This window comes from Lepidothrix coronata, unplaced genomic scaffold (assembly GCF_001604755.1).
Source record: "Lepidothrix coronata isolate B3197 unplaced genomic scaffold, Lepidothrix_coronata-1.0 Scaffold32, whole genome shotgun sequence".
In the NCBI taxonomy this organism is placed as follows: Eukaryota; Metazoa; Chordata; class Aves; order Passeriformes; family Pipridae; genus Lepidothrix; species Lepidothrix coronata.
Window position 1 is genome coordinate 4,228,005 of NW_016690212.1, and position 71,104 is coordinate 4,299,108.

The 71,104-nt window shown below is 40.5% G+C and overlaps 4 protein-coding genes and 1 long non-coding RNA gene across 9 annotated transcripts in view; 1 reads left to right on the forward strand and 4 right to left on the reverse strand.

Annotated features, from left to right (window-relative positions):
- Positions 1–1,017: 1,017 nt before the first annotated feature.
- Positions 1,018–23,831, forward strand: SLC26A3 (solute carrier family 26 member 3). Its single transcript, XM_017811531.1, has 21 exons — positions 1,018–1,134; positions 4,648–4,846; positions 5,651–5,790; positions 5,903–6,013; positions 6,105–6,262; positions 6,977–7,141; positions 7,838–7,990; positions 8,730–8,812; positions 10,363–10,510; positions 10,640–10,753; positions 10,863–10,940; positions 11,339–11,434; positions 12,419–12,525; positions 12,775–12,844; positions 12,931–13,023; positions 14,433–14,528; positions 15,130–15,363; positions 17,087–17,141; positions 17,643–17,788; positions 18,576–18,641; positions 19,251–23,831. Exons 2-21 carry the CDS (start codon positions 4,716–4,718, stop codon positions 19,272–19,274), a joined length of 2,268 nt encoding a protein of 755 aa, XP_017667020.1. The 5' UTR covers positions 1,018–1,134; positions 4,648–4,715; the 3' UTR covers positions 19,275–23,831.
- LOC108495625 lies at positions 17,160–18,394 on the reverse strand. The gene is made up of 3 exons (XR_001874176.1): positions 18,336–18,394; positions 18,018–18,130; positions 17,160–17,250 (listed from the first exon to the last, which is right to left on the reverse strand). It is a non-coding gene; the product is annotated as an uncharacterized LOC108495625 (long non-coding RNA).
- Positions 23,832–24,453: 622 nt separating the features above from the next.
- CBLL1 (Cbl proto-oncogene like 1) lies at positions 24,454–32,636 on the reverse strand. Of its 4 annotated transcripts, none has more exons than XM_017811532.1 (6): positions 32,571–32,636; positions 29,898–30,065; positions 29,462–29,562; positions 29,115–29,198; positions 28,232–28,305; positions 24,454–27,721 (listed from the first exon to the last, which is right to left on the reverse strand). In XM_017811532.1, the coding sequence occupies exons 1-6, from the start codon at positions 32,581–32,583 to the stop codon at positions 26,680–26,682; spliced, it is 1,482 nt and encodes a 493-aa protein (XP_017667021.1). In that variant the 5' UTR covers positions 32,584–32,636; the 3' UTR covers positions 24,454–26,679. The 4 variants fall into 4 exon arrangements, with proteins under 4 accessions (XP_017667021.1, XP_017667025.1, XP_017667023.1 ...); XM_017811536.1 differs by having other exon boundaries at positions 29,462–29,559; positions 32,571–32,625; XM_017811534.1 differs by lacking the exon at positions 32,571–32,636 and adding an exon at positions 32,018–32,168.
- Positions 32,637–34,181: 1,545 nt separating this feature from the next.
- SLC26A4 (solute carrier family 26 member 4) lies at positions 34,182–58,891 on the reverse strand. 2 transcript variants are annotated; one of them, XM_017811566.1, is made up of 20 exons: positions 58,156–58,310; positions 57,655–57,794; positions 55,357–55,467; positions 53,535–53,725; positions 52,901–53,065; positions 50,580–50,732; positions 50,395–50,477; positions 49,295–49,442; positions 46,843–46,956; positions 45,985–46,062; positions 45,694–45,789; positions 44,120–44,226; positions 42,685–42,754; positions 42,272–42,364; positions 42,074–42,169; positions 40,134–40,364; positions 38,625–38,679; positions 38,163–38,308; positions 36,906–36,989; positions 34,182–36,398 (listed from the first exon to the last, which is right to left on the reverse strand). In XM_017811566.1, the coding sequence occupies exons 1-20, from the start codon at positions 58,308–58,310 to the stop codon at positions 36,375–36,377; spliced, it is 2,340 nt and encodes a 779-aa protein (XP_017667055.1). In that variant the 3' UTR covers positions 34,182–36,374. The 2 variants fall into 2 exon arrangements, with proteins under 2 accessions (XP_017667055.1, XP_017667056.1); XM_017811567.1 differs by lacking the exons at positions 55,357–55,467; positions 58,156–58,310 and adding an exon at positions 58,787–58,891.
- Positions 58,892–64,021: 5,130 nt separating this feature from the next.
- The window catches only part of BCAP29 (B-cell receptor associated protein 29), a 22,697-nt gene continuing 15,614 nt past the window's right edge, over positions 64,022–71,104 (reverse strand). The window contains exons 7-8 of the mRNA XM_017811563.1: positions 66,332–66,432; positions 64,022–64,992 (exon numbers count right to left, since the gene is read on the reverse strand). Coding sequence (XP_017667052.1) covers positions 64,954–64,992; positions 66,332–66,432 — 140 coding nt within the window. The 3' untranslated portion in view covers positions 64,022–64,953. The remainder of the gene's footprint in view (positions 64,993–66,331; positions 66,433–71,104) is intronic.

A 71,104-nucleotide genomic window follows, 5' to 3' on the forward strand; every position in this document is an offset into this window, starting at 1 on the left:
TCTGTGACTTCAAATCACCAAAGGCTAAGTCAAGCTCTGACTTCCAGGGCAGAGGAGTGACCTAAGGAGCCTGGCAGATCATAGTCTTCCTGATAACATGGATATCAACAACTGAAGCACTTCTAGGTGCAGCATGGCAGTATGACCTGAGGAAAGGGTTTTAAGGACACTTTTCATCAGTGAACTCTAATGCTATGGTGTCCTCAGTACCTCAGCACTGAAGGTTCACTGCTCTCCTGAAATTACAGGCACCTGCAACTGAAGTTACAGGCTGAGGCCTCAAAATGCTATTTCAGGTATTTCCTTAGGTGGTTTTAGGTATCTCAGGCAAATGTTTTCAAAGACTCGCTTTGTCCGAGGGAGCGTGATCCCCCTGGTTCCTCTATGGACAGTGGAGGGGAGCAAGAAACTGGGGGACAGTCCAACCGGCCCACACCATATTCATGCCCCAGCACTTGGCCACACGTGGTCTGTGCCTTCCACCGTCTGTCACAGGATGCCACAGCTGTCAGCTCCACCACATCACAGCTGGCCTTCCAAAATCTCTGCAAAGACTGCTTTTGGCAATGATCTGAGAATTCAGGAATTGCTTCTGGAAAGACAATTTAGGGGCTATTAAAGGTGCTTCAGAGGAAGGTTCAGGAAGGCACACTTTTCTTAGAGCTGGCAGGCCCAGCAGCCCACCTGCCTCATCAATGACTCGTTCCTTCAGAAATGAAGGGTACTATATCTGAGCTCTGGCCACCTCAGCTCAACAGAAACCTGTCAGATGCACAGCACAGGATTGCAACAGACAGTCCGTCTTATTCATCTCTATTTTCCCATAATGAGTCTCTGCAGACCAATCAGAAACAGTTCACCAAACAAAGTTAAGCAATATCACAGAGAACTTTAAGAAATTACTCTTATCATTCCTCCTGAGGATAAGCTCAATGGTCAAGGCCACAGTGAAATCTTCCTTTTCTTGTAAAAGTTAACTGAAGTTAGTTATTAAAGTGCTGCCAGTATTTAGGGAGGTTCTGAAGTGAAGAACAGCACAAGATACCTGTAGTACCTCTGAAAATTTCAAGGATATCTTTATCCATAAAATCTTGGTGTGGTTTTTTCTGAAGAGCTTCCTGGAAGACATACCAGGTACAATTTTAACTTGCCATTGTAGGTATGGGATATGTGAAGTAATGCTTATAAATTAAATGCTTCTAGTCATGTGTTGTATTTTTTGTAAAATGTAAGTTTCCCTTGTGGAATTTCTTTGTATTTTTTCAAATGTTTATATTGCAGAGAAGTAGTATTTGTTAGTGGGTATACACAGATTGAAAAGTGGGATGGAGCATGTTAATATTTAATTTAAATCTAATTTCATAGAAGTTACCAGATTTTTGTGTACTTCTTAGGATTTAAAATAAATTAATAAATGGGAAAAACTATCCCTTTGTTAATCCCCTCAGTAAAATGACTCACATCAAAATATGTGTTACCAAAGGTTCACAGTGCTGGAGTAGGAGTTTTCCACGTGTGAGAGATAGCAATGCTGTTAATTGCTGGCTATTAGAACAGGATCAGAGGCTATACGGAATAAAATTGAACTAAAATGTTATTTCTGGGGTTTCAGGTCACACCTTGTCTTGGTCAATAGTGAGTGAAAGTTGTTACCACTCGATAGCTGTGCAGCACGAGCTTGGTCTGTGCTCTTGTTTCCCGTGGATGGGTGGGCATGTTGTAGAAGTCATCAGAAGAATTAGTCATGTCCCGTGAGGAGCCCAAGAACTTAATGATGGGGGCACTCTGGACAGGCAGTTTGGGTTACTGGAGTACAGACCTCTCTTTTAGGGGATTTGGGGAGGATGTTTGCCTTCACCGTGCTGGTACTTTCCATGATATCCTCATTTTCTTTAAAACACCTAAAATAAGTAACTTTACTGACAGCTGAAAAAAACCCTTCCTATGCTGAGGGCATCCTGTCTTTCTAGATATATATGGGAAGAAAACGAGACTGAGCGAGAGGAGGGCTGGAGTCATGGTAGCTGATAACTGCCAACAGAGCCCGTGAAAGAGGGAATGAGACAAAAAAAGCTCAACCAGTGGGGGTGACTAGCAGCTAGTGGTCATCTAGCTGCAGCAAGGTGCTGCTCTGCATGGTCTCATTTACCTTCCAGGAAACAGACTGAAGGCACCTTCCACTGCACTTCAGGTACTCAGGCTGGCTTGGTTCAACTTAGTAGACAATGTATGTATGTTAACTGTGTAGCACTGCAGTCTTTAATGCAGAGTCTTTCTTGCTTGGTTCAGCTTGACGAGACCCCTGGTCTCCTCCTGCAGCTCTAAGCCATCAACCCAAAGCTCAGCTGGCAGAGAGTCTGTAAATTGAGATTTCAATGAGGAGGTAAAAAACAAATGCGAAACACACCTTCAGTAAGACCAGCACTGATAAACCAAAGGAGATTCACAGAGCTGTAAAGAAGTGTGTTGTATATTCCCTGAGATTGAGGCAGTAAATTTGGCCTGAGGAAAGAAGAATGGCTGAGTGAGGGGCAGTAGGGACAACTGAAGTATTCACAAAAACTACAGCAGCTGCAGCACTGAGAAAAGTCTGAAATGAGTCACCCCCACACTTCTTTAATATTTATAGCTTGTGAACATTTCAAAGGGTACAAATAGTACATCTCGTGCCCTACAATGTAATGAACAAAACTAGTCAACGGGACTTTCAAAAATATTCCTCTTAGTGACAGGAAGTCTAAAAGGCAGATACAGGGACTAGGAAACAAAGCAATTTTAAAATCTTTAATAGATAAAACTTCTTCCAGCAAATCTACGTAACCAAGATTTGTCACAGAATGGACTAAATCAACCAAATTTTTAATTGAAATTTTATCAGCCTCAAGTTTGGTGCTCTGATCCCAACAGAGGCAGAGACAGCAGTGTACAGTTACAGGATCAGAGTGTGATTTTAACTGACTTTGGATCAGTGTCTTGAATCAGCTTAGATTTTGAGCATTGGTCTGTTAGAATAATTACCTGCCAGTTTTTGGAAAATACTACAGATCTCATTTTCTAGATTAAAACAGATAGTAAAAATGCTTAATCCATTGTCAATATGATGAATCCTTTGTGAAAAAAATAGTATGTCAACTAAAGCAGCATATCTAAGAGGTACATCTGACGTTATTTGGACTTCTACACTTATTTATGAATTTCCCCAGAATGAACTATAGGGAAACTAAAATGAAATCACTTGAAATAAGTCAATAATAGGCTCTGAGCTGTAGCAAAGTTTCAGGATGGGATTCACATTTTAATGCCAAAATTGTCACAGATTAAAAGCTTTTCCTCTGTTCATAACTATGCAAACAGCTTTGTGCTACATTCAAATCTGTCCTGTGATATCTCCAAATATTGAATACACACCCATCTGAATTAGAAATACATGCAGAGTATTTCAATGAGAGTCAGGCGATAGACCTGGGCAAGGAACTAGTGTTAGTTGGGCATCTGTCATGAGACCGCCAACAAGAACCAAGGTACCAAGTAGCATTTGCACTGGGGGAGAGAAAACAAAGAAAAATCCCTTATTATCAATATCACAAAAGACTTTTTGCTTCCTATGATACAACTTCATCTCTGAGTCAAAAGAAAATAGAATAGGATAGAACAGATTAGTTCCAGTTGGGAGGGTCCTTCAATGATCATGTAGTCCAACTGTGACTACAAAGAGCAAATTCCACAGCTTCTGTCTAGGGCTAGTACTGTATTAAATATTTAATGGTGGCTTCAACTGAGATAAATGTTTTTAGACAGTACATTTGATTAGCTGAATTTGATGTGGGAAGAATGTGAGGCATAGTGGGCAGCACAGTGATGGCATCACTTTATTGCTGCAAAGTACTCAGTGGTATCAATGGAAATGAACCTTGAATCTTCTCATGAGTAATGAGGGCTCCAGAGGTCATTTCTGGACTGACTGAGAACAGTTTCTATTCAGTATAAACAGGCAAATGTGGGTTGGGATAAGGCAGAAAATAGTATTTAGGTACGATATTGGAACAACTGTTTGTGAACATGAAGCAGAAGAGAATCAGTCCAGGTAACCCATGGAAATAAATCTTACAAATAACTTAACATGCAGCAGTACTGTGCTTTTTAACTACTGAGCCTGATCTCCCTGTCACACAGACCTAAGCCAAAAGATTCTGCCCTGTCTCTGAATCCGAGAGGATGTCTGAGCCCTGCCTTGGCTCTGCCTTTCCCCTTATGTGTCAGTGGCTTTCAGTGAGCTCCCAGCTCTCCCAGCGGTGCCACAAAGAGAAACTGTTTGGGATCTGCTTGTTTATTCTTTAGGAAATTAATCTCCATTGAGGGAGGAAGTTCTTGGTTGTAGATGGCTGACTCAGAGATAAATTACCTCAAAAACCATCTCCACTTTTTGGCTGCGTCTTTAGAAAGAAATAATTCATGCTCCAGTGAAACACTGCTCTGAAGCAGGAGGAGGAGCAGGGCAGGAGATCACCTTGGCAAAGTGAAGCAGGTGTCTCAACCATCCCTCTTTTGATCTTCAAAGGTGGTAACGCTCAGTTTGGAGTTCACTCAGCTATGCTATGACTACCCTCCCCACAGTACATAAGGAGCTAACCCTGTTCTTCATTTCAGGTTTTTAAGTGCCTAAGCCAGAGAGAAGCATACACAAGTCGCCATCCTTGCCCGACATTTCAGAAGAAATGGTTGAACCTGTGGGCAATCACTATGTTGTAGCCAGACCTGTGTACTCGGAGAATTCATTCAATGAAGAGCATGAGAAATTGCACAGATATCATAAAACCTTTTGGGACCACCTGAAACTCTATTTCTGGTAAGGAGATTTTTATTTTTTTTTAAATATGGATCTAAGAAACATCCTGAACTGCTCTTGGACAGCATGAACTCCATCCTGACAACATCCATCTCAGATTTCAATATAGCAAATGAAAATTCTTTAACTATATTCAGTGTCAGATCTTTCTAATTAATTTTAGCTGCTATTACCCTTAAAACTCTTCCTACAGTTGTATCTCAGCTTCTCTTTTTCTGGGCACCTGGCAGCACAAACTCTAGGGAGATCTTATTGCAGCCTTTTGGTACTTAAAGGGGGCTTATAAGGAAGATGTACACTGACATTTTACCAAGGCCTGTTGTGACAGGACAAGGGATGATGGGTTTAAACTAAAAGAGGGTAGATTTGGACTGGATATATGGGAGAAATTGTTTATGATGAGGGTGGTGAGGCTCTGGTATGGGTTGCCCAGAGAGGTGGTGGATGCCCCATCCCTGGAAATGTTCAAGATCAGTTTAGATGGGGCTCTGAGCAATCTGACCTAATGGGTGGCATCACTGCTTACTTTGAGAGGGTTAGACTAGGTGATCTTCAGAGGTCCCTTCCAACCAAAACCGTTCTACAATTCTACAAGAATTTTGGTTGGAAAGGACTTTTGAAGGCTACTGGGTCTGCCTTGAAGCACAGCTGGCGGTGCAGGTTGGTCACGGCTGTATCTGCGTGAGATTTTGACCTCTGGCAGCCAGAACCTGAATCATTTTCTCTTCGATTCTGCTCTGAAAACAGTCTACAACTCAGCTGAGCTGTTCACTGACAGAATTCTGTCCTCTTGTGCCTGTACAGCTGCTCCCCACAAAGGGCCAAAAAAATTGCTCTGCGCTTGTTTCCCGTTGTCTCATGGCTGCCAGCATACCGCTTCAGGGAGTGGATCCTGAGTGACATCGTCTCTGGCATCAACACAGGGCTCGTGGCTGTGCTACAAGGTATCTTCAGGAAATGTGTGCCCTGACACAGCCTGCTAGGCCAGGTGCCAAGGCACTGCTGACTGCAGCCTGCAACACACGCATCACCTTCCCCGGCCCTCTGTCTTCACAGGTCTCGCCTTTGCTTTGCTGGTGAATGTCCCCCCTGGTTATGGACTCTATGCAGCATTTTTCCCTGTCCTGGTCTATTTTATCTTTGGCACATCCAGACACATCTCAGTGGGTAAGTTCAGGCAAGCAACTCACCCTCCTCACTGATGAAGAAGTACATGCTGCCCCTTTGGATCTCTTGACGAGTGCCTTGTCCTGCTCAGGTCCTTTCCCCGTCCTGAGCCTGATGGTTGGAGGAGTCGTCACCAGGCTGGTCCCTGATGACAGCACTGGAAGTGGCAATTCCACAAATATCTCGGCAATAAATGAAGAGAGGGTGATGGTGGCTGCATCTGTAACCTTTCTTTCTGGGATTTTTCAGGTTGGTCAATTGTGTGTGTGCATCTACACATATCTATATGCACCTATATGAATAGTTGGGTGGTAGGCTGACCTTCCTCTTTGGTTTCTGCTGTTGCAGTCACCAAAATAATTCTCTTCCCCTTCCTGTGTAACTCCCCTTGGCTCACTGATTAGGAGATATTCCTTGGTTTTGCACAGACCTGAGCCTACAGTCCACACAGCTGCAACCTACACCTACAGCAAAAAACAACCTGCTGCATAGGAAAAACGTAGCTGCGAAAATAAGTTAATGATGCAGTTGCACCAAGCTCTGCCTCCCAATTGTAAAATATTTGGATTTGTCTTTTAAAAAAATGAAACAAATTTATCCTTATGTCCTAATTAAGAATTCCTACATTTCCTCCCTTCCTAACGATATATTTGTACTTTGTGAAACAGTGGTACCCCGTGAAAATATTGGTACTGAAAACCCTAAAACTAAGGAGGTTTATTTTAGCTATAAAATAAAAAGAATGGATTTTAACTGCTCTAGCAATTACTCTTACTAGTGTTATGCCCCCTGTTGCTAAATCTCAACTTTTATTGCAAGTCTGGTGATAGTATATTCCTCAGTCTCTGGATGGATGTGATTAGGTGAAAATATCTGCTTCCATTAAATACGGTTCTCTTTATTACAGAGATTGCTTAAAAACATGAATGAATCCCACTGACGTATGCTTATTTTGCATTTCAGTTGCTTCTGGGAATTTTCCAGTTTGGATTCCTTGTTATTTATTTATCACAATCATTAATCAGTGGTTTCACGACTGCTGCAGCTGTCCATGTTTTGGTATCTCAGCTGAAATTCATGTTTCAGCTACCTGTTCCTGGATTTGTTAAACCATTAGGCATCATCTATGTAAGTGCTAAGAGCTCATTATTTGCTAATGTTATTGATGTACCTGTGTCTGTGTATCACATGGCAGTAATAACAGAACTCAGCATAAAACAGCCAAGCAGGAGGAAACACAAGAGAAGAGAGATGTATTAGTGTTTACTAATTAGTGATTAGTATTTGACCAATATTTAAATTTATTACCAAACACCAAGTTACACCCCATTGGACTAATTAGATACTATTTACTGTTGTGTAGTGGCATATTTCAATTAAGCATTCAACTCTGCCTTAGGCACTTAATTATTCATTTTTACTGGACTGATATTATACATATTTTATTTGCATATGACTCTGGATGAGAAAGGAGGAAGGAGAAGGACAGGAAGCAAGGAAAGGAGAGAGGCACTATCTCTTCAGTGCCATTGTTCACATTTCCCATCACACACACATGTGTGTTGCTCCAACCCTCCCTCAGGGGAAAGCCAGGAGGGGAGGGTCACAAATCAGTGGAAAGGTTCTTTTGTGGATGCTTTCATCATTTGGCTGATGCACATACATTCATGGGGGCTTGCAGTCCACATCATGCAACAGGGAATAAATCTCAGCCATCATAATCCTTAGAGCAATTCAGATAAAGGCTCTTCTGGAAGGGATAGTGCTACTGTGCCAGGGCACTATGGTTTCTAAAGCACTTCTTGTTTCTTCCTGATTCTGCAGACTCTGGAGAGCTTTTTCAGCCAGATTACAAAAACAAACGTCGCTGACCTTGTCACATCCCTGCTTGTCTTGCTTATCGTGTTCGTGGTGAAAGAAATGAACGATCGATACAAAGAAAAGTTACCAACTCCCATCCCGATCGAACTCCTTATGGTAAGTCACTTCCCCTTGATTTTGCAATTGCTCCGTGTTACGACACAGAAAGCAGAGTTTTAACTATTTCTTCTCCTGTTCTCCGTTAAATGACAAATTATCATTTTACCTATAAGGAAAAATTGACAGCATCTGTGAGCTATTGTGAGATATTTTACCTCTACTTAACTGTTCTTAATTGAACATATCTGTGGTGTTATAAACTATGAATTTTTTAGTTGGACAAGATTGGCTCTGACACCAGCCAGCTGCAGTCTCACAGCTGGGGCCCCTCTGCACCCCACTTGCAAGCAGCCATGGAAGTCCCAGCCATCCATGGCCAAGCACAAAATTATTTTGCCCTCCAGCAGCAGAAGGTTTTGCCCACTCCAAGCAGCAGGGGCAGGGGGAAGCTTCTACAATCCTGGAGGACATTGTATAGACTTAAGTAGAACTTTTTTTCTCCCAGAGTCATTACAACACCTTGTTAGAACATACATAGTTTGTTGGGTGGGAAGATCTCTGTTGTTAGTAAGATATTCTGTAATAATCTGTGTGATTTATGAATGTAAACTCATACCTGTAAGGTAATTCAGGAATGACATCTGAATAGCAAAGGGATGTGCAGACCTGGGGAATAGTTCTGCCACTGTTGATAAGGCTGGAGGGTGCATGGGAGAGGGAAGGTAATGGTGTTTAACAGTTTCTTCACACTCTTGCGTGAATGTGTCTAACGGAGGTGCGGTTTATTATCTTTCAGACAATCTTAGCAGGACTGATTTCCTATTTTGTTAACTTGGAAGAAAAATTTAATGTAGCTGTTATTGGAAAACTACCGGAAGGGTAAGTGATTTACTTACAATTCACCAGTGGAACAAAATGTTCTCTCTAGTTTGGCAGTGTTACATCAGTTCAGCTATGTTTCTGATTAAAATTATCTGCTTCATCTTCTTTCAGTAGGTAAATAAATATTTTTCTCTCTACAATATGACACACTTTCAATGGATTTCAATATGTAAAAGTTAGTCACTAGAGCACATCTCCTACTTATCAAGGAATATATTGAGACATGAATTAATTGTGTCCTTCACTTTCTAAGACAGCTGTTGAGCAGGAGGTTCATATTTGTCCCTTTTATTGGGCTACTCCTGAACCCCTTGGTTTCCCTCGAAGTACTTGCACAGTTCAGCAGCCACCACCAGCCCTGGGAAGCCACCAGGGCACTGCACAGTTCTCCTACCTGGTCCTGTGATTGGCCACCAGCATTTCCTCAGGCACCATTATCCTCCAGAGGCCTCGATGTCTGCTCCTCCAGGAGTATATCCACTTATAGGATATTCATGGCTAGGCTTCGCAAACGAAGATTTAGGAAGGCTCTATCCGCGCTTATTACAAGCACGCTGGTGGCTTTTGAGGCCAATATGAGATAGACATATCCTATTGCAAAAGGCACAGCAGAAGGACTCCTTAGGTGGTAAATTCTGCAAGACACGATTCTTTCGGCGTTGTCTTTTCTCCTCGAGAGTGATCCTGCGGGCGTTCTCAAAGGAAACAGCTGCGTTATAGATGGTGTGTCTCCAGGCCTCCCGACTGAAGGCCAGAGTAGACCAGTTATGGTATATATCCATATATAAAGTACATCTGGCTATGCCAGAATTTTGGCATAAAGAATTAATAGGCACGCGTTAAGTTAAAAAGAGGGAGGAAGGCCTTTACTAGGACAACATTGCTCTCTGTAGCTTCAGGGGTGTTAGTAGATGAAGTTTGCAGAGGAACAGCTTTTTCTGCTTAAGAGTCTCTTTTCTTCAGATTTCAGTTCATTGAAAAAAAAAAGGGAAAAAAAAGAAGCCCAGAGGGAAAGTCTCCTTAGGAGAAGACCTAGCATTCTCCCTAGGAGAAGACCCCAAACAAACCAGCAGAAAATGGTAAAGCTAAAATTTCTAGGAGATAGATAGCCTGAGAGACTAGCCAATATTACCTGATATTGTAAAAGAGCCTCAATGAATCACACTGGTTTGGTTTTTTTCCATTGTAATTAAGCGAAATCTTTCCATGTGCAAATTGCCCATGCGAGGGCCTCAGTGCAGTATCAGATCCTACACCCATGTGTAACCAGAAGGAAGAACTGTGTGTGCACCTCAGATGAAATAAGCTGTGACTGGAACTGGCCAAGTAAATGAGAACATGCTGAAACACAAACTGAGTTGAATGCAGATAAACAGAGTCCCTCTCCTGATTAAGGATTCCCCAAAGTTTTATAGGGTTCAGGCCCACAGCTCTGTGTCACGTCTCTCCGAAGTGCTCAGTATGAGCTTGACCACTCCCTTGCTCTCTTGGTTGACAGCTTATCTCCTTAGGCGTATCCTTAATGAGTGGAGTTTTTTGTCTTTCAGGTTTCAAGCACCTGTTGCACCTGATATAGGTATCCTCCAGAAATGTATTGGTGATGGCTTTTCCATCGGAATCGTTGCATTTGCAGTGGCCTTCTCTGTGGCTAAAGTGTATTCCATCAAGCATGACTACCCAATAGATGCCAACCAGGTAGGCAAATAACAGAGATCAATATGGTGCATTTGTCAATGGGAAATAAATCATTTTAGGAATGCTTTATCTTCTGAATAACTGTTATGAACCAGCTGTTAAGAACAATCTTTTTTGTTTTTATTTCAGGAACTAATTGCTTTTGGTCTGGGTAATATAGTTGGTGGATCATTCAAAGGATTTGCCTCCAGCACTGCTCTGACGAGATCAGGTGTGCAGGAGAGCACAGGAGGCAAAACACAGGTATAGAAGACAACAAATCACGATGGTGTTTAACGAAACACAGCTCTATTTTTTCCTAGCTGATCATAATGCCTGCAGGCACTCATGGTGGAATTGTTCTCTCATGCAGATTGCTGGTATTGTCTCATCTGTCATCGTCTTGGTTGTGATCTTGGCCATTGGCTTTCTCCTGGAACCATTACAGAAGGTATTCACTGGTTTCACTTAGTGCTTCCTCCTGCTTGCCAAAGATAGGGCTGCTCTGACTGTTCATAGACTTCAAGGGGAGCAAAGCAGGGTTTTGGAAAACTTGGTTCTTTTTCCCACATCATGCCAGAAAGGACCACTACATCTGGTCCTTCAAAGGAAATACAAGTACCTGAACATCAACCACCACAGCACCAGCTTTCAGGTGCCATAAATAAGTGGGATTTCCAGCCTCAAGTCAGACACCTGCACCACAGCTGGAGAGGTTCCATCAGTTGTGATGTACCAGGAGCCTTTCAGCTGCACTTTGGCCCTATTAGTATGATCTTTTAATTCCTAACGTTCAACATGTTCTTTGCTTGCTTATATATTCAGCATGTGTTTTGGTCTTTTTAACAGTCAGTCCTTGCATCTTTGGCCCTTGGCAACTTGAAAGGAATGCTCATGCAGTTCAAGGAAGTAGGCATCCTATGGAGGAAAGACAAGTTTGACTGTGTAAGTTGAGTCTCACGAGCATCATCACAAGTTAAGTGCTCTAAAAAAGTCATCTATTATATAAATTTTCTTACAGGTTATCTTTTTTTTATATACCTGTCTTACTTCATTAAACAGAAAATACAATAATGGCATGCCTTTTTTACTTGCCTTGCTTATGTTTCCCATTTTGTCCTACCTGTTTTGAGTTGATTCTCTCCCTTAACTTCATTTTCATCCATTTCATCAAAATCTATTAAAATAGCACATTATACAAAGTCAAATATAGAAGGCAATTACAGAAAATACCTAAATAACAGAAAATGTCTAAATACCTACTGCATTGACTATGCATTCAGGCACACTCATGCAATATATTATATGGAAGATAGATACACAGCAAAAAACAAATGACAACCATGGCTTGAAGGATTTGCTCCAAATGGTAAAACTCATGGCTCTAGGGCAGGACTGGTTGCCTCCAACATTCAGAAAATTTAGGCTCTTGCCTTTCTTATATGCCAGTTCCTTGTATTCACAAATGGTTCCAAGCCTCAGTTTTCCCAGCTATCAAACAGATACTTTTATACCATGAAAATGCTTTGAGCTCTGAGGCTAAAAATCATTCAGTATTACCTAGTCATTTATCAGTCATGTACATCCACAGCACTGATATTTGCATGTTTACAACTCTCAGCTTTACAGGATCCTGATTTACTTGTAGCCTTGCCTTTCTGCTGGATTTTTATTGAGCATTTAGTGAACCACTTATTGAACAGCCACACCCCTATCATTCTAGGCCTTTGTTGTCTAGAAATGGTCATCCCTGGAAACACTCCCAGGTGCTGGTTGGTGACTCTGGTTCTGTTCTACAAGAAGAAAGCCCTCGCCAAAAGCAGATGGACATCCTGGACCAGATCTGAGATCTGTTGCTGCTCCCACCCTGAGCTCATGACCCAGGTTCTTGACATGCTCATAACCATTGCCATCTACTGCTCATTACAGATCATATGGGTGGTGACTTTCTTAGCTACCATCTTTCTTGGCCTGGACCTTGGACTAGCAGCAGCTGTGGCATTCCAGCTGCTGACGGTGGTGATCCGCTCCCAGATGTGAGTACTTGTTGAATGCAATGATATCTCAGGGTCTCCTGTTATAAATTAACTCCCTCTGTACAGAGAAGGCCAACAGCCCCATGCCTCAGCAACCACATATGGAAAAATAATTTACAAGCATAAACCCTTGGCTGTGGGGATCTGCTTCAGTCTGCCACTGCAGCTGAGATTGTTTTATTTGATCCTTCCCATCCTTCAAGTTTTGATATAGGATACCAATAATTTTGTGTGTGTTTTTGTTCACAGTCCAAGCTGTGCTGTTTTGGCTAATGTTGGGAGAAGTAACATCTACAGAAACAGGAAGGATTACACTGATGTAAGAAATGTCATTTCTTTCATTATCTGCTGCACTTGTGCTTCTGTAACAGACATAGTTACTTACAATTCTGCTTCATTGTGCAGATCTATGAGCCAGAGGGAGTGAAGATTTTCAGATGCTCCTCTCCGATCTTCTTTGCTAATATTGAATTCTTCAGAGAGAAACTCATCACTGCTGTAAGTGTCTGGGGCTGTCATCCTGAATATATGAGTTGTATGGCACGTTAAGGTGAATACAATTTCCCAGTAATTACTATATATGCAGTTGGTCCACAGTTCAAAGGTGAAATTTTCATGGTTAATTCAAATATTATTGCCACTACTGTAATCTCACATGTATGCAGACACCCCTGAGAAAGAGAACAGCCTGACTCATGCTGAACTTACATCATAGCAATGTTTATACTATATATATACTTATATATGTACATGTATGCCATATATTGTGCCATAACAATACATATTTTAAGTCCTTTACAAGAAAGTAGTGGAAACACAGATAATATAAAGGGAAATAATTTTATTTTACTGTCATCTATATTATTCACACCAAATAAAGGCTAGTTTACTTCATATTGCCCCCAAAAAACATAACCACAACAGTCAGAAGAATGCTGAATGAAATCACTCTATTGAAGAGGTCTTAATGTCTTCCATAACAAACTGGTGAAGGCAGCCAGTCTTTCCATAATCAGCACAGAGATCCAGGACCCCTGAGCTCTCACCATGCCAGCGAGGCCCACCATCCCCAGACTGAACACAACTTGTACTTATAACCTTCCCTTACTGCTGCCCTTAGTGGGGAGTTGACTACCCCGAGCACTGGTAATGAGCATTTCATACTTCATGTGAGGGACTGAAACTGGCAGAGGAACATGGGAATCCAACACACGTGGTTCTCCATGTGTTTGGCTTTCACCTCAGAAGAGCATAAGGGGGTTCTTTTCTGTGAGAGCAGATGCTCATACAGCTCTCTTTCTTTACAAATACTGGTACTTCTAATACCTTTCTCCTCTACCCACTAGACGATGAGGCAGAAGACTTGCAGGAATCTAGTGTTCTCATAACCCTTACTAGCCTAATTTACCCACCATCTAATTTTGTTAAAACCAGCGAGGAGGTTCAAGAGACATACGCAGCCAACATGATCAAATTTGGTTTTCTTCTTCAGGAAAAACAATGTGTGAATGACTCATGCTGTGGTCGGGTGGCACAGAGCAGATACAACCTGTGAACTCTCTAGTCTTGGTCACCTGGGTGTCCATCTCATAATGAAGATGAGTAGGACATGCCAGCACTGTGCCAGCCTGCTGGAGTTAGTGGCCTTTGCTACAGCACTGTCACTGCTATAATGCTGTCCATGCTAGTGTCCTAAAGCTAGCACAGATAGGCCTGCCTGGTGTGTAGCACTACCTGTAGACATCTTTCCAACCAAGAAAGAGCCCTTGTTTGAATTGAAGACAAATGGTAGGCAACATCAAGTTCAAATCATGACTGTAAAGAAAAGACACATGAGATGCCTTGTCCTTATCTCGCTGTCACTGGGGTGTTTCTGTTTTTGATTATTCAAAGTGCTGTTTTTGTAGGTTGGCTTCAACCCACTGAGAGTCCTGAGGAAACGCAATAAAGCTCTGAGGAAGATCAGGAAGATGCTGAAGAAAGGAGAGCTGCAAGTGACACCCGTATGTAATGCAACTCTACCCCCAGCAGAGGGGAGTTAAGCAACCAGCTCCCTGGCTTTACATGGCAGAGAAGTACCTCACAGCCTCCTGTCCTAATTAGATATGCTACTCCCCAAGTTTCCACTTCAAGATTTTAAATTGCTCTCACAGTTAGAGACCTACAGATTTACCGGGGCAGAGCTTGTATGTGTCCACTAGAGCTTTGTTTGGCATTAAATGGCAGGATCAGATCCCACAGAGGTGATGATCATGCTCCATTAATGGTAGGATAAAGCTGGTTTTCTCCCAGCCCAAATCCTGCATGCTTTTTGTTGACTAGTTCCAAAATCGCTGATTTGAAGCATGTCTGACAATTGACTTCAAGGAACAATAAAAAGCCATCATTAAGTGATTATGATGATAATTTAATAATTTCCAGATTTCTCCAGGCAAGGGAGAGACAGAACTTTTTCTAGTGTAAGGTGCAGGTAGGTCCTGCTCCTTCTCATGGGAACATCAGTTTTGCATTGCCACTGCTCTTACCCTTGCCTAAGAAGCACTACTACCCTGGCTGGGTCTTAAAAAAGAGTACTAATTATGGCACTTTTCTCTGTCAACACAGAAAGGCTTGATTTCCATGGCTAACCATACATATGAGTCAGATGAAGAATTAGACAACAACAAAATAGAGGAGCTGGACCAGCCCACCAACATGACAGACTTGCCCATTCAGATCAACTGGGGCACTGACCTCCCACCTGGCATCACTGTGCCCCAGGTCAACATCCACAGCATCATACTGGATTTCTCATCAGTATCCTTCCTCGATTTTTCTGCCATGACAGTCCTCAAAAAGGTAATCATAATTCAAAAGACAAACAGTGATCATACGAAACTTATGAATGCAGTTACACTTGAGGGATACACGAGGGAAGAGATGGTGCCCAGAGAGACATGGACAGGCTTCAGGAGTGGGCCCATGTGAAACTCATGAAGTTCAACAAGCCAAGTGCAAGGTGCTGCATGTCAATCATTGCAATCCCCTGTATCAATACAGGTTGGGGAATAAATGGATTGAGACCAGCCCTGTAGAGAAGGAGATGGGGATACTGGTGGACGAAATATTGGACATGACCTAGCAATGTGCACTCTCAGGCCAGAAAGTCAATCATATCCTGGGCTGCATCAAAAGAAGTGTGACCAGCAGGTCAAGGGAGGTGATTCTGCCGCTCTACTCCAGCCTTGTGAGAGCCCACCTGGAGTACCCTGTTCATCTGTGGTGTCCCCAGCACAGGCAAGACATAGATATGTTAGAACAGGTCGAGAGGAGAGCCATGAAAAGGATCAGAGGGCTGGAGCATCTCTCCCATGAGGACAAGATGAGCAAATTGGGGTTGTTCAGCCTAGAGAAGAAAAGACTCTGAGGAGATCTTGGTATATGGCTTTTCCATACTTAAAGTGGGCCTATAAAAAAGCTTGGAGAGGGACTTCTTACAAGGGCATGTAGTGATAGGACAAGGGGCAATGGCTTTAAACTGAAAGAGGGCAGGTCTAGATTAGATATTAGGAAGAATTCTTTACTGTGAGGGTGGTGAGGCACTGGAACAGGTTGCCCAGAGAAGCTGTGACTGCTGCATCCCTGGTAGTCTTCAAGGCCAGGTTGGACAGAACTTTGAGCAACCAGCTCCAGTGGGAAGTGTCCCTGCCCATGGCAGGGAGGTTGGAACTAGGCGATATCTCTCAGGTCCTTTCCAACCGAGATGATTCTATGATTCTATTCTGTGTTTATAGCCTGCTTTTTAAAAGTATTCCTATATGGATTGAAAGGTCAGTGGCAACCTTTGAGTGCATGTGAATTTTAATGTACATTTTCCATAGAAAATGTTTAGGAAATTGTTTAAATAATCAATATAAATTGTCTTGGCATTAAAGTGTTGGCTGTGGTAGCCTTTCTTCATCTGATAAAATTTCAAGAAGCTTTACAGAAATGTAGATATGAAATATGTCTTTAAACACCCAGCTGGGAGTTGAAGGATCGGAGTTCAATTTCTGCTCCTCCTCTTGCTTCCCCAGATGATCTTGAACAAAGCAAAAGGCACAACATTTTCACAGTAGCAGCTTCAGTTAACTATATAGAGACACATGGGGTGTGTAAATTTATTTCCATAGGAACTAAAACCCAGTGGGAACTGTAATTCTGCTTAAATTCCCGGTTATAAAAATCTCCCCAGAAGATTTTGAAGTCTTTTTTTTTTAAGTTTCACCATGAGTCTTGTAGGTACAATAAAGTCATACAACTCATGAAAGATCACCTTTTTCTCTGTGAGCTAAAAGTTTTCAGTAGTGCCCCTTTTCAAAAGGATTGGCCATCGCTGTCTGGAGCCATATGAAAGGACTGTCCTGCCTCTAGGTGCAGCAGAGTTTGAGTTCAAAGCCACTTGCCATTGTAGATCTTAAAATTGTAGATCTTAAATGTCTTAAAGTGGTTTGTATATTTGCTGTGGCTAATCACCATAAGGGTTGTTATCATACTGCAAAAAACAGCAGTATCTAAATGGTGCCTCCTTCTGGTTTAACAGACTTTGAAAGAATTTGTCCGGCTGGACATCGACATTTACATTGTTGAGTCACACGGTGAGTACTTGCCTTTCCGTTGGCATCACCGCAGGTGCCTCATCCCACTGCCTCCCTTGCTGGCCACTGAGCACGGCTCTGGAGATTCACCACTGTTTTACTTTCCAGTCTTGGATAACAAACAGACCCAGCTGAATGGAAGTGTCATCCCTCCCGTGCTGTCCCCAAAAGACTGGGACCGTGTGTAACAGATCATTTACCTACAGCCACTGCAGTTCTGGGCTGGCTGTGAGACCTGCGATTGGGCACCCTGGGTTGGGCATTAAATAAGAAAAGGGGTTCAGACTCCCTCCTGCTTGGCATTAAGCAGGGCACTACTGATAGGCATTTGTGTTCTGCCCTTTCCACATCCATAAAGATGAAACCATCAGCTTTAATAAATAAAACAGTCCATTATACCAGGAATTCCTATGTTCACTCAGTGGGCATGCTCAGGATACACTATTTCTTCCTTTTTAAGGCCTGCATATCACTTTGTGCTTTGATTTTGTTCCCTCACAGAGGGCCTCCTGGACAAACTGGAGAGAAGTGCATTTTTTGATGAGGAGATTAAGTCATCCATGTTTTTCCTCACCATTCATGATGCCGTTTTACACATTTTGCTGAAGAAGGACACAGCCAGCTCCCCAAAATTAAAGCTCACTAAGGTAACACTACAATCTTCATCTTTCATTATTTTAGTACCTTTCCAGTACTGCCAGGCATCCAGCAGTGTGTGCTACACTGTCTCTCTATTTGAAAAGTTAATGACTAAAACTCAGCTGGTCTTCAATAAATTTGGAAAGCAAGAGTGGCCCCTGGTTCAGGTGCCTGGCAAACCACTAGTGAAAGGAGCGAATAATTCCTACTGGTGACTGGCTTGGCCATAGACTTCACCTGAAGTCACCTCTTTGGGAAGAGCACAGTGTGGGTGAGATCCCAGCCCATTCGTCAGCAGTCCTCTATCACCACTCATCCAGCAAAGACTGCTCCTTTCACTGCAGTGGCTCCTGCAAGGCAGAATTTATGCTGCATGTAGTCATGTAGGCTTTCCAGCCCTGTCTACCTTCACAAGGAGTGCTAAAGCAGTGTAGATAAATTAGTACAGCCAAATTTGGTGATGGCCTTCCTGGAAGTGTTCTTAAATCAAGAGCAAGAAAGGATCCTTCATACATTAAATCTGTTTAACTGTACCAGACCCAGAATGCTGCTCACCTGAAACTGTCTAATTCCACTTAGCTGAACTGGCCCAGCCCTTCTGCGCTGACCCAGAGACCTGGCAAGGGTCATAAAGGACCGACGAGTGAGAGCTTCCTTCCTTCTAGGTCAACTTCCCAGGCATTAGATCAACTTCTAGAGATTTAGAAAGCAAAACCTTCTTTAATGTGAAAAAGGAAAATCAGAAAATAAGAAGCAATCCATTTCCTAACCCACAACTTCCTGTGTTCTTTACAGGAGAGCAGTAGAAGCAATGACTATGTCATCATCCCCAGGAATGGACTGCGCAGCCGGGAATGCACAGTAAGGCTCTGTCTGTGGCACTCTAAACGTAGAAAACACAGCCCAAAAAGCTGCTCATGGGAATCTGCTAGGTCAGATAACAAAAGCATCTTCATCCCTGAGCTCTTGTGTCAGCCCAGGGCAGAAAGCATCCAGACAGCTTATTGATGGGATTTGACTTAAGGCAAAGCCTTCCGGGAGTAGGAGGCCCAGGGCTCGGCTCACAAGCCATCCTGTGTGCATGGAGAGGCTGCAGAGGGAAAGCAGGCAAAGGCTGTCTCCCCAGGCTGTCCCACCTGGTCTCCTGGCCACCACAGCTCCCCTATGAGGAGCTCACTGGTGGAATGCCCTTGTGGCACAGAAGTTAATATTAGTCCAGTTTATTGAAATTTCTCAGGCAGAAGGGGAGTCTGGAGACAGGGATAAGGGATCCATGCAGCCTTTCATCACAGAGTTAAAGAGAAGGGCAGTATCCAGCACAGAGCAACCCCATAAGAAGAAAATGTCAGACCACAGTCTTCTCACCCAAATGCTTTAGAGAAGCAGATTCTTATACATCAGTCCCCAGAGGAAACTTACCCTGGCTATTCCTTTCAAAAGATGAAATTTATTTCCTTTTATTTCCTACAGATTCCAATAGAAACAAAATTTTAGATTTAATTTTCTAAATATAATATCCTCCAATGTAACAATGTCACAGAAGACGAATGCGGATGCTATGATGAGCACGAAGAAAAGAAGGATACTTTTAAATACCTTAAGAAGGATTTACTACATGTGGTTATGTTCCAAGTTTTGGAATGGGCTTGTTAGTCTTTATGTGTCTCTGTATATATATATATGTATTTATGTACATATATGGAGGCTAAAATCACACAGATTTTCTTATTTCATACCATAGTTTGTAGACAGCTTGTACAGTTACTAAAGAACATATAAATATTTGAAATCTTGTATTTTATAGCACAGACTAACAGTTACAAGTAATATTTTATCTTCAACTTGTATATAACTTGTATAAAGTTTTCTTGATGGTTTGTAAGACATTTAGTAGACTGAATTATTAAACTTGTTCTCAGCTCAGTACTATGATCATAGTGTACAAAGCAACTAAGGTATCTACTGTAAAACATGAAGGTTGTTCAGGAAAGACACAGGATGTTCAGAGACAAACATGACTCATTAATTTGGATTGGGCTGGTGTAAAGTGCACACAAGAGGATATGTTTATAGTGAACATCTGTAAGTAATGACTTCAGTAACTGTGTATGTCTGGCTGCATTTGTCAAATACACCACCGAGGCAGCTCATGATCAGTGAGACCCCGTGCATGGACAGAGGCGCTGGCCCCAGAGCTGGGCTCGGAGGGGCTGTGGGTGCGGAGCTGCCAGGCTGGACTGCTTGGGTCTGTGGACAGATGCACAGAGGAATTTAGCTTAAAGAGTCTACTATGACACTCTGCACAACCCAGTCTGCATGACTGCCATCAATTAAGTCCCGCTGAAAGTCTAAGGCTTGAAGATGAACTACATCACAACTTCTAGAGGAAAAAAACCAACCCCCAAAGTGACAGAACTTTTAATTTTACATAACAAGTGCTGGAGTTATAAAAATCTTCAGCCTAAAGGGAAATGTAACCATCCTTGGAGTCTTAAAGAAATAGCAGTGTGAAATCACAGAAGTTTTTAGTTTTTTAAACCTAGTTTTAACTTTCAACCAAGCTGGGGTGACCGAAAGTGTGCATTTGGACTTGAAGTGAAGAAGGGCTGAAGGGAAGGAGAATGTGTTCTGGGTAAACCAGAAGCACAGTTTTTATCTTGATAGTATGCAGATCTTAAGAACAAAATTTAAAGAAAACCAGACAGAAATAAATGGGGAGAAATGCAGCTTGTTTTTAAAAAAGGTACATATACATATGCAACGTTCAACTGGCATCTTCATTTAGATAAACTGCCTTCCAAAGGGAAATGACATCAACATCACCTCTCTGAACCTGAGTAAAACCTTCCGTGCCCTGCCACACAGGCAATTTTTGATGTCATTGGAGAAGATGGGATGACTAAAGGCACTAAAAGGCAAAGGTGGATTATGCTAAAGAGGAGGTGACGACTAGGAGCTTTGAAAAGGAAACACCAGAACAGAGGGAGCACTAATCTGTTAAATTTATTTATTTTTTTTTAAATCTGGAGTTATCTGATGAACTCTGCTAATGATACAAAGCTGGAAGTCAATATTAAAGTGAGGAGGTTTTGAATACAGAAAGAATGAGGTGAGCTTGAAGAGTGAGGTAGAGAAGTTCAGCTTTCAGAAAACACACTCATGCATTTGCAGATGAATAAGAAGCTGTGGTTCTTTGGTGGGTGATCGTGTGCCCAACATGGTACAGGAGATGTGGCCCTCGGTGGCAATCACAGAGATGCTACGGGCAGCTCTCTGCAGACAGCAGACAGATGGTGGGCAGTTGTACAATCCTGCTGCACTTCTGAGCGGGACACAGCAGACTCACTGTCAAGTATGTGCCATGTGCCAGACACCGAGCACAGCAATACCTGAAAACAGGTATAATCAGGACATTGCCAAATTGCTTTTCTACTGCAGTCTTCCAAAAACCATAGATTATATCAGAACAGATTTTCCAGCAGAACAAGAAAGATATTAATGCTACTGTGCAATACACAGGGGAGATTGCACTCTAAATACTCTGAACTTCAGGACTGAGTTCTCCAGTTCAAGAAAGATGGTATCAAACTGCAACTAATGAGGGAAATTGTTATGACAATCTTTGTGGAATGGAGAGCCTGTATCTAAGGACTGGAAAAAAAGAGAAATAGATACAGGGATTTAACCTAAAAGAGAGGAAAAGCTATGCAAGATAAAAAATAGTATTGTCCTGTGAGAGGAAAAAATAAACTGGCCAAAATTAAATATTAGCAAGATATTAGAAGATGGTTCCTCATTTTTACAATGGTGAGATGATTCTGCAACGTTCTTTCCAGCTAGAACAAGAGGAGCCAAACACTAAACTACTTTTAAGACGAGGCTTAAACATATTTATGAAAATCATGATACCACATCATACCAGTTTAATCTGAATTGTCTGGCTCAGGCTGTTCTTTCCACTCCTGTGCTCATATGCACCTATACAGACCCAGGCAAACATCCCTACTGAAAGCAAGTCAGCTATATATGAAGTGCAGTATGCTGTGGAATATCACATGTTGCACTTCAAAACCATATGGGATTTGTTGACAGGTTTAAGAAAAAAATATTATTTTCTAAATTGCCCTTTTCAGAACAATTTATTCCAATACTAATGACACTTCTGACACAGCACAGAGCCCCAGAGGATAAATCCCCCTTCTGAAACTATTCACCATTTCTTGAATGGACATGATACTTAGACAGCCTTGACCAGAGAGCCTTGCACTCCCATGCCACATGTCCCTACCAGCTACTTGCCATCCTCTTAAATCACTTCACTCCTTATTTTTCAGTGTTGACACCAGCAGCATTGTATTCCTGATGCTTTATGTGATTTCCCCTCCAGGTACTGGTTATTTCTGCATTCAACTCTCTGTTATTCTAATACTAACATTCCTCTGAGCAGTTTACCCTCATGCAGATTATAGCACAGACCTCTTGTTGTGGGATATCATGGAGATTCAGATTTACTGCTTCATTCTTGAGACAGGGACCTTCAGAAACCTGGGTATTTAGGTTTCCAAATGTCCTCCATCCGGCACTGCTGCTGCTTGGTTAGAGCCCTACCATACATCACTTCTTAATATTTTACTCATGAATTAAGCCAAAAGGCAAATGTCATACCTGCTTTCTTTTTGGTAAGCTGACAGGCATCGTGTTAATTCATCATGACATATCCTGAGTCTATCTCTCCTCAGCACAGTGCAGATGCTCCATAACTAAATAACAGGCATTTTGCAGCCAGCGAGAGGGATGGAAAATAAGAAGCCACAGAGCCTGTGATGCTCAAGCCTACTCTCAAGCCTGGTTTTCACTTTGTCTTGCAGAAGAGATTGCCTGTGTGAAATATAGAAACAAAAAATTAAAAGCGTTTATTCAAGGTCTAGGGCCCAATGGAGAGAGGATTATAACATGCAAATTGAAATTTTTTCAGTTTCAAACTTTCTATTAAGAAAGAAGTTATCTTTAAGCACTTCTTCACTGAAATGTCACTCACAGTTCTCTATTCCTCATCCTTGTTCTGAATGAAGTTTATTTTCTCACTCTATGCATCTTCTCCCTTCTGCTTCCTTAGAAAATGCCTCAAAGTCTACCTGATCCAGCAATGGCTGAAGTTCTTCCATTAAACATTATTACATAAAAATGGAAACATTCCTGCCTGCTTGCAGACATTATCACTCTTCCCATTACCAGAATTGTATTACAATGTGTCCTTCTGGCACTCGAGGATCACTTCTATTCTATTATCAAAATTGCTTATTAAAGTTTCATAATGACTGAGTTAACTTACCAGCTTCCTGCTGCTATTCCACCCATACCTTTCTGGATGTATGTTGCATTTTTTAATATTTTAATCTCTTGCACTAATGAAAAAAACCCAACAAATTAATGCCCCATACTTAAGAGAATAAGGAGATCTAATTCAAAGTAGGAAAACTTTCTGAAGTTGCTGTCTTATGGCTAAGTCAAGACTGAAAGAAGCTTTAAACTTCATTATTCTCACTCACACTACCCTAATGAATGCAGCCAGTTCAGTTTACAAACTTGTATGAATCATTAGTGTGACTAAAATATGTGACATAGTGAAAAACCTCCCAATTGTGAAGGCACAATTACTACATCAAGATGATTTATGAAGTGCTAAGAATTGTTTTTAACCTCATAAAATAAAAACTAGGGAAAAGGGAAAATACAACTTGTATGATACTGGTATTTACTTCAGAAATGTAATCAGGATGAAAATGAACCCAACCCTTGCACATTCCTCTGCTGTGTTGGATTCTGTGTCATATATAAAAAAAGTTCAAACTTATTTCCCATACGTTCAGTACTAATTGGCAGCTGCAATCCACTGTGCTCCTCCAGTTTCCCAGGCTTGAGAGGACTTTCCATGTGAACCTGTGCCTGCTTTTGTCAGCAGCCCAGCAAATCACAGAGAGAGAAATGATACAAAATCAGGCACTAGTTTTACAGAGCAGAAAACAGTTGAAGAACAGAGGGGTGTGTTCAGTCTTGATCCATAGGGGAAGCGTATTCACAACTGTCCTTTTGAGAACACCTGACTTCACATAACACAGGAGAGAGGTTTTCACGGAATGAATAGTGAAGTTACACTTCAGTTTTTAGCAAACAGAATTTGACACTCCTTTGAGAGCAGGAAGTGAAAGGAAGTGGAAACTCCATTCAGTAAGGTTTTCTAATTCTCTTGGATCATATTTTTAAAAAATAATTCACATTTTTAATTTTTCTCTTTTAAAAGGCATGAAAAATATCACTTATTGCATCTAGGTAACCAATCTTTATGTTAATAGTAATAAAAAGAAAATCACCACAAAGTATATGTTCCCACAATTAGCCTGCTTATTGTAAAGTATGCATGGCTGCAGGCAATCCTTTAAGGAAAGTTATAGATGGAATCACGGATAAAGTGTAAGGAGACAAGCATCTAAAGCACAGATGTTTTCAGGCCATCTGCTGGTGCCCTTTCTTGCATTCCATGGGAGACACAAGCCATCATCAAAACTCCTTTTTGTTCCCTTATGTGACATTGTTACAGGAACTTACAATGGCTAACAAATTTAAAGGTTGTCAAAGTTCTCTTCAGAACTTGAGATCTGCTTGGCAATGCCTTGGGAGGGAGATCACTGCCCCAGACAGGGATATTTATTCAAAATAAACATAATTAATTCAAATGTTTGTCTTTACAGTAGGACTTAAGGAATCCAAAGAAATCACAAGTACATGCCACATTTCTAGGGCTGTCAATTATACAATTAAATACAATATATGAATTTTGGAACTTCACAGTAAAATGACCAGGTATCTTGCAAAAAAACCCCAACCAACTAACCAAGAAAAAAACCACCCCAAAACACAGCCCAAACCCATTAAAAAAATTAAAAAGACAGTTAACACAAGTTTTCAACCAATGGAGGCATCTTTAAAATTTGTAAATATGAAAACACCAACAGTGCCCTTGGTTACATAGGTATGCTTAAGACTCAATAATTTAAAAAACGTATTTAGGTCTTCCTCTTAAAAGCAAGATACAGAAACTTGACCCAAGTCCAAGTCCTGGCTGTATAGGATGACTTTTTGATTAAGTCCTCTATCGCAAAGATTGTAGGTCCACAGTCACTAAACAATTTGAGGGATCCCACTGATTTTTTGGGTGGTATGTCATTGTCCACATGACATACATCACCTTTGCCTTAAATAGAGAAAAAAATTCTCACACATTGTCTACAGTGACATACATTCAACTTTTGTGCTTTTTGATAGAGCAAAAGCTGCTGTTTTCCCTTAATCAATTAAACTCCCTCAGCATTTTCAGAAAAGCACTTCGTCAGTAAATCCAAGAACAGGTTTGGACACAGAAATATTAAGTTTGAAGCCTTCATCTGGTTCACAACAGACTAATATATAACAGAAGTATGCAACCTGACTTACTTCTAAAAACCAGCATGATGGAAAGAGTTGCCTTATTTCCTCACCACCTGCAGTGGACAGGTAGGAGGTCATTTCAGAATGTGTGATTTTCCCAAACAGAGGGCACTGGTGAGTGAATGCACTGCCCTGCACAAACACCTGCCATGCAGTGCCCTCAGGAACCACGTGTGCCCTGAACACAGAACCATCAGTGAGTCCCTGTAACACAGGTATGTCAGGCCTGAGTTTGGCTTTGCAGAGTCAAAGGATATTAACCAGATGTGCAGATTTCCTCCCAGATGAAGTTATATGCTGTAACATAAACGTGCCTAAGTCTGCCTCCTCCCAGTCAACAGTAACAGAAGGGGATTCTTGAAAGTTCCTCATGTGTTTGCTAGTTACTGAAAGAAAATAATGCTGGCAGAGCCATTTTTGCCTTCACATCCATACAAGATTTCACACAGGATTTCAGATCACTTCTTTCAGATTATCCAAATGTGAAGTTTTCCTGCCGCATACAGTATAAAGTGAGAGCGGCCAACACCACTTCCCTACCCAAAATGAGCTGCTTCTCACAGACATGGCAAACCAATTCACAAACACTTCCACACATAGCCATAGGTAAATACAATAGTTTGATTTCAGCTCATGTTTACATGTAAGCAGAGCCTTTTGAATCAAAACTAGCTTTAAAACAAACTCCAAAAACCCAAACAAACGCAAACAAAACCCCCACAATACATCTTTTTGTGTCATGCCCAAAGCTATATCTTTGATAAACTCATCTTGCTGAACAAATTGAAAGAAAAAAAACCTGAGAAGTTGAAATGCAGTAAATGCAGAAATCTGCATGTCTGGTTTCTAGCGCCATGAATTCACTATAGCCTGAACGAGTAATGGTGAAAGGTAGTAGGAGAAATATTAAAGTTCCCTTAAGATTTCACTATGCTACCCATTTGGAAAGTATTAGTGTTGAAATGGTGTCCCAGAACTATGTGTATGTTAACTTCATATAAAAACTCACCATGTTTACAACCATATTTCAATTTAATTATTGTACACAGGTTAACAAAAACACTGGATTTAACAAAAACAATATTCAGAATGGTACAACACGTGTTCATTTTCTCCAGAAAATAATATTACAAGTGATCATCTTAGGACAATTTAGCCACACTAGCAACAGAAGTTCTGTTAAAATGCAACTGTGGTCTACTAAGCCACTTATTTTAGCACTACACAATATTTGAAGTCAGAGTTCTACGGCGAAGGCTTAAAAGTCATTTAAGATTCAAACCTCAAAATGTCTTACAGCCAAAATGACAGTATTTTAAAAAAACCACAACAAAATAACCCCAAAACAATTAAAAGGCTGCTGTATATAATTTTATCCTCTTCATAGCACTCTCTATTCATATAATTGCTTGTATCATTGGTAATAGGGTCTGTATCTGGCTTGATCAGGGTGGTGTGGTCCAGGAAGGGGGGCCTGAGCAGGAGGCCCTTGCATCCTTGGAGGTGGAGGTGGCCCCCTGGGAGCTGGCCATATCCCTGGACTCATTCCCCCGGGCTGTGTGAAAGGGGGACTCAGAGTTCCTTGATCTTCACTGAACTGTGGCAAAGAGTTAGGATTATAGTGATGGGGAGGGGGTGCATTTACATTTACAGGTGGGCCTCCGTGCTGAGGAGGGGGAGGTCCTGGAGGAGGATGGTTCATGTATGGTGGCATCTGGGCAATGATATGTCCGGGCGGCGGGGTTATTGGAGGAGGAGCAGAGGTCATTGGTGGTGGAGGAGCTTGGCTATACACCATGTGAGGAGTACCTGCTGCCTGGGGAGGGTGCTGCAGCGGGTGGCTAATTGGTGGTGGTGGCGGTGGGGGCGGCGCGTAGTGCTGCTGTGGAGGCATTATATGATGAGGGTGCGATACCACTGGTTGGCCCTGATACTCAGGATGATGGTGAGCAGGTGCAGGGGCTGGTGGAGGTGGTTCTCGAGCACCTGAATTTGAATCATCCTGAATAGGGACAGTTATCAAGTTGCTGTGTTTCCTCGTCGAAATGCGGAAGGTGTCCTGGCTGACGGGGCGAGGGGGCGGTGGAGCCATGGACATCTCTGCAGGGGGAGCACGGATGTCTTCGTGGGGCTGGTTATAGTGCTCATGTGGCACATGCTGTAAAGGAGGTGGTGGCATCATGATGTGCTGCTTTGGCGGAATGTGGCTCATGTGATGTTTCTCGGGTGGCATTATGAAACGCTCGGGAATTTCGGCAGGTGGCGGGGCAATAGGAGGATGCACAGGTTCAATGGGAGGACGAGTAACAGGCTTTCCAGCTCTCATATGACGGTGGTTGATGTGAGCTTGTAAGTCCCTCTGTGACAGGTAAGTTCTCTTGCACCCTTGAACAATGCTACACATGAAGAGAGACCCTCGTACACACTGCTCAATTCGCTGCACAGGCTCGTTACAGCTAAATCAAAAGAGAGTATTGGTTTATTGTCATCACAGAGAGCTCGATATACATTTTTTCTTGTTAAAAGTCAATCGGTTAACAATTAGCCTAATTAGAACTGACCGTTTTCCTCCACTTCTCATCAATTTTGAAGTTTATCTAGTTTTTAAGTATCTAAACATAACTATGAAAGAATGAGGTAGAATTTTGTAAGTGGCACCTCCCCCTTGCACGAATTCCTTCTGTGCATTAAGACTTAACAAGGGTCACTCTCACTAGGTAAATTAAACTGCTGTTTATTCCTTTTCAAATTAGAGCAGTAACAGGTTACTTACCCAAATACTTGAACAGCAAAGTAAACACCGATCCCTTACAATCTCAAAATATGGGATTGAAAACTAGAAAGAACAGTGTACTCTACTGCCTCTGCTAAATGTATATAAATAAGAGCCATGCTAATAAAAGTATCTGAAATAAGATATTTACTTTCCTACATTGCCTTTGATAACAAATCTTGAGATAACTTACCCTGGACACATCTTGTCTCCCTTTTTCTCATGTAGTATAGCACAGTCATAGCAGAAAACATGCTTGCAGGGTATCTAGAGACAAAAAATTGCTCTGTTAAGACATTGTATATAAATATCTTCGTCATTTTGCAGAATACAGTTCCTCCCTCCATCACAGAATTTATAATAATAAAAGTAACTAAGTTATCTATGAAGGGAACAAGCATAGAGGTGGTTAACGGTTTACAGCATATTTACACAGAAACCTTTTAGAACAGTTTGTGTTAGAGTTTGGGGTTTTTCTGGGTAGTGTTGTTTGGGTTTTTTAAATGTTGGTAAAATATCAGCAAAAGTTTGTATTTTGCACTAATGCCAACACTGAACATCCACAGAAGCTGCACATGCAATCTGATTACGCTTGTCCTGCTGGCAAGGGAGGGAAATTTTAAAAGCATTAACTGTCATTAAGTCAGATCCTGAAACCTCTTACATCATTCTTAAAAATCTAAATTAATCTCAGGGATTTTTAAAGGGACATAAAAGTGAGCAGTGTTTTCTAACTTCATTGCAAGTCTTCAATTGAGATAAAAAGCTTATTTTTAAACCTAAGTGGTGCAAGATCAGAACCCATGGAACTTGAAGGTTTTTTTGTTGGTGTTATGATTTTTTGTTTAACATTTTCAAACTTTATTAAATCAAAGGGTAAAGCAAAATCAGTCACACAGATGGAACAAAAATACTTCAGTAGTGAAGGCTCCCTGTTCCATCCTGATACTATTATGAAGTTTATTCAGATGCCTGCTGAAATCAGTAACCTCTAGAAGCCTCACACAGACACAGCAAAACCTAATTTCACCTAAAGGGAAACCACAGCTGCATCTTCCACTGGTACTTTTACTTACCATGCGTCCATACATTTTGATGGGCAATCCACACTTATCACAAAAATGGACCGGTGTATCATCCTTTTCCCCCAGCAAGTTTATCTGATAGGATAGAGAAGGGAGTGGGAAAACAAACCCCAGCATTACTAAAGCTTCTAGTTTCAATTATCATTAACACACTCATTATTTCTGAATTAGCTGAGAAGGAAGCAAGAACACTACAAACAGGACAAAGCAGAGAATGTATTTTTAATCAGTCAAAAATAATGGGAAACACTTTTAATAAACAAAGTATCTACCAGGACTACCTACAGCTTGGTGTGACACACAGGCAAAGATTCATGACTTCCAATCCATGACTTTACCTTATAGTCCCAAAAGATGGGTCCTGGAAATCTCCTTTGATTGCCAAACATTTCACCTCCTTTGCATTCGTATCGCTCCTCTTTGTTATAATCAAATTCTTCTGTGGAAAGGAGAAAGAGAAGAAAGACACGAGCCAACCACAACACTTTTCTAATTGACATTAGCTGCTATTAAGAGCATGGGTCATTTATACTGAAATCATCAAATAATGCCACAGAATTTCCAGTCTGCTGAGACCATTCTACAGAAACAGAGTCAAAGTAGTAAGACAGTCTTTTTTGGAAATGGGCACTATTTAAGCCCTGCAGTGCAGCAGTACCTGGAAATTTGAACTTGAACCGAATCCTGGACACTAAGTCTCCAAGACTGAATAAAGTCTTGAACAAGCTGCAGAATAATACAGTTCCCTACTAAAGGGAATTTATATTAATTTACCTTCATCACCAGCTTGTGTCTTCGAAGGCATCCTGTTCATATTTCTTGGAGTTCGAGGTGCAGGTTTGGTTTTATTGGTCTGTTTTGAAATAAGCTTTATAGGGATTCTTCTACGGACATCAAGACCACCCAATGATCCTGAACTATTTGTTCCTTGCAAATCATTGTCTATGAAAGAAAATAACAAAAATTATCTATTAATTCAGTTATCTAATAGTTTCTAAAGAGGCTAAATATTAACAGAAAGTTGTAAGAAAAGCAATGTTTAAAGCTTAAGAGTCATACAATATATCAAAATTCAATCACTAGAAAATAAGTATCTTCACACACAATTTCTTCCAGAAGTCAAGTCACAAAACTGTACTGGGAACAGCCGTGATTTTAGGAAATCTAGCTGTAAAAATAAAGCCATTTAAATAAGCTGGCTGGTCTGTCATTTCTCCACAACAGAAAAAAAAATTAATTGTATAGCTCCTTTCACAGTATGGATAGCACTGAAGAGTCAATTTGTTGTACAACCCTAACAACAAAGAACTTCTGAGAAAATTTTTACAATTTCTGTAAATTTTTTATTACAGTAGGAAGGAAACTAGCTTCTATATTAACTCAGCATCTTGACATATCACTTAGAAGTTTATGATAAAGTTTCACAAAAATATGGGTACTTAGGAGTACGTGGTTGTATCCTGCCTACACTGAAAATTATTCCCCACTATGCACAGAATTCTCTTTAACCAGATTTAAATCTGAGTACCAGGGCAAAGGAAGCAAGAAATAGTCTAACACGTGCATCAGCAGGTACAGGCTCCAATCAATAACCCAGAGCAGGTATTGCAACCAGCAACACTAACAAAGTGGGTGTAACGCCCTCAACCTCCAGTGAGTTTTCCTGAAACCACTGCATAGCATCTTAGTCACACAAAAACAAAGTTATGCCCTTCAAAAATCTTCCCAGCTCACTTAGATTTTAACTGAAAATGCTCTTTTGGCAGCTGTTTCGAAGCAAGGCATGCTCAGCCTGGAAGGGGTGAGCCACAAGCTGTTTCAGCCCTGCCGTTCTGTGGGTACAGCACCGGGATGACTGCTGAGGCCTCAAGGGATTGCAGCACAGCAGCACCTGGACACTGAAACTAGGGCCCTTTAGTGATATGCCTCACTAACTACCGTCCCTCAAAGCCTACAATCATTCCACACAATGCAACAAGTAGAAGGAAAAACAAGGAAAAAGAGACTGCTCTGGATTATTCAGCAGCTCCCCCAGAGCCGGGAAAGTGTCAGTTTCAAACTGGGACTGGGCCCTGCCAGTCACTTCACCTCCAAACCCAAAGCCCTCAGCGTCCTCTGACAGATCAAATTCCTCTTAGCACTGTGGTTGACATGCTTCACTCTAAAAGACAATATGCAATATTGCTGTGCATAAGGCACAGCAATAAAGCTTGTTTTTACTTCTGGTCATTTGTTATTTGCTTAGGCTGTCCAGATGAACCTGCAAACACTCAACTACACACAAGGCTTCCCTGGGGCCTGCTGGACCACAACATCACAGGTAAAGCTGTTTTCCACCAGAATACACAAACCCACAACTCTATAAACCAAAAAAAGTCCATGCAGAACCTCAGTCCATTTGCAAATAGGGACAACTAAAACAAATTTTAAAAATCCAAAACTTGTGTATTATTTAGTCCATTGAACTGCCAAAAGGAAACTATTAAGTTCTGATGCTTTTCTTCCAGACACCCTTGCAAGCCAGGAATATTTACATGAGTTAGCTGCTCAACTAATCCAAACTAGTAAATTTATTAGTCATTCATGTCTCACAGAAGGATAAGAAATTCCAGTCTGTGTGAGCATAATTAGCAGGATTACATCCAGAAGAGAAATACAACAAACATTCCAAGGTTGTTAAGATTACTTAGAGAAGTCTACTAATTAGAGGCGATGTCATCTCCTCAAATGTCACTTTCATCACCTTAGGTTTTATTTTTGCACTTCAGGCTTTATTAAAATCAATTTCTATAGGTCAGATACCATATACATACAGATTTATAATGCAATCTTTGCTAAGGGAAAGGTAAAAAACCGCTCCAGAATACCCTAGCAAAAAGCCGACGTCCTCTCACCAATACACTGCACTCCGCCAGCACGCTCACCAGCGAAGGGTCACAGATACGAAATCAAATTTCAGCACACGAGAGGGATTCCTCTCAGGCCACAGCTATGGCACCAGAAAACACATTGTGGGCACCGATCCCTGGAAACGCCGCGGCCAAACGAGCGTCTCTCCGGCACCTCCGGAGCGCCCCAGCCTGCGGCCGGGCCCGGGCACTCGGCCGGATCAGCGCAGCCCACGGGGCTCAGCTCCGCCCGGTACGGGGGTCCCGCTGGCAGCGGACCCCCAGCCCGGCCGAGCCCCCTCGGCGCGGGGCAGCGCCGGGGCCGCCGAGCCGGGGGCAGCGCCGGGGCCGCCGCGCCCGCCCGGGACGCGAACAGGCCCCGCCGCGCGGGGAACCGCGGCGCGCCTGGGCCCCGCCGGCGCTCCCGGCGGCCGGGCCGGCCCCGCCGCCGCCCCGGCGCCGCCTCCGCGCCCACAGACCCGCGTGGCCGCCCCTCGTCTGGCGGCGGGCGTGGTGCGGGCGGGCCGGGCCCAACCGGACCCCCGCCTCCCCCACTCACCATTGTGGTCCATGATGCGGCGCGCGGCGCTCTGGGAGCGGAAGGGCGCGCCCGGAAGCGGCGGGGGCGGGGCAGCCGCGGGAGGGCCCGGCATGGCGGGGGGGTCTGGGGGACGGGATGGCCCGGGCACGGCGGGGCCGCCTCACACCGAGACCCGCTCCCATCTGCCGGGACCGTGGTCCCGGGGGTGCAGCGCCGCGAGTAGCTGGGAATAGGAGGCGCGACCCTGTGGGTTCGTGGAGAAGGGTGAAATTATGAGAGGAGTCTCTCAGTGCAGGATCCACGGCGGCCCCCCCCGCCCCAGTTTGTAGTGCACACTGGAGAGGTCTGACACCGCATGGTCAGCCTTGAGTTTTAACATGGGAACGGCAGATTCCTGACAATCGGGCTGTAGAAATGATGGAACGGTGAACTTCCAGAGTACTCAAAAGCTTCACAGCAATGGAGCTCAGTAGCTCAGGAGAGGGCTTAACGTAATTTCCATAAACTTGGCGTTTTGTAATTCCTATGTAACTCGGTGGGATTCTGTCTATATTTATAGAGTGCCTCCGTAGCACTGAAGAAAGAAGTATAAATAGAACTGAATCGTAGGTTATGAGTAGAAAATTACCTCAAGCAGTCCTTCCACAACCCTAAAGCAGGGATAACTCCACGCACTTCAGATTGGTGATTGTCTCACTAGACACCTCCTGGACTGGGATCTTGTGTCCCTGCAGACAATGTCGCTCATTATCTTTACAGCCTTAACATTTAAAAGCTGCCATTTAAGTCTAACATATCTTGTCTTACTCCCACAAGGCAAACAGAACAGGTTTTCCCTTTTGTCTTTGTTCCTCAAAACTCAGACCTAAGTGAGGTGTGACACTGATCCCTTCATTATATCCGTTTTCTCCTCATAATAAGAATTAATAAGAAGACTTAACCCAAAACCAAACAAGAAACCCCCAAACATGCAGATGCAAGGAGCGTGTTTACAGTGTGCACAACTTTATTTTCTAGTTAATGGATACAATTACTTTTTCAAATGCAGCTTTTTAAAAGGGTAAAGAAACTCAAAAATACATCTCCAGATTTAATACCTGACATGCAAAGACAGAACAGTAATACTCAAAATGCATACAAAAATACTGCTTCTTCATCCAACTGGAAAAAGATAAGCACACCTAGTTGTATTATGGATGTTTGAATTAGTACAAAACTGTAGAGAATTTCAGCTTTGTTGCAAAATCCATTATTTTGGTATCCTTCATTTTGATGGTTACATAGAAAATTAAGCACATACTCCCTGACCCACTGAAAGAGGGATTTGAATACATTTGGCATATTACCCTCTTGCCCTTCTATGCCACTGTAGGCTTTGTGTGAAATGCTGTTTTTCAGAAAAAGCCGAACATTTTGTGCCAGTTAAATTAAGAACAGATACAGCCATGCCTGGAAGAACTATGCAGGCCAAAGACAAGTGCATTTCATCATACTTTATCACAATCACAGCTGAAATGTTGTATTTGGAAAGGAACTGGAAGACTGTTGAATATTTAATTGCTTTTTAAATACCTGTACGGTCAGGAAATAGAGAAAGTTCAAAAAATAATGTAAGCCCACATGTCTGTCAAGTAAGAATCTATACTTAAACTTCACAGTGCATATGTTCCCTTGATAAAAAAAAAAAAATCACTGCTACCATTTTTTTTACCATCTTTTCCATAGTATGTGTCCTGCATGACAATTAACTGAAAGCTCATTTACCAGTCCCAGGTAGAAAATTTTGCTTTTTACATAAAATGTACATGTGTTTTAGAAAGGCAATACAGCTTCTAAGAAACATGTCACTGGCCTTGTCCTTCTGCTACTGGCCTTGTGCACTGGCAACAGCTCCCTGTAGTCAAGTTTAGAGAAGCTGGGGCCATGGTCTAAAAGGAACTTCAGGTCAGTAAGGCGGGTAGAAGTGCCACCTAGCTGGCAAATGGGAGAGGAGGAGGACAGGTAGCATTAAAAGCATGAATTATCAAATCACAGCCTAGGCAAAAGCATTAGTGTAAATAGAAATTATTAGTACCATCTGAAGAGGTGCTGATTGGTCTGATTTGCCTCATTCTTAGATGGTGGAGATGCCCATCTGACATACAATGGCCTGTGTCCATTATGAATACAATGCTGCGTTTTGCTGGCTTGGACATCACCTAAGTTCAGGCCTGTATTGCATGTGAAATGAGAAACTTCACTGACTGTTGTGAAGGCTGAATTTTTTGCCTTAATTAAGAGAATAAAGATGCCAGTCTGGTGCTGTTACCTACTATGTAAGATACTGCCCTACTGACAGAAGTTTATAGGATTTTTTCCCCACTGATTTTGATGGAGTTCTTTCAGGTCCTTAGGACAGAATAATTTATTTAGTGCTTAGCTTTACACCTGAGATTTTCCACTAACATTAACCTGCAGCAGAAATATTTGTGCAGTGTGATGTACGAAAATTTCTCTGATGTAATCAAATAAAGAGACTTAAATATGTGAAGATACTGAAGCTAATTAGCCCACACTGTTAAACTTAAAGACATTTTATAGCAGGGCATTTCTTACACTGTTGTTTTTATCGGTTTCCTCACCATGAAGGGTTTTCTTCTCTTTAAAAAAATTAACGTAGTGCTGAAAAATTTAAGGTAGCAGTCTGTTTTACATCAAAATACATTTCTTCTTCATGAAAATTAGGAACATTAATTTCCTGCATATCTACTTTATATAGTCCGAAAGTAAGAATTACAGTTTTGCAGGTCAAATCCTTTATCTTTTGTAAATGATTGCACTTGTGCGTTATGGACTTTCAAATGTAAAAGAACAGCAGCAGTTTGATGTAAAATATTAAAAGAAAAAATCTGCTATATAAAAAATATAACTATTCATTAAACAAAAAAATACTCCTATATTCAATTTAAAAACCCCATAAACCTCTATATTAGGTCACATTCTGACTTTCTTGCTTGTACTCAGTAGCAGCTTGTTCTACAGATTCCATTAAGCACATGGGCACCAAGGTTTTCCTTAATTTATGTCATGATCTGCCTCTTGATGAAGGTTATGTAACCTAGCCAAAATAATCGGCGTGTACTTCATTTTAGGAATGATCATAAGTAGTAGTGCATGATTTGCCACAATGGGATTAATACATAACTAATGAGCCCATATCCAAGCGTCTTTTGAAACTTAGCCTATTTAAAATTTTTTAGTAGTTCAGTGCTGTTTTCTCTTCATGTGACTGTTTCACCTATCACCTGTTTCAGTGATCTAACAACCTGCAGCAATTTAAGGAATTGCTTGGAAAAAATAATCGTGACACAGCACATATTCTCATACTAATGTTCTACAATTCCAAGCCTTGGCCAGCTAGAACTCCTGCCCTTTCTCTAGGCATTGTACAAATACTGAACAAAAGGCTTGCCATCCGAAGATTTTGGTCTCTTCAACTCTCCTGGGCAGACCACAAAGGAGCGTTTCATCCTGTACACAATGATAAAAGTGTAGTGCATCTTCTGCTTGACTAGTCCCAAAACTCAGTAAATCTTTTGTAATAATCTTCTGATTTTCTTTTTTATTAAAATGTATCATATTGGAAAGTGCTTGCTGTCCAGAATATTTCCAGGACAATGTTAGCTAAAATTTGGAGAGTTATAGAGATCTGTATCATTCAGAAAAACAATCAGGGTTTTCTTCCAGTGCAAAGATTGGTTTCATTGCAGAAAATGCTTATATAGTACTGGTGCGTAAATATTGCTGTGAGTTCACAGGCAGGACAGTACCAGCAGTCCATCTTCATGAAGCAAGTCTGCGCATAGCCTAGAGAAATGGTTTTTAAAAGGTGGAGAGAAACAGGCTGTGGTTAGTTCCGAGTATACAGCACCTGGGAAAATAACACGTTTGTGTATGTCTTAACTAAAAACTCAATGAAAGTACAGAGAAAGTAACTTCTGTAAAAAAAAGCAGATTGTGCAAGAAGGTGTCTGCTGTGATAAAAGGAGGAATGAAAGGGGGATGTTGAGCATAATTTTGGACTCTGGTGCCTCAAGCCTTACCAAGTCTTCTTTTAGGCACCTAATGTGTGTTTAGATCTATTTACAAGCCTGTGTAAGGCAAAAGTAGCCCTAAAGTGGCAGAGATGAGATGCTTATGCAGATATAATCTACTACCATCTCAAGAAAAACTTCACTTCCTCCACTCAGCACTGACATCCAGGTATCCAGAGAGGATATTTATGGAGAAGTTAACAGTTAAGGGCCATACTCTCACAGCAGGACTCAAAGCTACAGACAGAGGGATAGACACATTCAGTTCTAAAATACGTACCTCTTCCTGAACATCAAGTTCATCACCAGGCCGGCTTGTTTCTGTGAACTCTATGGGTTCTTTAGACTCCTGCATGAGTGCAATCTTGGAAAGAAATTGAGAAACATGATGAGTTACACGTTGTCCATATCACTGAAATTGATTTTTTACTCTGAAGTACCTTAAGATAACTTCCACAACTTACAAGAACTGTTGTTTGCTATTCCTTGATGAAGGTGTTGATTTAGTTCAGCTGAGAGGAACTTAAAAATTGCAGAGCTTTTGGTCTTGTCTCTGCTCACATGTCTAGTTATAGCTTTGTAAAAATAATAAAAACAGGATCTATCTCTAAACTGCTGTGTAGACTGTATACACTGCATTCACAAAATGTTGATCTCTACTATAAAATAGTAGTATGTAAAAATTATAAAAAATAAAGTCCTGTCCTAGTTATTTATCAGTAATATTAACTGTGATTGCTATTTATTCATAATACTGTAATAGTGATTGCAAGGGAAAGAATTGTGGTGAAAAAAGAGGAGGACATTATAAGACCATTTTGCTAACATGGGCCCACATCTTTACATGCTGCAGAGTTTTCTGGTTATGTAAAAAACTACGGAATGCAACCAGGAAATGCACAGAAAAGGGCAGTAGGAATGAACACAAGCTTGGAATAGCTTCTGTACCTATCCACACAAGTAGAATCAGATTGTAGCTTTGATCAGAGGTCTATGAAATATGAATAGTATTGGGAAAGGGAATTCATTGCAGCTAACAATCCAGAAGTCTAGCAGGCTTAAACCAAACAAGAAATATTTGTCATATAACACATTAAAAAGGAGAGAAGCCATCTCCACAGGACAGCGTCAAGCTAAAATGTGTGAAGAGGTTCCAAAAGGAGTATGATAGACACACTGAAGAAAACTCCATCTGTGACAATTAAATATAATGTTACAAATGCAACCCTCCAGCTGAGGAAGTTCTTAAGCTGCCAGTTGTCAGAAACTAGAAAGTGTGTCTTAGGATGAAATGTTCTCCATATGTCCTGCTTCTCATGTTCTTTCCATAAACAAGCTCCTGGAGTAGACAGACCTTTCCTTTGATCTAGAAAAATATTCATGTACTACAGAAACTGCCCAATTTACTACACTCTCACTTCTTTTTTTGTTCTACAGTTCTGTGTCTAGTTTTCAAATGTGCCATGCTGTAATGGAAATTGCAGGAATGAGTGCTAGATGGTAGAAGGAGGGGAAGTGTACTACAGGATATCCTTACCTTCTCAAATATGGGATCTTTGTTGTCACTGTATGTCATTTGATTCCTTATGTAGAGCACAGCATCATGGACAGTCAAAAAGAACATGTCTTTTCTGACAGTGTCATCAAAGAAGGCACTCCGTTCCAGCTGAGATATAAGGTTGTCTGAATAAAAGTAAGTTGTAATAGGTTTATACAATCTGAAGTAATTTCAAAAATAAATATCAAAATGGTTGCAACAATCAGAAATCAAACATACAGCCAAATGAATCCATCAATCATAGCTTTGGCCTGACTTTTACTTTCCATATTTCCTTTAAACCCCACCATTCTTTGTGTCCCACAAGAGTCCAAAATGTTTATCAGCATGATAATTCACATATTTATTAGCACAAGTGCTCCCACAGACACATCTAGTGATTCCTTCTCATCTTCAGTTTATTCTTTGCATGAGTGATAGTAGGAATATTTGGGTATTTACCTTGATATGAAGCAAAGTATACTCTCACATCAATTCTCTCAAACTCTTTGATTATCTAAAAAAAAAAAAATTACAAGTACATAAATAAATAAAGTCTGTAAGGAGAAAATACATATATGTGTATGTGTCTATATAAGTGATGTGTAGGCACACACACTTCATTTTTTTCTGAGTGTCTTCATTCTGAGTTGTATGTTCTGTTTCTTCATTGTAAATACTGTACTGCTGTACTTTGCTATACTTAACAATCCAGTTGTTAAGTGCCTGGTTGCTGAAGTGGCCTGTCTTTGACTATGTAAGTGGAACTATTCATGTTACACACATAAATGTTGCTGCCAATGAAGGTCCTCATTCTGTTCTCATAGTATGAATAATCATCTCTCGAAACAAGAGCATGTGGGCCTGAGCAAGCTTTTTTCCCCCCATGTGTGTGATACAATACCATCACTCGCTGGCACATGAAGGTTTTTTTACACAGATTCTTCCCTCATGCCATGCACCAGATGGACCTGTTCTTGGATGAAGAAGCTACATAGGGAAGGAGTCATATCCAAGCACCCCATATCTCTTTTGTCTCAGGAGCCAGAAATTAATTGAAACTATGCAGAAGGCTAAAGCAAAGCACACACCACTCCTGTATTTCACTGAGTTAAAAGGTGGGAGACTGGAATCTACCCCTGTCTCCCTGGTGTCAGGTAAATCTCTTAGAATAGTGTTTTCAGAAGTGATTACCAATTCCATTCCTTTCTGTTAATTGATAAACTAGAGTCCTGGTAAAAATCTGATTTATATACAGGCTAAGCAGTCCCAACTGCAAAATTAAGTTAGTGAAAGCAGCAATCTGAACGTACAAAATATCTTAAAATACTAAAGTCTGAAAAATCTGGTCCTACAGACTTGTAACTCGGTGCCAAAAAATAAGGGAAATACTTGGCCTTAATCTCTGCACCTCATTTCCCTCTCCCTAAACCAGGAATATTATCTCCTTATTATGTAGTGTGATGTTTGAAGATGAGTATAATGAATGTTGATGAAGCCCTTGATACTAGCCACAGAAAATAGAAAGAAATTAATCATTCTTCCCTCCTTCATAATTTATTAATGAATAAATAAATCAGTGGATAAATACTGAACAGGATGGTAAGATGAAATTTTTACTACCTCTGTATCAAGTGAGCATCATCCTGTGCCCAGATTAAAGTAGGAGGCATGTGGAAAGAAAATATATAACCAAAATATTTCATAACATATGCATGTAAGGGGACCACATTTTGCAGTTAAAATTTTTGAGTACTTGGCTATGCAACCTTCATATTGTTTTTTAATGCATTTTTTTGCCACCTAAAATACACACACCCCAACATTTTACCTTTTGCTGTATAAATTTTGAAGGTATTTTTCAACAACAGACTTTTAAAAACTAGGAAATTAACTTCAGCTAACAGCTCTTGATTTACATAATACTGACTAGTTTCATTTTCACGAAACATCAGAAAAAAACACCCTTACCGTTTTTATTGATCTCACAGCTACAATATCCAAGAAGGTTACTGCTCCAAAATCAAGAATGAGACTGTGAATGGGCACCTTGGGGATGTTTACTTTGACTGGCAGTTCTGAATTCCAGTCCACCTGAATCTCTACTTCTTTGGTGGGAACTTGAAGATCTTGGTTGTCTTCAGGATCCTCATCAGTCTCAAAAGCTTCATTATTAATACCAGGTTCACTGATGATGCCATTCTGATGTGCAGATAATATACATGGAATATAGAATTTAATCATGGAGAAAGTTTTGGAGTTACAGAAAATACTTCTCTGTGATACCTTCTGTTTCAAGAATGAACAGGACAGATACTTGTGACCAGTACCCCCTGCTCCCAATCCTGGTAATATGGTTAGCATAACTAATGCCATTTTATAAGACAGGAAGCCATTCTCTCTGGCTGAGCAGGTCATGTATTTGTTCCCTTTTCCCTTACTCTCAGGCCTTGAAGTCCTGTGAATGAAGCAGACAACTCAAACAGATTTCTTCTTCTCCTCCCTACTGGCCTCAAGATTCCTGGGCACCAGACTCATTACTCCCTTCCTTACCAGCCTTGAAGGTCCCAGACACCTGGTTGTTCTTGATGACCCCACCACAGAACAGAGAAATGTAACAGTGCACAGAGCACTGTCTATGACAAGTTCTAAGTGGGAAATTAGGACCAAAACTGCTGCTGGTGAGTGAGACCTGTGACACCCCCCCCAGTGGTCAGGGACGCCTCCACTGTTTTCTGTTTTCTCTGAGTATTGGTGACTCATCTTCTTAAATGTAATTATAAAGTCTAGATTATGATTGTTACATTGATGCATCAGACCATCTGACCTGATCTGCAGAGAAACCCTAAGTTAAGTTAGGGTCTAGGTGATTAGAGACTGTAAGTTAAGTTGTATTATAAATTCTATATTACGCTACTTATAAATTGTACTACATTAATTCTGTTTGTAGAAATCCTGTGCCATTCCAATCTTAAATTCTGTGCTATACTAGTCATAAAATTCTGTTAAGAAAAATAAAGCTATCATTGTAACTATAATTTAGTGTCATCACCATTCTGCAAGGATCCCTAAAAGAACCTGTCTGTCTCCTGTTGCATGATGTACAATAATTTAAAGAAAAACAAGGTAGAGCACATAATTACTTCCTTTCCTTTTATTTCTTTATTGAAAGAGCATCTTCCTGCAAACAGGCCATTATCTGGAAAAATAAGTACCTCAGAGTGATTCCCTCCCTCAATAGCTTCATTTCTAGGAGATATTTAAGACCAGTATTTTCAGCTTTGAATTAGATTTACTATATATGATTCTGTGGTAAAATTACCAGGTCAAAAGCTGGAATATCACATAAACTGAGCATTTAACAGCATCACAAATTGAAATATATACAGGAAATACTGCATCCTTCACTGAGAACAGAAAACAGATTTCTAAATTCCAGTTCTGGAGATTTACTGTATTGCCCACAGCTGTCCACTTCTGTAAGAGTTTAATTATTGAAATGCACAATTCATACTCAGAGAAACATATGCCACTTTCTCTAAAGAGGATGTAGAAGGCTAAGGCTACCAGCCAACTGATGCAGCTCACATGGACACATTCAAGAGCCAGCACTTTCACTGCACAGAGACAATCTGAGGTGGTGAGGGGTAGAGGTAAGATCAGGGTATCTCTTGCTTCCATTCCTGCTAACACTATGACTGTCACAGCTGCCTGAATCTGTGGGGTCTTTGGCAGTAGGCACACTGCTCTGCCAAGTCTCCTGCAGGTCACAGACTTTCTTCTATAGTAATAAGTTACACTTTTCATCTTTATTTTAAAGATTAGTACAGAGAAATTAATAATTAAGGCTAAAGTAATAAGCTGCAGCAGTAATCCTTTGAGAAAGAATCAAAAGAAAAAAAAAGGTTTACCTTAGTAGCTTTTAATTTTCCCTTCTTGATTAGCTTTTGTATTTTCCTCAGTGCTTTGAGTCTCTTATTATATACCTTGACTGCATCAAATCCCACCTACAGAAAAAGAACCAAAATTATTTAACTTAACACAGATATAATTCTGAGGGAATCTCAGTGTTTGTTAAGAGGCTTCCAAACCCATCACATATCACTTACTGTGGATTTGAGGCTGCTTTTCAGTCCATCAATGTTAGCATAAAAAATTGGACTTGCAAACTTGAGAATCTTCACACCTTCTGGTTCTACAACCTGTTGCCAGAGAATATAAGGTTTAGCAGCAACAACTACATTTTGACTAATAAGAAGCAGTTTAACTGTTTCAACAGTTCAACTACATATCTAATTCACAAAAATTGCATATATTTGCGGATAATTTAGCGGATTCAGTTTTCAGAAGCTTACAGCCCCAGCATTGATATGGACCAGCCATCTGGATCGAGATGAATTTAATGTTTAAACTTGTTATGTTCAAGGACTCCACTTCCAAATTCAAGTCCACAATATGCAAAGCACAACTTTTTCTTACACTGACTTATGGACTGAAGGGAAACAACTCAGCAATGACTTACATTTTTGTAGTCCTTGACTTTCTTGTAGATGTCTGTGCCAGGAATGTTTCCAAAGCCTCCCCATGAAGGACTAACAGAAACAAAAAGAAAAGATATTGAAGATAAACATCATACACGGGCACTCACAGAATTGAAGGGATTGCTGCATACAGACTGTCTTAGACTCTCATAGTTTGCTTTCTAATGCCAAACTAACAGACTCATTGCAAAAAGGTTGGATCTATTTTGTGTTACTGTAGTGAATGGGCCTTTTAAAGACAAGGTACTTCAGTCTCCCCCTAATTCCTGCACCATTTTGATTTAGAGCTGAGTGGATAACTTGTTCAGTTTGTTTCTGGAACCAGAAAAATATTTCAAAAGCAGATTAATTTAGTTTGAATTAAAAAAAAAGAAAAAAACAACCCAAACAATTTTTTTTACTCTGAAAAAAATTGATCATTTTTTTCAATTCATATCAACTGAAACAATACATTTACATTCTTTTAAGGTTATGTAAATCTTTTTGTCCAACCTTTTTAATTTTTATTTCAGTCAATATTAAAACCAAATTATTTTGCAGTCTCCAGCATAAATTTAACAGTTGAAGTAAATTGATTTGAAGCTTGTAAAGCTTCATCTCCCTTTTATATTTTGATTGCATAGATCTGAATTGAATTTGGGAATGTTTTTTTGAGGCTCTTCAAATTCCATTTTTTATAATCTACTACTGTGTAACAACTTCTGCAAGGCTTTACTTTTATGCATTTGCTGACAGTGCAACTATCCTTTGGTAATGCTAGTAACCATATTCTGTGGACTTCAGGCTGAAGGTAAGGAGTAATGTCGTATTTTCAGATAAAAGATCAATGAAAAGTAGCAAGATGATCAAATAAGGTACTTCAAATCTACCTTTTCTCACCATTCTACTCCTATATGTTCTTTAAGCAGCAACAAATCAGCCATAAACACAAAACTTTTTCTTACTCTCATGCTTTCTCTTGTTCTTCTTTTACAGGCATACGACCTTGCATAAGCACTAAGTGAAAAAGTTATTTGCATCTGCAACATACTGTAGTACTATTACCTGCTAAGAGTTACTATAATGATCAGTTAATTACAGAAGCCATACATCTGTTTATATTTTATCTGGAATGTTCCTATCCCTTTCCAGAACTCAGCTATGTGGCTATATAGATAACATATGGCTAAGTACCACCAGAGTGGCCAACATGATATGAAATAAATACTGATAAAATAATGCAGCTTCTCTTTTATGAGTTTAATTAAATAATAGCACACAAAGAGTGTTTTTTTCTAAAAAAATAGATGTTTTTAATTTCAACAGTTTTGTAAACCCAAGCAGATTTTCTGCCCCAAATCATCTTGCTTTTCAGCATATTGTATTCCTTTTTCATAGTATAACACTAAGAATCACTTCTGATCTTGTGTTACTTACAACTGAACTCTCAGCACAACTGTCAGCAATCCAAACAAAAGGCCAGCAAGTAATCCCAAATCAAGTCCCAGAACGATGGATGCTATACAAGTAAAAACCCAGATCATCTGGAAAGGAAATAACAAATCTGAAGTCTCTTAATTATAACATATGACTCCTGGTCACACTAAAGAATCACTAGACCAGACAACATGAGTAGCAGAAGAATTTAATTTTGGAGATGATTGCAGCACACTGGCAATTAGCTGACTTCATACGGAATTCTTCCTCTTCCTTCAAGATGCTTCTATCCATCACTATCTCATTAGGCATGGTTAGCTTTTTAGGAAATAAGAGGTTTCTTTAACATAACAACATTTTTCAAGGATCCAGTTACTTTGGTGAAATTAAAGGCGATGCAGCTAACCATTGCATTTACTTCTCTCTAATAGTGGCAATATTTGTTAATCTTTCTTTAGAAATTGGGAAGAATTTATTTTACCGGGATGTAAAATACTGTAAGATGCCCCACCTGCAGACATATAGGGAGGGGAGGGGATTGCTCAGTGATATCTAAGAATCAGAACTGTTGCAAAGAGAGGTGTTTCATATTAACAGGTTGATGGTACTCTCTCAAGCCGCCACTGAATATTCAGGCAGAACAGTTGAAGTGCACTCCTGAGTTCCTTCCTACGTCACTGCCCAGGCAGAACACGCAGTAGACTCAGTCTTTCAAAAAGCTGAGTGCTTACACTTCTCACTGAAGTCAGTGGGATCTTTTGCCTATAAACTAGTAAATGATTGACTAAAATACCTCAGATCTGTCCAAGGCAGCTACTGCCCAATGAAACTAACTGTAAGATCTAACCACAGTAAGGACTGCATGGAGAAAATGTCTTCCATGCAATCTTTTCCTGCCCTAACAGCCACAGTGAAGGTCTATTCCATGGAAAACACAGTGGGAGATGTGAGCAAGTACCCTGAGATATGGTTATAGTGGTTCATAAGAGAAGTCTGTTCATACATCCCTTAGCATGCCAAATGAATCCACATTCTAGCTTGGATTAGTCTTGCTACAAGAAGAAAACATATTTTCTGAGGGCTACCTGAGATTATGCAGGCAAATAGGATGCTAATGTGGTAACAATATATGTACATGAATTAAGGAAAGGTCAGCTTTTTTGACTCACTTAAACTGTGATAAAAAAATAAAATCAGAATGGTAAAGGTGGCAAGTAGTCATCTTTGTTCTGCTTTTCAAGCCATATCAACACAAGATTGCTGTGTCATCACTGCACATGAATACCCTGATTGGCACTCTTACTTGGGGTATAGAGAATAAAGAAGATAGCAGAATACTTTGTCAAACTCTAAAATGGGGAGTTTTTAACTGACTTCATGGCACTTGCATTTCAAGGATGCACATAAAAGTTTTCTGATGTTAACTCTACAAAATCCTGTTTATGTGGTAGTTAGAGGAAACTTGATGGCATTAAAAAGCTAAAAAAAAACCCCAAAACCCCCACAAAACCAAACCAAGCAAACCAGAACCAGAAAAAAACCTCCTGGAGAAAAGAAAAAATTAGGCCACTTACAGCATCCACTTTATTCTGTCTCCACAGACGCGGAACATCAAACACTTGCATGAACATCCCTTTCAAGTTAGCTATGACTACAGCTGCCAACACAGACTGTGAAGAAAAATGATGAAAAAGCAGTATTCAGAATCAAAGGTGCATATTAAGATAGTGCTCAACATTACACACTATAAACCACAGCCTTGTCTGTAATCAGTCACCATAGTTTATAGAGGGATATTAATCTTGTCCATCATAGTTGAGCATTTGCATCTGATGTGGCTGTGCTGCAGAGGAAGAGTACAGTACCTTTTGTAAGGGCTCCAGCAATTTCCCCAGGGCAACAATAGAAATCAAAACAATCCCAGCTGAGATTATACCAGCAACCTGCAAAGAATAGAGTGTTTACAGGAAATGAACTTATTAAGACTCTACTGTATCTTTCTAGGATTACAAAGGTACAAGTAGTTGCACATTCATTTATTTAGGAACAAGGAGACCCTCCAAAATGTCATTGTGTTTAGGCATATGTGGGCAATCATTATACACACTTCAGCTAACACAGAAGGAATTCAATCAAGCAGGTAGTCTAAACAACTACATGCAAGGCAGTAGCTCTTGGAGAGGTTACGTTACACAGATAGATGAATGGAGCAATCTGCGCGTCAGCTGGAAAAGGGGTTGCTGGATAACCTGTAGTTCTCCAATGTTAAAAAATGCAAAACTGTAGTATCGTTAAACAAAATAGCTTACTCAACATGAGAAAGATGGCACATGGGCTGATGGTGAATGGCAAATGGCAGCGCTGCTCAGGCCAGCAAATGGGAACTTCAATATAGCATAGCCAGCTGAGAGAGATTTCCTCCCTCATTCTGAATTCCTACTGTGACAAAGTCAGTCCTTTAATTGGGAATGAAATTCTGGGGAAACTAGAGTTGAAGGATTTCTGACCTCTAGGGTAACTCATGTAAAACTTGATGGCCCTCTTCTGGCAGAGCTACAAAAATGATTCACAACCAGAGCACGAGCTGCGAGCTAAGACACCTGTGCCTTTCCATGTGCCAGCAACACAGTCATTTTAGGACTATTTTCACCCCTCTGTGAAATCTGTGCACTATCCAAAATTAAATTTACCTGTGCACAGTACTAGTAAGAAGAGGTCATTACCTGAGTCTTTCCACCGGTACTTTCTTGGACTGCGGTCCGTGAAAGAGCAGTAGTTGCAACAAAACAAGAAAAGGCACCTGAAAAAATGTTGCTGATGCCAAAGGCAATAAACTCCTGAAAGATAATTGGATGATGCTGTAAATACAGATGTCTGAAGATAGTTCTGCAATGGAGAATGACAATAGCTTCTGCAGTAGTTGATAAAGTAATAATATTGAGAAGAGTATGAACTAGTAACAGCTGTTAAATGTTAACACAAATTCCTTTTGTGCCAGTGCAGCTATCTCTGTTTGAAAACCAATACAAATAAGTTGGTATACTCCCCCTGACATGGACATATTTATCTGAGTATAAAGGTGTTTAAAGCTTATTTCCGTCAATTTTCCTAACATTTCTAAGAATTACACTTGTCTAATTGCATCAAGAAATCGTAGTAGTATAAATTTAACTCCTAGGTATCATCAGCTAAACAAATTACTTTGATCAGTACCAACAGACTGAGTTTACACAAGCTTTTAACTAATACAAAGCACTGTATTATTAGTAGAATTAATAAGGAACTTTGCAATAAAACACAATTTCACTGAAAACTTCTAGTTTGTTGAGCCAGAAGTTTTTCACTCTAAACATCTCAATGAACTCACACTGAGTCCCAAGCAGAATTCTCATATATTTGCCCCAGAGTCACAGATGCTGGTGCCTATTGATGCTCATTGTTGTGCACAAATGCCAAGGACCATGGGAGCTTTATGTCCTGGGATCTGGGCCATTCCTCTGCTGGGAAATAAGGAATTTGGGACCTGCCTGCAACCAACCCCATGTAACGGACAGAAACATTGTTTTCACCAAGATGACACAGGCACAGGAGCTTTCTCCTCACTGCAAACTTCTAAAAATATAATTTAAGATCTGAATCCCTTCTTTTCTCCAAAATTAAATTTCCTGCAAGTTTTTCATTAAGCTTCATCTAAAAGAGTAGGATTTTGAAGTCATGTTCTTTAACAGAACAGACCTATATGATTCATGCCTATTCCTGTGTAACAGTTGGGATCTGTGAGAAAATGTTGGAAGTATAGTTCCTAGTGTTCTTAGGTCTTATTAATCTATGAATCTGTGAAGACAATATAAACACTGGCAGATAATAATATTGACTCATCCTTCAAAATTATTTCACTACCTGCTTTTGTGATGTTATTTTAATTTCTCCCGATCAAGTAAACTATTTGCCCGTCATTCGAGGCTGCATTTAACCTTTGTTATATGTAAAATTCATAGTATTGAAAGGAAGTCAATTTGCTTTTATAGACTAATTCTTCTACTATAATATTTAACAGTATTGTTAAAGCACACCAGTGCTGGCCGAACATATTCAACAACAGAACAGCATAAACAGCACTTCCAGGATCATGTTTTATTGTTTCAGATTTATTTTTGGTAACTTTAAGACAAAGTGTTACCAGATATGAACTTCGTGGATTGTAAACTGATGACCAGAAGCATCGTTTTCTTATGTACTGCAAAACAGTGTTTCCAAAATCAAACTTTATGTAATCCATTAGTACTAAAATAAAGGACTCATTAGACAAAGTACTCAGCTTTTCTATTTATGCAGTGAGTGCATCTTCTAATATGCTCAAAGGATAAAATTAAAAATTACCATAGATGCAGGACAAGGAAGCTTTCTGACATTTTTCTTCCACACCCATGGGCAAGCCACAAAACCCCCAGTGAAAACACTGAATAAGTGCAGGAATCCTGTAAGAGCTGGTGACTGCACAGCTCATGTCACATTCTAGCTATGTGTCCTTAGAAACCAATGCTTAAAGCAGTTCAGCCATTTATTGCAGACAGTTACTCAAGGACGTTCACATGCTGGTAGGCATTAAGTTTTGTGAAGCTGCAGGACTGATCTATTAGGTTACAACTACATTTATAGTGATGTAACTGGTATCATGTTGAGAAGTACAATAATTTATTAACTGAAAAGTTCAACTGATACAAACCCTGCATGTAGACTAAGCCTAAATAAGGCTGTCCAGAGCAACTTCTTCACTTGACATTGCCTTTCCCTGCCCCAACAACACACCTCAAAATACGCCTTAAAAGAGGAAATGAAAAGTAGGTTGCTAAAGCTGGCCATGCCAACTTGACATCAGCAGAAAATTCCTCTGTACAGTGCTTACCCTTTCAGAGCTACTGAAGTCACTAAAGCAACACAGAAGGAAGGAATTAGAATGAAAAGCCCATACTGAAGATAGAGCACATCTGGCTCATCTCTGTGTGGCCATTCCAGTTAATTTTTTTTTCAATAGTTGACAGAATTTCTCCTGTCAGACTTCAGCACTCGTCCAGAAAACATGTGTGAATGGTGTTTCTTTCATTTGGATACATGAGTCAACATGAAACAGAACTTACATTCACTATGTTTATAAATGTTTTTTGTCATACATACCTGGTTTCCATCAATAGCATAGTCATACTTGGTTGCATATACTTTTCCCACAGATACGGCAATAGCATAAGCAACAATAGCAATGGAAAAGGAGGCTGCTATCATCTGGGAAAACAGGCTGACTTTTGGAGGTTCGGGAGGCAAAAATCTAGCATTTAGAAAATATATTAGTGTTACCAATTTTGATTAAATTCTGTTCTTACTAGAATTGTCAAGGAGTTTGAGGTGGAGGCATACAGGTTGCTTATAATATGAAGCGTAATGTTTCAAGTTAATAAAAAGGTGGAAACAGGCCATTGACATACAGAACATGCTTATCTAGCTCACCATAGCCCAAATCCTGGTGCTATTAGTCAGCAACAAAGCTCCCATTGTTCTCAGCATGACTGAGATTTGGCCTTATGATAGTAAAGTGAAAAACTACATTTTTTGAAGCACTGAATAAAGAATGTATTGAATAGTATGATGAATTACATAAATATGTTAATGACATTTCATACTATTGTTAACATATTTCTTTAGAAGATCTCAAAAACATTTTATCCCCTGCTGTGTTTCCACAAACTTTAATTATTCAAGCCCTGAATACCAAATGGAATGTGAAGGTTACTACTGTGAAGTGCTCTGAATCTTTCAAGTAGAAGTCTCTACCAGTGTAATACTCAGCATCCTTGCTCCTATGACTGTGGAAGTGACAAGATTGATTGGGATAACAGTGGTGGCATGAATATGAACCACAGTGGGATAAGTGAGGTCTACAGAAACTAAATCTATGCAGAATTTCTTTATTACAATTCCTTATTTTTTTGACATTTTCTATAGTCACATAGTCACTTCATGAGCATGAAGCAATTAATTATCAGATGAACTTAATGAATCAGATAGACATTCCTAAGCTCGTTTTACAGAAGAAGGAAAGCTATGCACTATATTTAGGTGGCATAATTGACAGAGGCAGAAGTAAAACTCAGGAAATCTCCAGATCTGAGTTCTAAACTCAGGTTACAGCTCTCAATGTTTCTTTCATGTCTTTTCTCTTAGCACTGTCATTTTTAGCCAATTAAAATAATACCTATTTCCCAGAAAACAAAGACACTCACCCTCTTGGAATGCTCTTAACAATGCCTGCATTGTATTTTTTTTCCAAGTCGGCAGCATATGAAATGCCAGTGGCTACTATTGTCTGCAATAAAATAAAACAAGAGTTTTAAAACTTAAAAAGGTTTCTTGTCTTCCTGTAGACCCATCTATTTTATCTGTTTTCACATAATGCCCCTTTGCTTACCACAATAACTTCCACTGGTATAGGTATTGGTATCTTGTGTTTGAACCGATCATTTAGTTCTTTAACTACCATGCAGACAAAAATGGTGAGGAGTCCAGCAATAAGATCTGCAATGTTTGTGGTACCAATTTTTTCAAATGTTTCAATAAGAGTCTGAAAAATAAAAATTACAATGTAAAACATGCCCGTGTCCATTTGAAGAACGTGAAAATACCCATGAGATGATCCAGATCCATGAGGTTTTGGAAAAGGCCAAGTAACTTCTTTGTTCAGGCTTAGAGAAGCCTGAGGGTAATGTATTGTCAAGGTGCTACAGAATCAGTAAATTAATTTAATTGGGACTTTAACAGAAGAAGCATAACTGCAAGAATTGTCCACATAGGGGGTTTCTGCTTCCTGATTTTTAGGCAATTAATACTAAGTAAGAAGAGTTAACTCCCTTGCTATGCCCTCGTTTGGTCCTATTTGTCTATTGCAAGTGTACAGAGAAAACAAGAAGGGATGATTACAGAAAAACCACAAATACTCCTCTGTCCTCCTCCTAAGCATCGGGGTAGTTCTCACTTGCCTGCTGTCTTCAAGAAAATGTATTATTCCATGCATAGTGAAGCAGCTGTAACAGAATGATCTAATAGAAAAGGGGTTAGAAACAGACTTCTTGCATCCAGGTTAGCTACCTCAGTACTGAACTGTTGGTTTAAAGACAAGGGGTGGTTTGCAGCAGCACCACCCTTCTGAAAAGACTCCGGTTTTGAAATAAAACATCTAAGTGTTTAATCAGCTATGTTTTATAAGCTAAAGAAGCAGCCTTCCTGAAACACTGGATCAGATGCCCTCCTTTGGTTGACTGAAGCCACTTCTTGCCCGTTGTACTGTTTACCAGGGATCCCATTCTTACTGACCATCTCTTGCACTACCCCACTTCACAGAGAAACAGTAACTTCGTAACTTTGGGCCGTGCATTCTGCTAATGCTGGACGTTTAGTGCTGCAGTTTGTTAAACACTACTTTTGAAGCAAGTCCAACATTTGCTGAAGCTGACACAGCCAGTCACTGGTTGAGCAGACCAGAAATCACAATTTCTCTGCTCTGCATGCATCTGCAAACACACTGACTTGGCTCACTTACAAGAAAACAGAAGCTTTGAACTTTAACCTAAAAAGTCAGCATTCCGCTCAGGTTTGCAGGAGTTGGAAGAACCATGTAATTCCTTTTAAAAAATATGTTCTACTAAAGGTACCACCCATTCAATAAACATAAACAAGAGATGGAAAACCTGCTGGATTAACAAATCCATCACCCGCCAGGTCTGCTTTAGGGTGTATTATTTGTTGCATCTAATTTTCCTTTTTCTGAGGGAACGAGTTTTCATTAATTCTGAAAAAGTCCATAATATAATACTTTTTTCCCCCCCAAATAATCCACTTGATTTTTTTTCTAAATTTTACCTTGCTGCTTGTAGTTATATTCATCCTATTACTGCTGATCTAGGTGTCTGATGTATTTTTGTTAGTCTGGTTGCCAGAAATGGCATGTAAAATCTATAAATACACTTTTTTTCCCTAGAACAGCCTCTTTTAGAACCTGCTATTCTAATATGAAGCACTATGGAAGATCTAAAATACTGTGAACCTGATTAGTTTCATGCTGAAGTCATTGACAAATTCAATAATTTTCCTGGGAAAGGATACTATTCTGTAACGTAACACCTCTAGGAATTCAGTATTTCTGTAATGCAGCCAAGACATTTCTCCCTTTGATCATTTTCTGTCAGATCAACAAATGGGGCTGTGATAGCAACATTTAGCCCCACATTTGCTAACCAGTAGGTACCTGGCCCAAGAGTGGGAGTCCACATCCTTCTTTAGGTATTCACAAGCATGGCTACACAGTGGAATGGAGAACAATGCCCTCTACCAGAATGACCTGCTTGGGACTGGCCAGCTTTGGAAGATGACACTGTTAAGAAATGAAATATCCTCCACAATAAGCCAGAAAGCAAGGGGTGGGACAAAAAGTAGTCTCCAGAAGTGAAGAACTGTTTTGCTGGATAATTACATTTAAACTTTATGTGAAAAACTGCTCTGCTCGAAAAAGGTGGCAATAAGACTTTCTGTCTGGGGAACCCTGAAAGCAGCTACTTAGAGCCCCACAGCTATAAATGAACAGCTGCAGATCTTCATAAGAGTGAGAACTAAATGAATGCCCTGTACTTACCATATATATATATGAAGCATTCCTGTTGGAAATGGAAGCAGGAGATAAGCAATAATATAAAAAATGTGTCATAAACCCAAAACAGATTAGAAGGGCATACTTACATATATTATGGAAAGGACACCATTATAATTTTTAGTTGAAACGTTCAGGACTATTTTCAATTGTGACACAAGCACTTGAAAAGCAGCTGCAGTTGTGAATCCCCCAACCAGTGGATCTGCAAGGTACCTCACAATGAAACCAATCTGGAGGACTCCAAATATTACCTGGAAAAATCATGAAGAATAACAGCTTGTTGAACAACAAAAAGGTACATTTTTATTTGGGGATTTCTTATGCTTTGTCTTTTCTCTTTGTTGATACAGAGTCTTAGGACTATATTCCCCCATTTCAGCCTAGTGTAGCTTAGTGTCATCCATCCAAGGAACTAAAAGAGACCTGAAGAAAGGTGTGAAAGGAAGCTCTGGGAAATGCACCATTAGCACTTAGTTCTTCTGGTCTGCAATCACAGGGCTATTCTGGTCTCTGTGCTCCCAGTCAGGCTGTCACAGACTATGCCCAGGATAAGAATAATAATCCCCCAAAAGTTCTTCAGAGTTTGAGATAACTTTACTCCATTTTTGTGTTTTACTACAGGAAAATGTCTGACTGGCCTGGTAGGTATTTTCCTGCCATAGGTTTTCCCATTAAAATTAAAGCACTGTCAACCTTGTGTCTTCAAGTCAACTATTTTACCTGTAAAATTCCAACCAGGAATGTGAGAGTACTAGCAATCAGCACTCTCTGTGCATCTCTGGATTCAGTGTCTATCAGTGTCCCAGTAGCATTAGTCCCTGTAGCATTAATGCTTTCTATGAGAAAATGCTCATCAGGGGCCATGCTCAATACAACAGATCCCACCATCAAACTGACTACAGGGAATGGACCTGCAATGACAAACAAAACACACTAAAGTTTAATATACATTGAAAAGAAGCTTTTACCAGACTAGGCAAGAAACTCTAAATCAGAAAAACCATGTAATATTTTAATTGGGCTACATTAGTAGTATTAGGGGGCCCAGAGCTGCAGCACTGCATACATGACACAAAGATACAATTCTTTTCTTAAATAAGTTGCATTGCTCATACAGGTACAGGTGCAGTTTCATGCTTTGCTTCAGCCAATTTAGGGCTGTACCAAGGCCAAAAGGGGCAACATGTTCAACACGTTCCAACCATCTCCCTTGTATCAGCACCACAACGAGACAAAGCAGACCACAAATCTAGGGGAAAGCAACATTTATTTGAGTTTTGGGGTTTGTTTGTTTGCTTGGGTTTTTGTGGTTTTTTTCAGGGTTTTTTGGTTGGTTGGTTTGTTTGGTTGGTTTTGTCATGGTTAGTTTTCAGCTGATCCAGAGTGCCACATAGCTACATGGTCAGGGATGACCATGGTCATGATGGTGGTGGCAGGACCACATCTTTTGGCAGACGTGTGCTATTACATTGGCTAAAGATGACTGAAACTATACATTGGGCAAGATATAGAGGGAGTGATCATTGTGTCAGCAACACACAATCTAAAAGTAATCATATTTGTTGCAGTTATTTATTAAAATTTTGCAGGGAAGGAAAACGTCTCAAAACGTCTTAAAGAAGGATAAGTTAATTTTACAGATACCTTAGAGAACACTTTATGAACAAGAGTATTGGGAATAGCATAAAAAAAGGAGTGCTTGATAATCTAGAAAGTAGGAATGCCACCATAAATAGACGTAGCAACTTAGATCTGGATAGCAAATGTGAGCTGATAGGGTGGAAAGAGGCTAACAAAGTTGAGAAAACATACAGAGGCATTTGATGCAGCAGAGAAGAAAACTGATGAAAAAGCGTAATACCATGCCAAAGCTCTGGGGGGTGGAAACAATCTATTCTTAGTAGAAACAAACGATGAAAGACTAGATTTTGTTGGAATGAAGAGAAAGGAACTTCAGCGATCGAGCTGTAACAAGAATTTTAAATGTGAGAACTGACAGGAAACAAATTTCATATTTAAAAGTATTCAGAAAGAATCAACAAGGTTTACCCATAGCCTTGATGTGAGGACCTAGAGCGAGGCTGGAGTGCACACACAGGTTCTGGGTCTCTGCGACAGGCAAGAAGAAGATACTGTCCACAGTAATCAAAAAGGATGCAGCAAGTAAGGCATGTAGAGAAGACTAAAAGAGCTCTGTTTTAGCCATCTTGAGCTTTAGCTAATAGACAATATGTCTGTCATTCATACTGCCTACTGAGGCCTCGATCTTGTCATTTCTTGCATAGAGTGTAGCCAAAGACAAGATTTAAACTTCAGCACAAATTCAAGCAAAAAGCAGGGACACAACTGAAGTTAGCTATTATGCACAATTGCCTGTATAGAGAGGATATAAGCCTTAATTTCCCTAGATCCACCAATATTAATGTTCAGCATAGCAAATTTGGTTCAGAAAGTAGTTATATTGTATGAAATATGAATGTCCACAGTAAGGATTAACATTTTGTAATAGATAATTCACTGTAACTTGAATACACGCAGTTACCAACTGAGATGTGCCTTGATGTTCCCAGGAAAAAGTATGTCAGGATGGGAAAAAAAGCAGAATAGAGACCATATCCAACAGGGACTGCAACCAGCAAAGCATATGCCAAACCTGAAATGATAGATCATCAAAATATCAGATTTAAAATCTCTCAGTAAACTCCTGTCTTTTCTAGAATAGACTTTCAGAAAGATTTACTGCTTTTGTCCAGATGCAATTTAGAATGTGTTTTGTCTGTAAATCGGTTACAGGCACATAGGTGAGTACCAGTGACTGTAAATGACCATATATCCCACACTGGTAGTTGGATGAGTAAATATTGAAAGTTGTTCCTATATTCACACAGGTAGTACAATATACAGGCTCAGATGGGAAGTTTAAGCGGGGAACACTGTTGAAAAGAGTGAAAGGTCTGCCTCTTGAGAGATAAGGGGGGGATATATGAAGTGCTCTAGTTATAGACAGAAATTTCAAGCACAGGCTCTGAATTATTGCACTACAAATATGCTTCAGTGTGTTCAGCCCTTGCGAAAATTAGGCTACTTCTTTTTCCGGTATCAGCTTATAAACTGAACTACCAAAAGTAAGTCACACAAATTTGAGAGTTTTGGTTCTTCTTCCTTTGTGCAAGCTGTCAAATCCAGCTAATAATAATAATAAAAAAGTTGCCTTCAGTATCATATCCCACTAGTTAGCTCCCACTGCAGAGTATAGTATTCTCCTTCAAAGATGCTGCAAAAACCTGTAATAGTTCAAACAACTGAAGTCCTGGTCATACTGCTGTGACTGGTGGGAGGGCTGCAAGCAACACACAGAGCTGTTGGGAGTTAAGGACTTCAGGGACGTCAAGATCCCAGAAGCCTCTTTTTTGGCAAATATTTTGGCCAATTTTCCCTATAATGCATGTTTTAAAATGTCAGAACTATTATGTTTTTCAAAATTATAGCTAAGTTTAGATTTGCACTAATTTGAGTTTTTTTTCCTTTTCTCTGTTTTTTGTTGTTGTTGTTTGGTTGGTTTTTTGTTTGTTTGTTTTTAATATATAGGTGGGATACCAAACAGTATATTTCAGAAATTGGTTTTACAAATGGATTCTATTTGGCAGAAAATCAAGCCACTGAAAAAAATAAATGAGATTACAATCAGAGCATAATAACTGTTATAAGTCATATGAAAAGTCCACCTAGCCCAGTTCATTTTAAAAAGGCAAGAGAATCCTGTAAGTGTGCCACTACCTTCAGCAAAGATCTTCCAGCTCTGATACTCTCTTTGGGAATTTCTTCGGGAAAGAATCACTTGTTTTATTCCTCAGGTCACCCTCTGTCTGAAGCAGAAGCTTGTAATGCTGTTTTTCTGCCAGTCTGTGCTTTCCTAGCATGCTCCAAGGGAACAGACAAGAGGGAGTACTTGTGGCTAATTGGGAATGCGTAAACTGCTTTGTTCCTGATGTAAATCTTTGCCCCCTTCTGCAAACACTGAATTTTCACTGAGGGTTGACACAGCTAGCTTTGCCTGCCTCAGTCCTCAAAAATTGTGAAAATAGTGTAAGAACTCTATTGTGATAAAAGAAATTAATGTAGTGGATGTGTCAGTTATAGCTAGTCTTGTTTTTGATGGATGCTGCTTCAGGCTGGATGGTTCAGCCTTTTGAGTCTTCCTTAAGTAGCTTATTTTAATTAATTTCTGCTTAATTCTGCCACTTCCTTATATGTTCATCTACTGAATGCTTTACTAATAAATGCAATAAGGCAGTGAGGAAAAAATATTGCAAGCCATGTACCATGAAAATCCATCAAGTTAAAATTTTTTTTAAATGCGAATACGCCACCACATCCTTAAGGGTTGTCTTCTGTAGATATCTGAACAACCTTACGAGGTGAATTTTAAAGAGGAGTAGGTATCAAAGTTGCATTATTTTAGGGCAATAACCAGATTTTTGTAGGTGGCTGCAGGAGAACTACAAACTTAGATAACCAAGAAAGAGAAATAAGACCACACAACCTATCTGATTCATTGCAGCGTAATTAAAATTTTAAATATCAGAATGGATACTCTTTGAGTAAAACTCTTGGAAGAAAAGTTAAATACATCTTGATAGCATCTAAAAGGAAATTTAAATCTTCTACCCACACAGAGGAAAAGGAATAAGTTAATTATTTATTGCAAAATAATACCTAATATCTAGTATTAAATAACAAGCCCCAGATTTGTAATTCTATCTGCATAACGTCCCTGTGTTGAGCCAGCTCCCTCATAGGAAGGTCCTGGAGAGTGGGGCGCCGGCGTGCCTGGCTTTACCTTGAAGGGTAGCGACGAGGCCGGTGCTGACTCCCGAGATGATGTCGCTGATCAGCCACTCTTTCGCCCGGTAGTTGGGCAGCCACTCCAGGATGGGCAGAAAGGACTTGGCAATTTGAAAGGCCCTTTTCCTAGAACATCTGCGAGAATAACAAGTAATGAACACACCCCACGGGGCTGCAATTGGACAGCCCCAAGAACCTCGAGACTCCCAAGCTGACAGAGAGCTGAGCTGATGCACATCAGTCATCTCTTGACAGAGACTGACACTGTAGTGTCTTCCAGACAGGGACGGGGCACGTACTGGTGCCAAAAGTGCGGTCCCTGAAGGAAGCACCCTGCCGGCAGCTTCGATATGCTGAGAAGCAGGGACGGGTCTACCGACGTGTCTGGCGTTGTTCGGGCCACTCCATCCCTCTGCGGGTGGAGTTCGTGGGCGCCGGGACCGCGCGTCCCCCGGCACCCCCAGGTCCCCTCCCGCCGCCCCGCGCCCGGACCCACCTGCAGGCCGCCTGCGCCCGCTCGCGGAGCGTGGGCGGCAGCGGCGGCCGCCGCTCGTTCTCCTCCTGGAAGCCCGGCTCGCTGTAGATGGGCCGCGCCACCACGTAGTGGCTGAGCTCTGCCGGCTGCTCGGCCGCCCGCCCGCCCGCGGCCATGGCCCCGCCTGAGCCGCCGGGCGGCGAGAGGCGCCCGCGCCGGCCCCCCCTGCTGGCCCCGCCGCCCTCAGCCCCGCAGCGCTGTCCGCGTCCTGAACCGCGGCTCCGACGGCTCTGCCCGAGCCCGCTCCCCGGCCTGGGGCAGGGCGAGCCGGCCCCGCCGCAGCCGCACTTATACGACCGGCCACGGCCCGGCGCTTTATTTACGGGCAAACAGAGAGACCCGGCTCCGGGCCGGCCCGGGCGGCGCCTCCGTCCGCCCTCCCCCTGCGGCCCCAGTGCCCCTTCGCCAGCCCCGGTCGGGCGGACTCTCCTCCCCCCCTCCCCCGGCACGTCCCGTCCCCTCGGGCGGGGGCTGCACTTCAAAGGCGGCGGCCCGCGGGCAGGACCCAGGCGGTGTCGGGGGTCACTGGGAGCGGGGCTGGTTGCACGCACACGGACCCCGCCGACAGGTGATGGTCTCTCCCCCTCCTCACCTGCTGCCTTGAGGAATCTTCCTGCCCGCCGGTGGCCGGCCAGAGTGCTCGCTGTTAGGGCGAGCCTAAGGGGCTGAGATAGGACCGGCCGCGCCTCACACTGCTTAGCCGGTACCGAGCTCCCAAAGCCCTGCTGCATCCCATGGGCCAAGTTTTAGGAGTCGGCTCCGTGCATAGATACAAACGCCTAATAAACAACACCTGTTCTCCAAACCACCCCGGAGCTCACCCAGCCACCCCACTGGGAAGGAAAAGTGGTTTGAAGCCTGCGGGCTCTTTGTGTCACATCTAAAACGACAGAAGGTGGTCCGGGGCTGCAGCTTCTGGTTTGCCCAAGGGCCTGGGGCGGGGGGTAATTATCGTAAGGAATAAACTCCTTGGCAGCCCTGCTGTAATTTAGGCTTGGAGATAGAACTGGGGCTGAAAAAGTCAGTCCTGCATGCTGAATACTGCTGGCTACGTTGCAGCTCTTCCATGCTACCTGTGGAAGACAACCTAGCAAAGATCTTGCAGGAGTGTCCTATTCAGCCAGGAGACCTTTTGAAATCAGAATCAGTGGCAACGTTTCAGCTAACACCAAGGAAGTGTCGAGGGCACACACTGAGGGTACTGCATCAAGCAAAGTATTTCTTCAACAAACTACTCAGGCATGGATATTCTTCATAGCCTTGGTTTCAAAGCAGTTTAGTATAGTCCTAACTTCAGACATGTTGAAGCCAACATGTCTGAAGTTGTAATTGTAAAGAAGCTATTTGCTGAAAGTATGCTTTGTAGTGTTAAAACAGTTAAAGTTTTCTAATTCTGCAACTGGCTTTCTCTCTGCTGCATTGTAAGGAACGTCCGGGTAAACTGCTGAACTGTTTTGATCTGAGCAATGTTGTACCTAGCAGTGAAGCACCCAGCTTCCCAAAATGAGTGCCAGCAATGAGTGCAATAAACACAGGAAGACTACAGTCAGAAGAATCTGAATTGACAAACTCACACTCATTGCAAATTTGTTTCCTGCAGCATGTGTCTGCCTGAACAGAATCCCAAGCTTCAGCAGCTCAGGTGATGAGATGCTGTAGGAGCATCTGCACGTGATGTACAGATGTGAACTCTGTAGGACCATGCATATTGGCAGGACAGAAGGATACAAACTTGAGGACAAGAGGGTTCAAGAAAAAAAAAAAATCTCCCTCTGTGTAACACAACACATCTACCAGAAATTGAAAAGACAATTATTTGAGGAAGAGGCTTAAGAATGCAAACCCTAGCTCAGAATGGATCCCATACACAGAGACCAATCTGTGTCAAACAAGATGCAATGTGTTTCTAAACTGTGATGTTGCTGATCCCATTCAGGATGCATCCCCTTCCTCTGGAACATTAACCATTCATGCTAGAATGCTCTTCCTTTATTTTTCAACTTTAGCTTTTCTGTTTGGTTGGGATTTTTTTGGTTTTTGTTTTCCTTTTTGATAGCTTGAAATCTGCATCAGTCTTCTGAATCCTTTTGTTTACCTTTGCTACTATTTTCTAATTAGTTCATGCTCATTTTGTACTTGGTATGAGATAAACAACCTGGGATAGATACACAGCCTGTTTCCAAGTCCCCTGCCTCACAATATGCTCTCTTCTCAAGACCTTACTTCTAATGCCTAAGTCATGTCTGGAGAGGAATCAAAGCCTAAGATTTTGTCCTTATTGGCCAAGAATAACAGTTCCTCTCTTCCTCTCACATTGTCTCTTTTCTGTACCATGTCTTAAATTTAAAAGGAAAGGAGTAGTTTAGCACCTTCCCAGCTGATTTTGTTTCTTGTTTCCTCTTCCATAGTTACAGGAATATGGATTTAAACCTTAAGCTAAGTAAAATATAGAGTATGGTCTCACCACTGAGGTGAGAAGTTATTACACTATCTCACAAAACACTATTATCAGCAAAGCTACTGCTTCTTCTGTCTGTATTTTCAAAGAGAAGAGCAAACCCAATCAGACTACACTGACAGTCTGATCTCAGGCAGCAGGATGAAGGGTTTAAGTTACAACTATTTAAGCTGAGGGTCTTGCAGACATGCTTTTATCACAGCAGTAATTGGTGTCCAATTTCCAAAGAAGTGAGTTTTGAAAGATGCTTCCCCATTTTCATTCTCCCTTGTAGCTGGATTTGTTATCTCCTCACTTCCAATAGACATGCTAGTGCTAGTATCTTAACTCCCCCTAGCCACTATACGTAAAGGGGAGGTTCCTCCTCACTAAACCCTGGGGCACCCACGTGTGTTTGGGAATCTGAACACCCCAGACATGGTTCATGCAGACTACAGTCCAGCAGGGAATCCTTTAGCATATGCAATACTGGACTGTATAGCCTGCTCCCCGCTCCACCCAGCACTCCCAAAGCTGGAGATGGAATAGCAATATCCTTTTAGGGTAGACTTGCCCTTGCAGGTAGGCAGTAATAGAAATTTCCTTTGGACCACAATCATAGAGTGGACACAAAATTAGAGGGAATACAACCTCACGAATACATCTTGCAATGCCTGTCCCTAGTTGCACATTACCTCATGGGCAAAACACAAGTATTACAATTTTATCACAGAAAGTGAAATATTCCACATTATTCCTGAACTGTGAAGGCTCAGTTCTAGAACTGTTTTCAGACGTTCCACAATTAACGCACACAGCAACAGTCAGCACAGAGTACTGGAATGACAAAACTGAGAGCTGATTTTCCAACTTATCTGTAAAATTACTTGTATCAGGTTGCATCAGGACCCAATTACAGCTGCCGGCAGAACAAGCGCTGTCCAAAGGCAAGGCAAAATGAGGGTTTCTGTCCCAAAGAGTAAATTCAGAATTTCAAGGAACACTCAAGAATTGAGGCAGTCGAAATACTTCTACAGTAACTTCACATTTGGAAAAAGAAATGTTAGTTCAATGCAGAGAGAAAAGCTGAGCTTTCACCCTTTACAAAAAGCTAGGAAAGCACAGTGTCTTTTCAATAAGGCTATGTAGCCAGGGACTACTGTAGCAGCCAACACAGGGAGTGTTAATGCAAGGGTACATTTTCAGAAAAGACTATGCACAACTTATGTTATTAAAGAAGATATATTATCAGATGTTTGTTGCAAAAATAGAAAAAGGGGGAAAAAAACCCTGTCTAGGTGCTTTTATTTAACCTATAGGTGCTTTTATTTAAGGACACACCAAGGCATGCAGTTAGGTCTATTAATATTCAGGTCAGTTCTCATGCACCCACCATGACCTCACTGCTTTCTTGACTCAGCAGAAAAAGAGGTTTATGAAAAAAAGATGGATAGAAAAAGATGGATTCCCCACCCCTCAATTTTTTGAAAGCTACTATTAGTTAAACCTGTGCAAATATATTTACAATACTTTCTCCTATGCTTCCCCACCAAAGTATGGAAAATGCACATTCCTACCTTTTTAAAGAGGAGAAAAAAGGCTGCAGAACAACTAGACAATTACTATGACATTATTTAAAGAGCTCTAAATTCTTACTTCTAGAGACATACCCAGAATAAATCAACTGTCCAACATGAGTACAAAAGTAATTTTGATTCCATCAGCGGAGATTTAGCTTTCTTTCGTCTCTTTCCTACACAACAGACAGAGTGACCAAAATCTGACCCAACAGCCTGAAAGATCAGGAGTTAAAAGGTGTGACAATTTGATTAATTCTCTCCCTGTATATCAACCATAACTTAAAACATGACCAGTCAGAGAACTGTACTTAGAGTTGATCAACCCAAACTCCCACAGCCCGGAAAGTAAATAAAGTGATGTGAAACAATGCAAATGAAAAATATGCTCAAGGATTTGCCACGTACTAGGATTTACAGACGTGCTATTTATACTTCTACTTTTACAAAAGAAACTTTGTTCTTTCCAAAAATAGAGTCCTACATAGCAGATATTACAAAACAATTTAAATCTGAGTAACAAAAGATTATTTTTCTGTGAACAAATCTGGGACTCTAAAGAGCTGAGCATGTGATAATGGAACTCAAATGTGTGTGACCATCCACAACAGACAAGTACAAAAATTATGATGGTCATACATTGCTCTGTGACAGGGAAATGAGAAAAGTGATACAAGTTATGGAACACGACAGAAGAAATGACTGAAGCCAAACTAGAAAGTCTGTGTGTTTTAAGCAATCTCTAATTAAGGGAACATTCCCTGTGGCCTGATATGCAACATTTTTTGTGTTAAGCTGTTGTCTCCTCAATAAGTGGATTCATGTCTGCCAAGCAGGCAGAAGGAAACTGTGAGGCTGAGATGACCGATGTATTAGAGGGCAGTGTGTAAGTACCATGTGCTGAATGGCTGTTGCACATCTAAAACCACCCAGCCTCTTTTCAGCTTCTGAGGGAGCAGTGCATACCACCCTGCACTCCTTCACACTTCAGTCATGACCTACACCAAACAGCTGTGTAAAGCATTCAGACTTCCTCCTCAAGGAGAAGTACTGGTAATATCAGTGCACTCAGAACTACACATTTTTCATTCTGTGTTAATTTTTCTAAGATAAAGGATGACATCTTTCAGTAAGCTGCTAATTTTCTACCCAATTATTTACTGGTATTACAGGAAGAAATGTTTGAAATTTAATGAATAAGTAACAATAAATAATAAGCAAGTAATATTTGCTTTTGTTTAGTGTCTTAAAGTAAGAATCAAATGTGAGCTTTTTCATTCTGTTATTAAAACCAGCACTTGCTGTTATACCTCCAAGGTTTCCAACCATAGCCTTTGGATTTGACTGGAGATAACATTCCACCACAATTTTAAATATTTCAGAAAGGGGTGGGGAAAAAAAACCAAAGATGCATTCAACTACATCACCAAAACACATGTGTATGCAGGTATGAAACCCTGTAACTTTACCTGAAAGTTTTTATATTAATAAAAAAAAATCTGCAGTGTCACAGAATTTCTGAAAACACATTCTGTACTACTTCAGCAAAGATAAAATATTTTTTTAAAACATATGCATTTTTATTTAATATGCTATGTTATTATGCGTTATACTACTTGATAAGCTGTGTTTAAATTCTAAGCTAAACAAATTCTGTTCCCAGAGCAATCAAAACTACCCCTATGAAGAAGACCGTGCTTTCAAGAAAAGTTTACATCACCAAGCCAGAAGTGTATTTTTTTCCTAGTAACATACCTGTTAACTGTGATGAGATAGCATACTGGGAGAGATTTATAAGAATAAACCCAGAAACTCAGGAACTTAAACAATCCCTTTAATATAACAAACATATCCAACTTCCAAATATAAACTGGGACCAACTAACAAATAAGAAACTCAAAACAACTTCCTGAATACCAAAAAGGTCTTATGTAAAACAGTGCTCATTTATTTGAGGTATCGTATCCATGAAAACAAAACAAAACAAAACAAACTGTCTACATTTAAAAAGATTTTTTACTTAGCAAGGCGAAAGAATTTAGGTGGTACATAAGAGTAAACAGATGTAAACAGTGTAAAAATACAGACTGCTAATACCAGCCAACCCCAAACTGAAATAACCCAAATATTAAAGAAAAATAAACCAGAGGCATGCAAAATATTGTTTGTCAAAATACACTCAAATCCATGTGGCTAAGTGGAAGTCAAAAGCTAGTGAGATGGATTTAGAAATGCAGTTTTCCTTTCTTTATTTTCCTTAGATTGATTGTCATTCAATTTTCCACTGAAGTGGAATGGCTGATGAAAAGCTTTTAACCTTCTTCAACCCAGCGGTAACTGAATTTTTAAAACTCCTAACGGGTGTTGAAAAGGAGGTTTAGATGTTTTTATGATATAGTGTGATATACAACCTCACTCAAATGCTACAAGCAAATGTTGCATGGTCTGTTACCCTTATGGGAGGCAAAAGCTTCGAAAACAGTCAAGTTGCTTCAGGCGGATTTTTTAATTTCTCCTCAGGAGAGCAGTGACAAACTCCATGGTAAATCCAGTACACCACCTAACATTTTATTTGCAACACAGAACATTTTGGCAACCAAGATATATTAGAGGAATCTGAATAGTGACCTGCAATGCATGTGCTTTTCAGAAAAATCAAGTTTTCAGATACGCATCAGGAACATAAACAGCACAAGGCTTTTCTCAATGGAGCAACTGTACTGATGCCATCCGTCTTAGTGGCACTTACAGGTCTTTCTTATCTTCTGCTTTATTTAAACTTTGCTGAAAAGAGACAGATAAACAATTTAAGTTTGGCCAAGATCAGAAACCATTGACTTCAGATGCTGCATTTTGCCCCCTTGCAGCCACACCTGATTTGTTTACCATATGCCTTTCGAAGTTCCCATCAATACCACCCCACAAACACTTGTGCTTCTGATCCCAGGATAGCCAGGGCTGTGCAACCCTAGGTCTGCTTCCCATTCATGTTACATCTGAACTGCGCAGCAAACTCAGCAGAAAGCATTTTCTCCTATCAACCGATTTATCCCTGGGAGCTGCACCCTCTGTGTGCCCAGGACCTTCTGTTCTTTCCATTCAGAGGTAAACACAGAAAATGGTGAGGATGTGTGTTCTAGACCACAAGCCTGTTAGAAATGCAGCAGGACTACTATGGCTCATTACACAGGGAAGCACAACAAGGACAGGACATGCATGGTGGTCTCGATTTGAACACACAGATCAGTTGAGCAATCTCTGTAGTACAGGGTGAGGCTGGGAATCAGTAAGTGGTTTCACAAAGTGCAGGAAAAATAATTTTAACATCAGTCATTTATTTTCTCCCGAGATCACTACTTGTAAAAAGGACAGCTTTCATTTTTATTGAATTTTGGTTGAGACAAGATGTTAGGCATGGAGCATATGAACATCTGTCAGACAACTTAAAAGAACAGAGAGGGCTCCCAGTTTTATCAGAAATAATTACTGTATATTTCATGGGTGTATATTATGGGTATTATGACCACGCACATATGCAAACTCAATCAAACAGCTAACAACTTTTGGTTATGTGTTTTTTTAAATTATTTTGTACTTCAGTTTGAATTTTATAGTAGCCTGTTTTTAGCCTGTTTGTTGTGTTTAGGCTGTTTGTTGTGTTTTTTGGTTTTCTATTCTTACACATCAACAGTATTGCGGCATTTATAATCCAGTATTGCAAAAACATGATTAAAGAGCAAAGAAAATAAAATTATTTTTATAAATGATGTATATACTCCTCCCCCACTACTATTCCTATCATTTTCTTACAAGATTTCAATTTGATCATCACATCCAAAACTATCTGAATTTTATTTCCCAAATGACAACAAAACTGAATCTAACAATTTTGACCTGAGCTTTGCCACCCAAAGTGCAAAAAATGAAAACGCTAATAACTTTGTCATTCTTGTAAAACTAAATTCTACTATTTTGATGAAGTTTAAGGACTGCTGCCCATTGTAACCTTATGACATACTAAAAATTTTGGTAAATTCTCTTGCACAATAAATACCAAACAAGCAGAATTTTGCTGGTACAATTTCAAAACACAGTGCTTGTATAGCAATCTGGAGCCACCTACCTGAAGCCGTTCATATTCCTTCATCAGATGATCATATTCTCTTCTAACACCATCAGATTGCTTTTTAACTGCAGCCACTTCATTTTTTGCCTTTTGGAAAGCTGTAAAATATCAGAATTGGTGTTTTAATTATTACTTGTATTTCTGCAGATCCTCAGAGCCCTGGTTGTGTATTAAGGCTCCACTGCAGTAGACATTCCTTCCTCTAAAAAAGCTTGAATTTAAAACACAGCATCACAGATGTACACAGGAAGAGATGTTCAGGACAGGGAAAGAGAATGACCTGTGTTCAGTAAGATCAGCACAAGGAACGGGAAGGGTCTGTAAGACAGGTAAGGGCGAGACCAATAAACTGTTGAAAGAGGGGACAAGTTAGTCATGACTACTGTATTCTGTCACATTGGAGGAGACAGTTTTAGAAAAACTTCACAAAAAACCCCACAACTCCAAAATCAAAACTGTCAGCCCTCCTAAAATAAAGAGGGAACTCAAATACTTGGCAAAATTTTCACAAACCAGCTGAGACTATCTACAAAACATGGGGGGAAGGGAGAGAATACATTATTACAGGAGCACAGACCCCTCCTTTTCACCCTGTTCTTTTACCATGCGTGAGTTAATTGATTAGAAGCATCAATTTATGGATGAGAAGGCAGAAATGGTAGTGGGAGGACAGACAACTGTGAACAAAAACTTTTCACGTCAGAAAAAGTAATTATTACTCTACTCAATCTCAACACAATAAACTGAGAGATGTCTATGCTGCAGTATCAAGCAGCCCAGGACCTTACCATGTCATTTAGACATTTTCGTATTCCTCTGCTGTAGGTATCTCAGGTATCATTGTATTTCTCTGCTGCAGAGCACAGCCATACTCTAAAACTTGATATATTCATGCTAAAACAAATGCTGTTAATGACCTAATAAGGCTGGCTCATATAGCCACTTAAAAAACCCCGAACAACCAAATCTGACAGTACAAATAAAAAAAAGAACATTTGCAAATTCCTTTTTCCAAAAATGTGGATCTATCCTTTGACTGTGAATTCCCTGAGACAGAGCCTTCTTTCCCAGAGACCTCCAAGACACTCAAGAATTGCAGCACCTCTAAGAGCCTATTCCCAAGAGGAGGAGTTAGATCTGTTTGGTCTGAACCAGATTTCTCTTTGGTTGCTAGTTCCTGAAACATCAGAAACTAGATTTGACCATTCTTTCACATGCAAAAAGGAAAATTCCCTCTCCATTTCTGCTATTTTTAATTAGTTTGAATGTATAGATGAAAAATGGTTCTCATTTCAGAAGCCTGCAAGTGGTTTTCCAGTAACAGGACTTTTACCCAGCCTGAAATTCTGATTTACTGAAGTTAATAACACTTCTGTCTGTTGATTCCAATGTGATAAAAAAATTCACCCCATCTCTTTACATCCTTTCTTTAATTTCCATACTCTCACACAGTTATCCTTCATCCTTTATGGCATTCTTGACAGCATCAACACAAATTTTCTAAAGGTATTGGTATTTGGAATAACTATAATTTCCACACCTGTGAGAAATCAAACCCCAATACATTTAGTCTTTCTTTGATCTTATTACTGTTTAAAATATTCAATAGTAAAATTTGGAAATCAATAAAATAAATTTTTGACAATTTGATAAACTTCTGAATTTTAAGCTGTAGACAAAAAACTGTATGTATATGCCACTTCACTTCTTCAAGAATCTGCTAATTAGAAAGATAAATTCTGCTTTTGTTTGAACATTCTTATACATAGTTATAGTAAAAATTAATGAGAACTTATTTCTGAAGAAGTAGGAACTCAATGTTTTTGATCTAATACTATTTAGTTATTTATAAGCAGCAGCACAGTACTTTAGTTGCAACTAAAAACTACTTTATCTTTAAAATATGAACAAAATACCTAAAAACATCTACAAATCAAGAAAGCTAACAAGCTACTGCATTGTTTTAATGTTTTGACCAAAACAGATGTATGACAGGAATACCTCACCTAACCCTAGAAGACGAAAAAGCAGGGAACAGATTGTCCTTTCCACCTGTGTTGGCTATGGACAAAAACCCAAAAACATCAACAAACCACTAACCCCAGACTTGTTCCTGTTAGGACCACACAATTAAAAGGAGCATCACATCTCTGACAATGTGAATTCCTCAGTAAACCAATTTCTTTGGACACCTTCTTGTCAAGCAACAGAGCCTGTTCGTATCTCACTGCTCAACTCTCCTGCACTGCACAAGCACTGCAGTGCAGCTCAGTCGATGGCACATGTACATTGTTTGTCATATGGACTGTATCATATGAACACGGATCCAGCAGGGAACAGAAAATCCTTTGTGTGCACAACACAGTTTTTACTTCTGGCTTCCATCTGGCCTGTTGGTTTTTCTCACAGGGGACAGAACAGCTGCACTGGCAGCAAGCAAACCCCAACAGCTGACTGTTCCTACCAAAAAAGGCTTGAACAGGCAGGAGGTGAGGATGCTGCTTCTACATTAATGCAACTAATGAGAAGAATAGTCAGTAAGTCCCAAAACTCAAATCCAGCCTCAGTACTGTGAGAGGTAGGCTATCCTTTTTCATTTCTTCCCCTTCCCTTAAAATAATAATTAACAAAACATTCTTAGGGCAGTGTTTCAGTGGAAGACATTCGTGGAAAATTTTATCCCTTTACACTTGTGTTACACGTCTGACTGGAGGTCCATAAACTAATGTAACATGTACAGTCTGGGAGAAGTAGAGAACTTGTCCTTCTCTCACCACATTCTCTGTATCCTAATCCAGCACAGATAGTTTACTTTATATTGCTCTGAATTCAAAGCAGGACGAGGAGATTACCACAGCCCAGCAGCTGTGCAGCCCAGTAGCATTTCTATGATCCTCTCATTCAATAAGCATGGAGAAGCAAACACTAAAACAAAACCAAACAGCAACAAAACCAACTGATGATTCTTTGGGTGTTTTCTTGCACAAGTACTAGTCCTGGTCTGACTAAATCACTTGACTTACAGTGCTTGCTACTAAGGAAACCATCTGGAACTTACATTAGCATTGCTCACAATACAAGCCTACAACCCAAATGATTTGGACTAGTTAAAGAGTAAGAAAGAGCCCTCTCTTTTAAGAGTTTTCAAGTTGAGAAAGAGCTATTCACATTTAAGAATTTAGGCACTGACGGCACAAAAGATTTGCCAACAAATACGCTTGTAAGGCTGGGAACACAACTCCAGTCAAGTAATTCCATACTAATTCTGAATTCTCTTCATAAGATATAATGGTCAGATAGTTTAAAACAAAAAGGCAGGGCCAGAAAAATCAATCACAAATTTGCTTCAAGTACCTTTTGTAACCTCAAAAGAAATCTTGTTACGAAATGATATTAAGAGAATCTTCCGGACGGCATAAACAGCCTTGTATAACAAACCCACGCTTGTGTATGCGGCGCCATCCCTTCCCATCAACTCCTATTGCGTGTGACGTTGTGCAATGTCTCCCACCAAGCTTATGATCCCACAGGTAAAAAGTAAGGTTAAGTAAGACTGACTTTGTTTCTAAAACCTCCTTCTGCCATTGGCTTAAATAACACGAGATAGTGGCCGATTCCTTTAACTTGTTTTTTTTTTTTAAAACTAGAGTGCATCAGTGGAGCTCAACATAGGTTTCATATATGGCACTAGCCTGCCTGGCAACACAAAGGCCAAGTTGAATTCTCCCTTGCAGCCAGTTTTATGAAATGTATTCCCAATGCCTGTATTGGTTAATTATCTAACACCTAATAATCTTCACTTTTAAGTGAAAGCTGTACATCTGTACATTCATACCTTCTGGAACAGTTAACAATTAAAAGCTATTTCAAAACCAGCCCTCCACATAAATTATTGCTCTCTTCCTGTCTCCTACAACACTATGCAACCACGAAACGAAAAACACTTGTGACACATTCTGTACACAAAACAAACCTCAAAGGATGCACGGGAGTTTCATCAGAATTTCCTCCTGCCGCACTGTATGCCTATGACAACGATATATAAATAGAGAGTATTTTCAGAAAAAGTTGAACTAAACTTCAAAAGCATCTAAATGACTTCGGTGAGCCAGCACATATTTCACGAAGTGGAATCCTAATGGAACAGATTTTGTCTCAATGTGGCACTACAGACTCAGTTCAAGGATGCAATTAATGCCACAGCTCAAATAACTGCACACAGAGATACTGGGACTTCAATGCCTGTTGTGCTACATCAGCTGCCAACAGAAACTTAAGGTGCATGCCACTTGCTATGAAATATTGTTAGAAAAGTGAGGGGTCAACAAGCTGGAGAGGAGTCTGTCACCAGTCTGTTCTGCCACACAACCTGATCGATATTACGTGTTCTGTATAAATTTATGTTGTGTAAACAAAGCTGTAGCCTTTACCATATATTAGGAAAGTGTCACTAAAAACGATATGATAGAAGTTGAAATAGTACAGCATTGCAGAAGTCTCCCTCCTGCCCAAAGGGTCCAATAATAACAAACTGATACTTCACACACAGGCATTTCCACAGTTTGGGATCTGTGAGCAAGAAAAGAAAGTTAATGCAACGCTAGCCCTGTTACTGCCCCCAGCCCCAGTAAGGACTGCTGCTTTATGACACTTCTCTCAGCTCTAACTTCATTTTCAATTTCATATAATTTATTTTCTTGTGGCTTTGTGGATAGTTTTCAAAACCTGAAACAATATCCTAGCATCTCCTTCTTCCCTAGAAAATCCCTG

Coding starts and splice junctions, on each gene's coding strand:
- CBLL1 (XM_017811532.1), bottom strand. Junction 29,563..29,897: donor GACACAAGCTGGTGATGAAG/GTAAATTAATAT, acceptor TCCTTTCCACAG/AAGAATTTGATTATAACAAA. Junction 29,199..29,461: donor CCATCTTTTGGGACTATAAG/GTAAAGTCATGG, acceptor CTATCCTATCAG/ATAAACTTGCTGGGGGAAAA.
- SLC26A3 (XM_017811531.1), top strand. CDS start 4,716: ATGGTTGAACCTGTGGGCAATCACTATGTTGTAGCCAGACCTGTGTAC. Junction 6,014..6,104: donor ATCCAGACACATCTCAGTGG/GTAAGTTCAGGC, acceptor TGTCCTGCTCAG/GTCCTTTCCCCGTCCTGAGC. Junction 17,789..18,575: donor CAAAATTAAAGCTCACTAAG/GTAACACTACAA, acceptor TGTTCTTTACAG/GAGAGCAGTAGAAGCAATGA.
- SLC26A4 (XM_017811566.1), bottom strand. CDS start 58,310: ATGGCCGCGGGCGGGCGGGCGGCCGAGCAGCCGGCAGAGCTCAGCCAC. Junction 50,478..50,579: donor TACCAGTGGAAGTTATTGTG/GTAAGCAAAGGG, acceptor ATTTTATTGCAG/ACAATAGTAGCCACTGGCAT. Junction 44,227..45,693: donor GACAGAATAAAGTGGATGCT/GTAAGTGGCCTA, acceptor TTTCCTTTCCAG/ATGATCTGGGTTTTTACTTG.